Source organism: Malus domestica, chromosome 16 (assembly GCF_042453785.1).
Source record: "Malus domestica chromosome 16, GDT2T_hap1".
Classification (NCBI taxonomy): Eukaryota; Viridiplantae; Streptophyta; class Magnoliopsida; order Rosales; family Rosaceae; genus Malus; species Malus domestica.
Window position 1 is genome coordinate 13,273,665 of NC_091676.1, and position 69,494 is coordinate 13,343,158.

The 69,494-nt window shown below is 38.4% G+C and overlaps 4 protein-coding genes across 4 annotated transcripts; 1 reads left to right on the forward strand and 3 right to left on the reverse strand.

Moving 5' to 3' along the window:
- Positions 1 to 11,856: 11,856 nt before the first annotated feature.
- Positions 11,857 to 13,058, reverse strand: LOC103416786 (protein SRC2-like). Its single transcript, XM_008355009.4, has one exon. The coding sequence runs from the start codon at positions 12,934 to 12,936 to the stop codon at positions 12,031 to 12,033; it is 906 nt and encodes a 301-aa protein (XP_008353231.3). The 5' UTR covers positions 12,937 to 13,058; the 3' UTR covers positions 11,857 to 12,030.
- Positions 13,059 to 43,724: 30,666 nt separating this feature from the next.
- On the forward strand, positions 43,725 to 47,414 carry LOC103403768 (mitochondrial thiamine diphosphate carrier 2). Its single transcript, XM_008342597.4, has 8 exons — positions 43,725 to 43,977; positions 44,158 to 44,322; positions 44,705 to 44,821; positions 44,980 to 45,091; positions 45,714 to 45,841; positions 46,181 to 46,333; positions 46,817 to 46,966; positions 47,150 to 47,414. Exons 2-8 carry the CDS (start codon positions 44,206 to 44,208, stop codon positions 47,366 to 47,368), a joined length of 996 nt encoding a protein of 331 aa, XP_008340819.3. The 5' UTR covers positions 43,725 to 43,977; positions 44,158 to 44,205; the 3' UTR covers positions 47,369 to 47,414.
- Positions 47,415 to 47,707: 293 nt separating this feature from the next.
- Positions 47,708 to 49,041, reverse strand: LOC103403864 (uncharacterized). The gene is made up of 3 exons (XM_029095761.2): positions 48,653 to 49,041; positions 48,401 to 48,540; positions 47,708 to 48,232 (listed from the first exon to the last, which is right to left on the reverse strand). The coding sequence occupies exons 1-3, from the start codon at positions 48,810 to 48,812 to the stop codon at positions 47,945 to 47,947; spliced, it is 588 nt and encodes a 195-aa protein (XP_028951594.2). The 5' UTR covers positions 48,813 to 49,041; the 3' UTR covers positions 47,708 to 47,944.
- An 845-nt stretch (positions 49,042 to 49,886) lies between these two features.
- On the reverse strand, positions 49,887 to 56,062 carry LOC103432004 (uncharacterized). The gene is made up of 4 exons (XM_029096119.2): positions 55,872 to 56,062; positions 55,618 to 55,670; positions 53,564 to 54,343; positions 49,887 to 52,078 (listed from the first exon to the last, which is right to left on the reverse strand). The coding sequence occupies exons 3-4, from the start codon at positions 54,341 to 54,343 to the stop codon at positions 50,321 to 50,323; spliced, it is 2,538 nt and encodes an 845-aa protein (XP_028951952.2). The 5' UTR covers positions 55,618 to 55,670; positions 55,872 to 56,062; the 3' UTR covers positions 49,887 to 50,320.
- Positions 56,063 to 69,494: the final 13,432 nt, after the last annotated feature.

Here is a 69,494-nt window from a genome sequence, read left to right on the forward strand (position 1 = left end):
CTGCAGAATTCAACAAAAGTCAGGATAAAACAACTTCAGAAGGGAAGCAAAATCAAATTGAAAGAGAAGTACCTATCAGAAGTAACCGATTCTTCTCTTGAATCATCTCCTTCCAATTTTCAAGTTCGCCCGAGCCAGGATATGACTTAAGTGAAAGTTGGTTGAAAAGGCGATCGTGAGTTTCTTTCAAATCTCCTCCATACTTCTTGGTCCATTTGTCTTCCCACCAAGAAGAGAAGAGCGAGGTGCACTCAAAATTAAGAATGATGGACTTTCGGGCTGCTTGACTCATTACGTCAAGACTGCGTCGGGCAGCTCGGAATGTCACTTCAGATGGAGTTGGTAACCGGAATGAAGTGCCACAATGGACAGAGTCGAAGAACGGGACAGGAATGGCCTGTCTAAATCCTAACTGCCTGCTGCAGAAGTTATGATGGTACACTTCCAAGCCTCGGTCATATCTATTGCCCCGAACTCCCCAGGCCAGGTCTATCGATTGAATGCAACTAATAAATTTCTCCCTGCAAAAGGGAATAGCATCCTCGCCAAGGGCATCTTGAAAGACTTGGTCAGAAAACCAAGGATATCTTCTTAGGACCGACGCACCCCATTCTAAATCTGACCGAGTCCTGCAAACTCTGAAGAAATAGAAGCAGGCAAAAGTGGAATGATCTATAAGGGCAGCTTCAGCCAGGATTCGAGCAGCGGCCACACCCTTAGGGAACTCCAGATTAGCAGCCCGAAATTCCGGAAAGTACCATTGAAGCCAAGTTTGTATCATCCATATTGGTCCATTCAAATTGGTCTCAAATGGCTCACCTTGAGTCATTTCAAAAAGAAGATGATAAAGATGGGAAAGAAAGAATGGACCTGTAGCTACGTCATCAAAGTTATGGAAAGCTTCTACTAGGGGGATCCATTCAACCCTCACCCCTTTAGATTTGTTGGGGAAGATGTGCTTGTTGAGCCAGTATAAAAGGAAATACATGTGCTCTTGATCTTTATCAACCCGAGGTGAGCCCACCCCAAAATTCTCATTTACGAAGGGGATGAATCCTTTGAAGGAGGTCCCATAACTCTTGAAAGTTGTAGAGTTATAGTTCAAAGAGAGGAAGGCAGCTGAAGAACTTGAGCTTCCAGTGGCAGAGGACTGAACCCAATCTTGAGTAACGTCCACTATCCTGCCCGAGGGCCTTCAACCGAAAACTTGAGCCATGTCAAGAATTGTGGGAGACATGGGGCCCATACGGAAGTCAAAGGTATTTGTGCCCGAATTCCAGAAAATGAGGGCAGAAACAAGCAGTTCGGGCTTGGGAATAATAGTGGTCTTCGAAAGCATGATTAACTCATAAATTCCATTATTCATCCATTTCCTCTTAAAAGTAGGCTCTAAATCATCAATCCATTGAGCCCAGGCAGGGTCATTCATCATAGGAAAGCCCCGACGATATGATGACCATTTGGAAGAAGAGATGCCCGACCTAGCCGAATAGGGATTTGGGGAAAACCAGTTATCTCTAGGCATGTTGCTCTCCACCACTGAAGGGACCCGAGAAATCCAGGCAGGACCCAATGATTGTACCCCATGCACCTCAAAGAAAAGCTCGAAGTGCAGACCTGCCCGAGGTCGATGCAGCCCATTGAGTAGACGACGCAGAGTGGCGATTCCTTCGCCAGATTCGTAATAGGGCTGGGTTTGGCTAGATTCCGCAGTCATTTGAAGGAGTTTGAGAAAGGAATACTAAGGAAGATGACGAGGGCAAAAACTTAGAAAAGGATTTCTTGTTAGGAATACAGGGGATCGAGGAGTTCAACCACAAGGGATTCGTGGGTTTTATAAAGAGCTTTTTCAATCAGTATTGGCGCCTGGAATTCCAGGCTAAATATTGATTGAAGGGGGCACTGTTTGGATTAAAAGTTAACTTTGGGCTCAAGAAAGGAGTTGGCCCAAAAGGAGGCCCGAAAGGGAAGATAGCCGAAGCCCAGTCAAAGCCCAGAAGGCAGGGAATGGCCTTTTCTGACTCGGTGCAGTTCATGAAGACCACTTGCTTACCTACCCAAAGGCCAAGTGGTGTAGACTGCTCAGTTACACAGCCAATAAAGTACTTTATGGTGGCATTACATGTAATATAGCTGATGAGTCATCACCCTCAAACCGCATTCGGGCAAAGCTGCTGCTACCAAAGGCCAAGCCGAGTTGTCTATATAAGAAGAAAGAAAATCCAGGATTAAGGACACTCAATCAAACAAACAAATGCAAACACAAACTCTGCTCAAAGCCAGATTTGCCTTCAAAACAAAGCTGTAATCAGCCTTCATCCCTTTCGGGACAAGCCTTCATCCCTCTCGGGATAACCCTATCTTCAACCTTTTGTAATAACTCTGCTACCTTGTTCAACCTTGTTGTAGTATCGATTCATCTTTTGTAATCTCTTTCTCTCTACCCCTCTAAGCTTTCAAGCCCTTTGACAAAACTACAAAGATAGGAACCTGCAAGACGAGCAACCTTACCCGATAAGGTTTAACCTTGCCCGACCTTCTTTGCTTTGGTTTTGTCTTTTCAATATGTTATATACTTCCAGTTATATGCAAGTTATTTCTAGCAACATGACTATTAAAAGGCTTTCTCAGTACTTGAATCCGATTTGAATATATCGTCAGTGTTCTAACCAGGTCCAAGTCCTAAGCCCTCGGGCATGTAAATCTGATCAGTTAAAAGTCCTTGGTCTCAAGGCATAAAAAAGAACCTTATGTGGACTTAACCCATCCACGACAGTCCTTGATACACGAGAAGTCCGAAGTTACTTGGGGCGAAAGTAATCAACCTACCTTCTAGTTTTCTTTCTATTATATCATGATTATCATAGAACGCTTGAGCATGGAATGGATTCTAATGGAAAGCCTCAAGGCCTACACCTAAGGCCCCACAAAGGCATCTATTTGGATTCATTCCGTTCAGCGATCTAAAGAGTCTAAGTATAAGAATGAACTCTGATGGGAAGCCTCAAGGCCTACACCTAAGGCCCTACAAAGGCACCTATTTGGGTTCATTCTACTTCTTGGATTCGGGTAATCAGAAGTATAATAGTTAGAGAACTCCTATAATCGCGAGAACAAATATGATGTGTTCGAGCCCTGGTTTAGTTATTTATGGGAAGCCTCAAGGCCTACACCTAAGGCCCCACAAAGGCACCTGTTATAACTAACACAGTTTCTTGGATACATACATATATACAACTAAAGCACGACAACCATTTTACATCTGTCATGCTAAAGATGGCAGTGGCACGCCTGAGCACCTAAATGTTAACCTTGATTGTGAGCCTCAAGGCCTACACCTAAGGCCCCACAAAGGCACCTCTCAAAGTTAACGATGTCCTTCTCTTTCAGCCTTGCCTGAAGAGCCTTGCCCGAAGAGTCTTGCCCGACGAGACTTGCCCGACGAGACTTGCCCGACAACGCCCGAAAACGAAGCAGAAGCCCTACAGCAGCCCTCAACCGGCGCCAACCTCCAGGGGAGCTGTGTGCTCGTCGGCCAGGAAACATCCCCGACGGAAATTCCTGCCACGAACAGATAGGAAACACTTATGTCCGCTCAAACAAACTTATTTTTGGTGCACTAACATGTTATATTTTTGGTGCACAAACTTGTTTTTGGTGCCACCTCAAATTTGAACAAATGTCGCTGCTTTAAGTAAACATAACCGCTACAAAAATCTTGTCCACCAAAGGAGAGTGCGACTACAAATATGAAGAGATTAAGAAAAATTGTCGCCGGTGCTGAAGCCAAATACTTGAGTTCATGACATTAGGATTTTTTTTTTTTTAATTTTTCTCTATAACTTTTTAGTTACAGGGCCGGCCCTGATAAACCAAGTAAAAATTGTAAATTCCAATGTTGATTACTTGTTCCTGTTGTAAAAACTTTATGTTAGAATAATATTATTATTGATCCGTCTTTGCAGTCCAAGATATGGAATGACGAAGTCTCATCAATTTAAATAGTTGGTCAATCTCATGCCCATATGGGAGAAATTTTTGGGTGCATCCGGTACACGGCTAACTTGATATGTTTGACCAATAAAATTTGACATGTAGCTTTAAGTTTTGGGTAGTGTTTATCTACATTTATTTTTATTTTTCCCACACTTCTTTTCAGTTCTGATTATCAGATCAAATGATTTAAACTATATCAATGGACAAAAATTAACATAAGAGTGTAAAAAATAAAAAAGAATGTATGAATAGCACTGCATTATGTTTTAAATAGTTGGACAAATACCCAACGTTTTAGCGTTGTTAGGCTTGCATCTCTCATCAACAACTTAACTTTCACTCCGGCAACCTAGCCTGCATAATTGATCTATTCTTCTAAAGTTCTATGATGTCGCTGCCACAAATACTTTAAACTAGGGGTGGGCACAGTTCGGTTCGGTGCGGTTTTGAATGAAACCGCAACCGAAACCGAAACTTTTTGCGGTGCGATTTGATGCGGTTTTGAAGCCAAAACCGAAATGAAATCAAAATGTTTGGTTCGATTCGGTGCAGTTTCAAACGGTTGCGGTTCGATTTTTGTGAAAAAATATATAATTTAAAATTTACACCTATTTACGCATAAGACGGTCTTATTTTCTACACAATACATTAACTAACCAACCCACATGAGCATTCTTTTCTTTACTGCTCTCCCTACTCTCTCATGTACATTTGATCACAGCAAGAAAATGGTATGGGAGAATGGTATATAATCAACTAGCTTAGCCTAGCTAGTTAATTGCACAAATGATAGACTTTATAAGCAGGAAAAAGCACCTCAAATGGGGTGTTGTGGCTTATTATTTGAAAGATTGAAGATGCCAAGCTTGATGAGGGTTATAACTTGAGAAAAATAATCAACAAGTACATATATATAAATGTATCCTCATTAAACGAATCAGCTTTCTAGTTTCTACAGAAAGCTGATGTATTGATATAATTAAGCATTTTGAATGTTAGGGTTTGGGTGTTGCAAAGCTTCTGTGAAGGGGAAGGATATTCAGAGTTTTTGCTGAGACCGAGAGGGATACAAGCAGCGAGCAAGAGCAATGCACTAAGGTCGTCGAATATCAGATGAGTTTTGAGAGATGGAAACCGATGAGGATTGAGGGATAATTTGAAAGTCTATCGAATAGGGGTGGAAATGGATGACATTCTAGTGTGGTTGAGTTCATACTAAATGTATGAACTCTAACAAACAACCAATTAAAACACGACATTTAATTTGAGGTGCGGTTTCGGTTTCGGTGAGGTTTTCAAAAGCCAAAACCGAAACCAAACAATTTTCTACACTGCGGTTCGGTTTCAAAATCGCAACCATTTCAAAACCGCAAAACCAAACCATTCGATGTGGTCCGATTTGGTTTGTATTTCGGTTTAGGTTTTCGGTTTCAAGTGCCCACCCCTACGCTAAAGCTCCATTAACTTTACCAATTACCAATATAATTAAGGAGAAATTAGGTTCTCATCCTTCTTTTTTTCAACTCCATTGATTGAAACCTTATTCATTTTCAAATTTTAATCAATGTCCCTTGGTTTTAATAAACATCATTAATTATTTCAATAATAAAATGTTTTACATATCAAGATAATTAAATTTTATTTTTATCATTTAGTGTTAGAAACATTACATTTGATATATTTATATTGATGGCTAAATTTTGTATCATATATTTTTATTTTTAGTTTGTACCCATTTTGTGACAACCCATCCCTAATTTTACGATTTTATAAATTTTAAAAGAGTGATTTGACGAAAATGCCATAGAGGTGAGATTGTTGACTTTTGTTGACCATCTTTTCGTGACGTGTACGAACTTCTATTTTATCGTATTCTCTAAGGACTCGACGGTATGAACGCGTAGGCACAAACGAAATTGAAATCGGAGCTACGATTAAAATTTTAGTAAACTACAAACTTGAAGGGTGTTTTACTAATTTTACATTTACGGATATTTTATTCCTATTTCATCTTTGTCATGGATTGGGCTATGTGCCATGTGGGGCCCATGTCCTATTCCTCTACCCCTCTTTCATGTCTCCCCATCTCTTGGGACTCTCTCTCATTTGTCAACTATCCCCCATCTCACTCTCCACTCTCTTGTTGCCACATCATCCCTTCCCTCTAATCCCTCAGCTCTATCTTCTCACAACTTCTTTCTTTCTCTTGCCTTTCTCTCTGTACAAAGGTCACAACGCCACCACCTCATCGTACTCCGACGAGATCCTTTGTCACAGAGATACCACCGTCGACAGCCATAACTTGTCTCCCATCTTAAACTCTCTAAGACTTTCTAATCTCAAACTCTCTCTGCACTCCCCATGCACAGTAACACCGAACCACCTAACCTCTCGAACTCCGACGAGTACTCGCCATTCCTTGCAAAGGCGAGCCTCAAAAATCCCCAAAACTTCTTAAATCTCGTTTTGGTGTACAATTAGGAAAATTTGAGGTGTTTTAGCAACGTTTTGATGCAGAGATGGCACGGGGGATTTTTCCTCAGTTTCCTGTGAGATATCCGGCGACTTCGAGCTGTTTTCCGGACAGCTCTGTCCATGGTCGAGGAATCCAATGGTATATTTCGATTCCTTGTTCTCCGAGCTTCAATTTGATATATAGGAAGGCAAGGTTTAGTTAAGTTTTTGGGTTGGTCAGAGTTTCGGCTGTCTTTTTCCAGGTTCCAGCAGTTGCAAAGGCAACTGATCGAATAAGAAGAAGAAGAGGGAAAAAAAGGGCCTTAAGCCCAAAACTCGGCCCATATTCTTTTGGTCCAAACCTTTGGGCCAATGCCCCAGTTGGCCGATTTCCGAAGTTGGGCTTAGAATATTCTAGGAATATTCTTTGGAATTTTCCTTGTGTTGACTTTTCGTAAATTTCTCGGAAACCCTCGTAGGCTAATTTCGACATACTGAGTCTGTTTTTGACATCCATTTAGTGAAATTTTGAAGTTTTAACATAGTTGACCACTGGGGCATCTTAGTTGACTTTTCGTTGACTTTTTAGGAAAATTTACCTAGGACCCTCCTTAGCGTATTTCGACATGTTGATTCCGAATCTGTCGTCCATTTCTCCAAATTAAACGTTTTAATTGAGTTTTACTAATGGATCCCAATATTATGCTTAGGTATGATTACTATCGGAAACTTCGGCTTCTCATGTCCGAATGGTTGCGACCTCGCAAGTAACAATGAGTGGGTATTTTCTTTTATATAGCATATATATATATGTATATAATTGTTAGTATCCATTTATACATTTGATAAAGAGTTTTCTACAATACGCCTAGATTAGCGTGATGCTTATAAGATTTAGCACATTGATAAAAATTATGAAGTTATGACACGTCCTACGGGATGCACAGGTTTGAGTATTATTATTGATGCCATAATTATATTTACGGCTATGAATGATATTATGTTGATTAGAACTATCGAATCACTATGGCATGACTATATTGTGTTATCTGTTCATCATTTGCTACACCAGTGTTAGTACTCGCCCGGGCCAGGGTCAGTCTTTCACGTGTATGTGCACATCGCACCGTACGTTCACTTTGGATCCATTGTAGGTGCCAGTCATGTCCTAGATTGATATAGGCAATTAGGGCTCGTATGTGCTATGCATAACGTCAGTCTTCACGTGATTTTAGTACAAGAGCATATCTTATTGTTACACCCAGTCCTGTTCATGTTAGAATATCTCTGCATGAACTCGTGTGCCAGCATGTGTCGATGAGCACTCATTATAATATGTTTGCTTATGCGAGATTATACGATTACTGACATTATGCACTTAGTTACAAAATATTGTACCGTATTGAATTCTTGAGATTGTGCACACGGTAGGTATTTTCTTACTATACGTAGTATGTATATTTTGGAAACTATACTTGTTTTTAAGGCGAGGGGTTATTATGTTTTCAAAATGGTTTTACAAAGCTTTATTTTCAGGCCCACTCACCCTTGTTTTTCGCCCCTCCAGGGTATTAGTGGCAGAGCTTTCGTATCGATGAGGGTTTCTAGAAAAATTTTGTTGTGGGAATTACACCGACGGTATAATTCTCATCCTACTTTACTGTATTTTACTTATGCTCTAGTTGAATATCAGAGTGCGCAACGAACGAGACTAACAAAATAATAGGAATATTATTAAACTAACTGAGAATGCCGGAACGGCTACAAAACCCTAAAAGACTACACTGTGAATAACTTATTAGAAAATCCAAATACTAAAATAAACATAAATACTAATATTCTCTAACACCCCCCGTCAAACTCATGGTGGTATACGACATGGGTTTGCAAACAAGCAGATGCGAACTGGCTCCGTTAGGTAGACTGGTAGGCATGCAAACTTGACTTGACTTTACTTGACTGGCGAACTTGACTTGACTTGACTTGACTTAACTTGAATATCAGAGTACGCAACAAATGAGACTAACAAAATAATAGGAATATTATTAAACTAACTGATAATGCCGGAACGGCTACAAAATCCGAAGAAACTACATTGTGAATAACTTATTAGAAAACCCAAATACTAAAATAAACATAAATACTAATATTTTCCAACAGCTCTAACATCATGTGTGAAATGAGTTCATTCCCACTCACAAGCGCACTCTTATATTTAGGCAGTTTTAGGTTTAAATTTATTCACATTTTTCACATCACTACACTTTATGGTTTCGTCACCTTCCAGGTGTCAGCCAGCAGAACTCGATTCGGAGTCCAGGTGGACATTCCAGGTCGGGGTGTGTCACATTTTAATTTGCAACCTTTTTTTAAAATTGTGCCAAATCTCTAAGCAATTTTAGTTTGTACCCATATATTGATTTGTTTTTGTGTCCATATTTTTCAAACTTTTATTTGCACTCATATTTTTTTGACATTTTATTTGTACCCATAATTTATTAATAATGTACCCATTTGTCTTTAAAAATGTATCACTTTGTTATATGTAAAATGTACCCATTTTTTTTTTTTGTAAGTACCATCTCTTTTGTGTAAAATGTACCCATTGTTTTTTTATATGAAATGTACCTATTATATAAAACGTATCACCTTTTTTGTACAAAATGTACCCACTTTTTGTATATAAAATGCTTCATGTAAAAATTACCAATTTTTTGTATGTACAACGCCATTAATATAAGTAATGACAAATCATGGGTTTTATTTAAGTATAATTTCTTTTAATATTTTCAATAAATTACGGATTTTATTTAAAATCTCATTAATATAAATAATTACAAATATCAAATTTTAATTTAAAAATTATAATAACCTACATAGAATTTGCATTAATTTCAAGGATTTCAATAAAAAATCGAAAACCAACAAGATTTCAATCAAGAACGTTGATAAATAGGGACTGCATCCAAAGTTACCCTATAATTAATGTGTTTTGCAGATTTGTATATTTGGTAAAGCCTCACACAATCACACCTACAGTTGGAAGATAAAAATATTTCGATGTGTTAAAGCACACTACATGTATTATCAACTCAATATGACCATCATAACGAACAAATAATAACATTGCAAATTAGAGAAACAAGGGCCAAGCACAAGAGAGAATTCATGACGATGATTCTCAAGGTTACTAGATACGTACATGCCATGTATATTATTTAATCTAAAGTCTTCATTAAGATGTCAGTGATTAAGATGAGTTATTTTTTGCCAATTACTGTTCAATCACGTCAATTACTATTCATTTGAGAGAATTAAATGGACTTTGGGTCAGCTCATTTTTTATGGGTGGACTTGCTTTTAAGGGTGAGCCACATACACTTTTTTACTTTCAACACATCATTTGTTAATTTATATTATTTGATTATCTCTAATTCATTCGAGTTGACGATAAAAAATTATTATGGATATGTAAAAGATAAAAAACAATGTATGAATAACACTACTCTTATCCAAATTGAGCATTTTATAATGGGTTTTGGAAATTTGGTCAAGGACAGGTGGTGGCAGTATCTATCACCTGCTTTCATGCCGGAATTCTCTGTGCGTTCTGGATACTTGGACGTATCAGCTCTCCACCAGAAAACCATTATTCTTAATTAATTAAGGGTATGATTTGTACACTTTTAATTTCTCCTTAGGCGATTTCTCATTGTATTTGTTCATTAATAATTACCTTTTAATTTATTTAGAGAAGTGTTATTGGCACTCTAAAAATCACATTCTACACTCCTCACAAGTGTATTTTTCTTTCCAAATATAGAAAGTTTAGAGTGTAGAATGAGATTTTTGGAATGCCAATAAGAATTCCCTTTATTTAAGGGTAAATTACACTTTACCCCCTCAGGTTTGGGGTCGATTTCAATTCCTTACAATAACATTTCACTTTCATACCTCACATATTATTTTATTTCAATATAGTACCTCCGTTACATTTTCATCCATTGATCCGTTAAGAGCTAATGTGGCTGCCACATTTGTACTGACGTGGATGCCAAATTTGTACCACGTGGCAAAAAAAATTATTCATTTAAAATATTATAATAATTTACCTTATTTATTAAAAAGAAAAAAATGCAACCCGGAACCCAACTTCCCCCGACCCACCTCCCTCTCCTCCACCATCTTCACCTCCCTTGCAACCCCTACCCTACCCCCACCTCCCCCGTAACCCCCCACATTCTCCCTCTCCTCCCTCTTCACCTCCCTAACCTTTGTCCCCTCCCTTCACCACCAAAACCTCAACTTCTCCTTCTCCGTCACTTTCCTTGACCGCAAGCCCCTCCTCAAAGTCAAACCAACGACGCACGACAAAGATTGAGAACTCAATTCGAAATCGTGTAAGGCGTGCACATTGATTTGCTGTCGAGTTGTAGGAAGGTGACGGTTGTCGTGGTGGCGGGTAGGTTGGGGAGTGAGATAGAGAAATGGGTTGTGGTGCGGGTTAGGAGGGAGACCAAGGGTTTGGAGGAGCTGGTGGCAGGAGGTGGTAAGGTCACTGGAAAGTGGCGTCTCACATCCAGACGCACTCATGGATCATGGCATCGCAGGGTAGGTAGAGAATGAATCAGGAGGGGGAGATCTTGCAAGAGTTGCAGAGCTTGGAGGAAGGAGAGGGAAGGGATGAAGGTCAGGGAAGATGGGTTGCCAACGAGTTCGCGATGGCGTGGGGGGGTTGCGGGGGCGTCGGCCGTGGAGAGATAAGGGAGGGAGGGTTGTTTAGGGGTTGCGGGGGAGGTGGGGGTGTTAGGGTTGCATGGAAATGGAAGGGTTCGGGAAGAAGATAGGTTTTTTTTTAATAATAAATAGGGTAAATTATTATAATATTTTAAATGAATAAAAAATTGTCACGTGGTACAAATGTGGCAGCCACGTCAGCACAAATGTGGCAATCACGTCAGCTCTTAATGAATCAATTGATGAAAAATGTAACGGAGGTACTATATTGAAATAAAATAATAGATGAGGTATGAAAGTGAAATGTTTTAAAGATGTTGTAAGAAATTGAAATCGACCCCAACCTAAGGAGGTAAAATGTAATTTACCTTTTATTTAATCATGGTTAAAAATTGCAGAAGGAGAAAATAAAAGTGCAAAACTTATTTGCCTTATTATTGGGAAGGAAATTTGGCAATGTGTTTGAAGAATTGTGATCTCGCCGAGGGAAGGCAATTGAGCAGTAGACTCCTTGGCGGCATTGGTTCTTAAAGACGGAGGCTCGTTCGAGTGGGATTATATACGTTAGGCTCGTTAGCTGAGGATATAAACATTTCGATTCGAATTTAATATTATTTATTTTTTTTTGACAAAAACAAAAACAAAAACAAAACAAAACAAAAACAAAACTATAGAAAATCTAATATGTCACTTAATATCTCTTCTTTTATATTTTTACAGAATAATGTTGTAAACACAATAAGTCAAGACCGGACTTTAGCATGATACCATCAAACAAACAAAACAACTCAACAAGAAAACTTAGTACTCTAAACAAAAAGTTAAAAATATACATCCAAAAATCTAACCACCACATCCACCGCCACCGCCGCAGCCACCGCCACCGCAGCCACCACCACCAGATACCATATCTCCAATCAACAAACCACCAAGCATTCCCCCTAACAATCCAGCCCCCAGCCCCATCCCAAACTTGTTCTTCTTCTTTGCTTCCGGTTGGGCTTGCTGCACCGCGGGGTACCCATACCCCGGAGGTGGCGGCCCCGGGTACCCATACCCCGGTGGTGGTGGCGGGTAGCCGTATCCCTGTGGTGGTGGCGGGTAGCCGTATCCTGGTGGCGGTGGCGGGTATCCATATCCAGGCGGCGGCGGTTGGTACTCGTATCCAGATGGCGGAGGCCCAGCAGAGGTGCCAACTGGAGGGGTGTATCCACCGTACCCCACCATCGGCTGGACTGACGGTCCAACCGCCGGATAGGCTGTTACCGGCTCGTTACCCTTCGATGGTGCCGCAGTCGCCGCAGCCTGTGGAGCCGCCACTTTGTCACCAAATTTGTAGGAAAAATTGAGCTCACCTTTAGGCTTCCCAGAGGGCTTTCTGACTTGGTAAGCGACGAACTTCATGGAGGCGGCGTCAGCCTTGACGGAGTCAAAAAGCTCCTTAACGGGGACGACGACCTGGCCGATGTCTTTGTCGCCGAGGCTGCGCTGGCAGACGAGCTTGAAGACGATGAAGAGACGGTTCTGCTGAGTTAGGTACTCGTCGAGAACGAACTTCGTGGGGAAGTTCCAGGTGGGATGGGTCCCGCATCCCCGGACGACTTTGGTCTTGGTTTTCTGCTGCTTGCCGCCAGAGTCGTCGTCGCCTTGGAGGGAGACGACGGCGTATACGTCCATCTTGGACATGAGGTTGACGTCTTTGATGTCTTTGGCTGAGATGAGTTCGAGCTCTAGGGTCCTCTGCTCCATTTTTTAGAGAGAGAGAGAAGAGAGAGAGAGAGAGAGAGTTGGGAAATGGGATTTGAATTGGTGAATGGTGATATTTGGAGGTAGTTGGCTTTAAGGTCAAACCTCATTTGTATAATGGAAGTTGGCCATATGGTTTATTTCTGGGAATGTGATGACTTGTGAAGTTGGCCATATGGTTTATTTCTGGGAATGTGATGACTTGTAATCACTTGCTTAGAATATAGTTCACGCTTTTGAAAATAAGTATTTTTATTGTATAAATATTATAGTTGAAATCGTTTAATTTTTTAAATTTCATTTGAAAATAAATTTTATGTAAAATTATTTGCATAAAAAATGGGTTAGTCATTAAAATGTATTAAATAATTAGAAGGTTCGTCACAAATATATTTTTTAGTACCACATTGTCAATTTGTTTCATACATTTGAATGCATAAACGATCTTCTTTGATTGATTTTTATTTAAGATCATTTTCAAATTAAATGATTTTGATTATAAAATTTATAAAGTAAAAAAGTGTTATTTGCAAGGTATGATACACACACACACTCATTATCACTTCTCGCATTTTGTTTGAAGGCTTAAGTTTTTTTCTCTTTTTTTTTGTTGGTAAAGTAGCGCTTAAGTTAGAGTTTAGTACTAACTTGCAATTCAAGGACAGTGGCTAACGTTTGTCAAATTTAATTAGGGCTTAGCTAAATGGATGTTTTGATATAGGTGTCTTGTTTTTCAATTTGGTTGACTAAATATCTGTTTCTTTTAAGAATTTGAAAAATTACTACAATTTTATTAGAGGTACGTTTGATTACCTATAATATTGGTACATTTTATTTTTTGTTACATTTGGATTTCTAATACATTTTGTTTCTTGGAACATTTAGAATATAAATGTATCAAAAGTCGGTATGTTTATTTTCAAATGTACCATAAGTTTTAAATACATTTTTTTATATAACTATACGTAAAAATTTAACAAACTAATGAATTTTCTTATGAAAATATTAATCTTTTTTTTTAATGAAGGAATAGACTAATTAACAGAAATAAAAAGTTACTCTTTTTTAGCGATATTGAAGAACTAATTAAAATAATATTTTTCATTAAAGCCATGAATTTAAAATTGCTAGATTGTAGGAAATTAGATGTTAGCTAACTTAAGTGGATATATATTAAGAATGAGGATCCTCTTTGCAAGGATCCTGTAAATCCTCAAATCATGTCATCGTACATCGTGTGGTCAATTTTCATCAGATACTGTTTATTTAATTTTAAATAAAAATATTTAAAATGATTTCCAACCGTACGATGTACAATAAACGAACATGATTTGAGGATTCTCAGGATCCTCACAAAGAGGATCCGGTATATTAAATTAGTAGAAAAGTGTTGAGTTAACAATTGATCAAAGCATCTTAATCAAATTTTGTAAAGTACCAAATGTTTAGTTTAAACAAGTTGAAAAAACTGTAAATTAATTTACTCCTTACTCCTTAGTTAAAATAGCTTGCATGTTCCCGTAACATAGGTATATCAGTTCAAGTAGGATTAGAATTATATCCTAAAAGGATATCCAAGAATATACTCAAAAGGGGTATCGTACGTCAGAAATTATTGTAATTTTTTTATTTAAAATTACATATAAATAATATATGACGAAAATTGACCACATTATGTATGATAAACAGACATGATTGAACGATTTACGAAATTCTCACAAAGATGATCTAGAGAGTATATAAATCCTTCACATCTGTTTTTGGCTAATTTTGTTTATTAAATTTGTATGAAGTAGCAATAATATAATTCAAAGTATTAGTATAATGACACGAAGACAATGAGTGATGGTTGTTGAACGTAGTGAACAACCCATCACCTAATAGAAATGTTTTGGTTGACTGGTCTTTGTTTTGACTGAGCATCAGAAAAAGACAAATTAGGCCTTACAAACTGTTCATATTTATCATGTTTAAGTTGTTTTTATGTCCTATTCATCATCTTAACATGTCATGTGATGTCAAATCTATTATCTTAAGAAGTTCTTAATAGGTGATCTGATAACGATCTGATTCATTAATGAATTTTTTCGTTTCATGTTAGGTTAATGAGTTATGCCAAAAATTATCATGTCTAATGTCTAGATCTAACAAATGATATCTTGTCGAGTTTTTAATGGGTGATCCAATAACATCCTAACTTATTAATAGATTAATCCAAAGTTTGTTATTTTCGTATCATTTCATATCAAGTTAACAAATCGTGCAATAATTTGTCACGTCTACAAAAAATGAAGGGAGATTATATTCATACATCCCAAATTACTTCTTCCATAACCTTTTAAATTTTTAATATTTTTCTATCAAGTGTTAATGACGTGTAAAAAATATTAAAAAATTAAAAACGTATTTAAAATGCGTGAATATAATCTCTCAAAATGAAAACTGCAAGTCTTGAAGTCTACAGCAGATGGGGATGAGAAAAAGCACAAGTCGTTGACTAGAAAAAATGAAAAGGAAGCAGCATGTTGCATCCCAAAGTTGAAAACTTGACGCGTCGCTATTAGACTTGGTAATTAGTCGAGAACTCAAGGTCCATCATCCAAAGTTGATTCGTTCTTCCTAGTTGCTTGTAAAACTAACCTTCCAACGTATTAAAGTAAGCCTTTTTTTTTTTCACAAAGGACAAGCAAATTTATTGAATGAGAAAGGCCCAATTCAAGTACAACAGACTGGCCCAATAAAATGAGGATAGCCAAAGCCCATTTAGCAAAAAAGCAGACAAAACAAAAACCCAGAGTCAGAACCAGCAAAGGTCGACAGCTACTGATGCCATCACCTCGCCAACGACCACAAAGAAAATCGCCCAAAGAAAACCAACTTCACATTGAATTCGATGAAGGAATCGCACCACAAAACGACCAACAACAAGGAAAAATCTGCAACCAAAATTCGCCACCAAGACCGCCATACCCGAGATGAGCCAACAGATTTGAACCACCAAAACAAGCCCCTGCAAGTAGAACCAAAACCAAAACCAAAACAAAAGGGAAGAGGATAAGGTTAAGGGGGCATCTAAAACACCCTCGCTTTGGGCAAAACTGCAGCATGCTTGGCCTCAAGTTTCCAGCATGCCGGTTGGGTACAGATACGTGAATTGAGGGTTGAGATATGCGGACCAAACCAGGTGCATCGCTTTTGGCTTTGAACAGAGGTTGTCACGCCCTAATTCCGACATACGTCAAGGATCGACACGTGACAAAAGACTGTAGGGAGATGCCCGGAAATACAAACTAAAATCAACCATCGATTTGGTTTATCAACGTCAAATATAAAATCATATTTTATGAAATCATCATCAAGTCACTGAATATCTCGAAGAAGTCACCCAGACATCCAACGGCTCGTCTAAAACAAGTCATAAAAGCTCACAACCATAAATTCATACAACACAATGAAAAGTAAGGTTGGAGTGACACAATTCGACCAAAGCCTACATCTCTAAAGCTATCTCAATTCGAAGAATCAACAAAGCAATTAATCGAGTTCCAGACCTTTCAACGGAACCATAATACTAAACGGGATTCTGGACCACTCAACGAAATCCAACCAAGATACGATTCTGGACCACTCAACCGAATCGCGGAGTAGAAGGGATTCCAGACCTCTCAACGGAATCCGAGTGGATACGATTCCAGAACTCTCAACGGAATCGCAGAGTACAATGCATATTGAACCACTTAACGAAATCCAAACTGGATACGATTCTAGACCACTCAACAGAATTGCGGATCACGAGGAATTCCGAACCACTCAACGAAATCCAGATGAAGCAGGGAACTGGACTACTCAACGGAACCCCAGTGAAAACCCAGTTTCGGATCACTCAACGGAACTGAGCGGCATAATGTACAACAGCTCAAATAAACGAGACAAGGCACAAGTTACTAAATTTACAAAAGCTCGACAAAGTGAAACAAGGCACAAATACTAAATTAGAACGAATCAACGAAGCGGGAAATGGAACAATATCGAACAACAAATTCCCATCACAATGGATTAACGGTCCACTACTAACCCTCACATTTCCTCACAACATGCCAATCATACAAATCAAACCATATTTCAAATATACACGTCAAATCTCATTTCATAAACATAAATCGATGGCTAAGTATTAAAAATAACAATTCAATAGAAAATATATTTATAAAACCAAGTCATATCCACACAGGACACGAAAACAGGGTAATCACCAATATCACATATATTAAAGTCAATCACCTGGAGTCCGCACTAACGCACCCTAGCACAATAATTGAGATGTCACCCACTATCGTCCACCTAAAACAAAGTACAAGTCCACATTTAGATTTCCTTCGATAATTCACATACTCAAAAACTCCCATATGTCTCCCACAACAACATTTAATGAGAATCAAACCGTCGTTCAAAGGTAGGGTCCATGATTCTACGTCACTTGCTCCGTAAGATCCAACCACTAGATTTTCAATTCGTAAGTTCCTAAGGTTCTTAAATATTACGTACTATAATGTAACAAAGTTTGGTAACGATCCAATGGTCGGATCGTTGATTGCTATAATGTTCAAGCAGAGGACCTTAAAGGGAAATTTCGCCGGATTCTGCAGATTTTGCAGATTTTCTGGGCAATCTTTAGAACTCCATATCTCACTCGTTTCTCAACCAACTTCGACCCATAATATACCAAAACGAAGCTAGAGAAGTGTAGAACAAGATTATACCTGCTTGAAGTCCAAATGGTGACCGGAGGTAGCCGGAAAATGGCCTGAAAGATGGCTGTCCGCGGGAAAAACTGGTAACTCGCCGAAATTTCTGGGTACACTTTAAACGTCCATAACTTTGTCAATACTCAACGAAATCGAGTCATGCAAAAACTAAAATCATAGCTTGGAATGAGAAGAACAGATTGGTAACTTTCCTGATGGATAAATCACAGTGGTTTGGCCAGAAAATGGTCTGGAACGTCACGGGTTCGACGGAAACTGGGGCAAACTTTAAATCGTTATAACTTTCTCATTTTTCAACCAAATCACACAATTCAAACATGAAACTTCATCTACACAACATGAGGAGTCAATTTATACATATTTTGAGCTCAAAAGATGGCTGAAAATTGTCTTAATCATGCCTAGAAGTCTCGGCCCAAAACCTTGTTCTTCGAACTCGAGGTTAGGATTCATTTTCAATGAAACAAAACTCAAAACTGGGTTTATGGTGGTGAAGACATGCAGATAATGGTGGTTTTGGTGTTCAACAAGCCAATTTTTTTTTGTGATGATGGTGGTTTGTTTCACAGGGAGAAAGGTAGAGCCAAGAGAGAGTGAGAGAACTCTAGAGAGAGAGAGAAAGGGAGAGAAAAGGGAGAAGATAGAGAGTTCCATAATTTTTGGGTGCCCACGTGGCACTCACCCAATGGTTAGACAAAATATCACATGTCGAATTAATTATCAATTTACCAAAATATCCTCAACGTTCAAAACCTCATAAAATCTTCGTTATAATTTCGAATCACATTCTGTTTGTGCCCACGCGTTCATCTTGACGAGTACTATCCAAATATATATAAAAATAAGTGGAACAATTTGTAGAGGTCAAATACGCCGTAAATATAAAAGCGTTGAAACTAAGAATACAAAATACGAAATACGTAATTTTAAACAGTGAAATCTTAGAACGGGATTTCACATGGAAGATGATGAATGTTAGGGATTGTGGGGAGGGGGTTGAAGGATGGGGATTGGGTTTGTCAAGACAAAGAAGATGGTAATAAACACTGAAATACGGTAAAGAATGCTGAAAAATGGCGAAGGACGCCAGGAAAACTTCGAAGTACACAAGCATAAATAAAGAAATGGAAAAGAGAAGAGGGGAAAGGGGTTGCCAGCCGACCCTAACCCAAGGCAGAAGTCGGTGGCACTGAGGAAGTTTGTGATTTACTCTGTGCAAACGAGAAAAATGAGAGAATTAAAGTAAGCCTTTGAGATCTAAATGCTAGGAAAGAAAGACAAATTGCAACCCCCGCCTAGACACAGACTTTGTGTCTTGTTTATTTAATAGGTAAATTATCATTGTTGATGCACAAAATCAATGAGGACTTTGGAACAACGTAAACTGTCAATTTTGTGACATTCGCTCGATTGCTCCAATCACCTAGTGAGGATAAGTATGTAAAGAGATAGAGAAAGGGAAGCAAACACAAGATGTACGTGGTTCACCCAGTTTGGCTATGTCCACGGAGTAGATGAGTTCTCATTAATAGTGAAAGGTTTACACAAATACATAGGTTCAAGCTCCTCATAATTGAGTTCTAATGAGTAGTTTTGTACAAATGATATTACATTGTAGGAGAATGACCTCCTTTTATAGTTGAGATGAGTCTTTAGCTTTATTCTGACATTGACACATGTCACGTTGTGATTGGCCTCTGACGTGGACATGTGTCGCGCTATGATTAGCCTCTGATGTTAACATGTGTCGCGTTGTGATTGGCCTCCCGGTTAGAAGGAAATTCTTATGGGTCCTTAACGGTATGACGTTGATCGGTGCTCATTAGTTTCGAGATTGGTCACGTATGGTACAAACAATGCTCCCCTAAGTTCCCAAGTGAGGGAAACATCTCGGTTGGGGACTTGCAAAATCCAAGCCACTGAGTAATCACGAAACTTCTAAGTACCAAAGTGTGGCATCATTTTCACTTGCCTTATTTGTCCTCTAGGTAGAAGTGGTATGCTATCTAGTTTTCCCCCAGGCAGGTGTGAGGATGGTCCCAAAGATGTTGAGGATGGTGGTGAAAATGATCTTGTGGCATCTTCTCTGAAGTATTTGTCCCTCATCCAAGAGTGGTATCTTCCGCTACCTTATTTATCCCCCAAGTAAATGTAGTGGTTTCGAGATTAGTCAAGTACAATACAAACCATATAGTATGAATCACCCAAGTCTCCAAGTGAGGAGAGTTGCCGAAAGAGGTGCCAAGCAAGGTAAACAATCAGGGAAAGGGATTCCAAGCAATCAGTTCCAGATCAGAAGTTTGATTTCAAGTTCTGATTGATTGCACTTTTCTCTTCCTCTTGCAGGTAATAACAAGGACAAAGAAAATGACAGGGAAAAAGCATGATATGAGATACTTTTGCTTTTAAAGAAGTAACAGATGAATTGGCACATGTTTTGTCACACTTGTTGACTTTTCATTGGCTTGATCTTGAACTGGGCTGGAAGGTTTCTTGAAAGGGTTGTCGATGCTTGGTCTTGAATTAAACGAACCACGAGTGGTTTCACGTGGTGGATGATCTTCCAAAACATCATTTCTCAGCGACTCATTCATGCTTGGCTACTTCAGTGTAAAGAGCCACCATCATATCAATTGTTTTGAGGTATTTGTTAAGGAAATTCGAGACCTGACAACAGTTGAATATGAGAACTCGAGAGAAATGCAAAGTAAGCAATCAGGCAAAGCTTCTAGGCAATCAGTACCATATCGAAAGTTTGATTTCAGGTTCCGACTAATAGCTTTCTTTCACCTTGTCTTGCAGGTAAGAGCAAGGGCAAAGGAAAAGACAGAGAAAAAACATGATATGAGATACTCTTGCTTTCGACCCTGATGATATGAGATACTTTTGTTGTTGAAAAACTGTTTTCATACTGGGGAAATGATTTGAGCATTTTGGGTAACTTGGTTGAGGAGGTATTCTCAGGAATGAAGAAAATAGAGTATTTCGAGATGCTTTGTTGAAGATTTATTCTCGGAGAGGATTAGGAGTTAGGCATTCTCGAAAGTTTGCCTGGCCATAGAGGATAGAGGTCGACATATATAGGGATTTCCCAATAGCAAGTAGTGGTGTTGTTCTTTTACTCTTCTCGGTAATAGCGATGTAGTGGAAGCTGTAAAATTCACGCGTTTTAACTTTGTCAGATATCTTTGACAAAGTTGCCCATGGTATTTGAAAAGCTGATGTTGCATATGAAAAGTGCCAACTAACTTTATTCAGGAAAATCTGGCTTTCAAAATTCGAAGAACGGTGCCTTTTCGATTTTTGAACAAGCGGCCCTGTAGAATATGCATTCTCGGAGAGGAGGAAAAATTAGGCATTCTCGCAATTCTGCTTTGTCATGGAGGACGGAGGTCAACACATATAGGGATCTCTCAATAGCAAGTAGTGGTATTATTCCTTTACCCTTGTGGGTAATAGTAAAGTAGTTGGGACTGCAAAATTCACGCCTCTTAACTTTGTCAGAGATCTTTGACAAAGTTGCCCGTGGTATCTAAAAAGTTGATGTTGTGTATGAAAATTGCCAACAAACTTTAATCAGGAAAATCTGGCTCTCGAAATTTGAAGAGCGTTGCCTCTTCGATTTTTGAACAAGCGGCCATGTTTTTCTTTCTTTTAGAGGAGCACCAATTGTGTTCAAGAAGCACGTTCAGAAAGTTAATGCTGTAGAAATTTCCCCCCATTTTTTCCTTCATCATTTTTGAAAATGGTTTGCCCATCTAACCATCGTTTTGACTTGAATGTTATAGAAGAGGCAGACATGTCTCCTCAAGACAACATATAGCACTCATCCTTCTTATCCCTTAGTGGTCCTTTTACCGTTAGAGACTTTATGATGAAGAATGACATAGCTGCTACAGTGGTGGTCATGAATCTTCTCACTCCCAAAGATAATAGGATACTTTCCAAACGGTCTGATGAGTTGGTTGTTCAAGACTCTCTAGCTTTCAGTGCTTAGTGTATGGGCTCTGTATCCAATATGGGCCAACGCTTACTTGCTCGAACCCGTCAAGTTGAATCATTGACGATTGAGGTGGCAAGTCTCAGACAAAAAATCAAATGGCTCAAACATGAAAAAAGAAAGTTGCACATGCTTGGAAATAATTACTCCACGAGCATGAAAAGAAAGTTTGACCGACTGCAGGAATCCGAAAGTCGAATTCTAAGTGATCATCAGATGTCTGTGGCTTTATTCCAAGGGCACCTATTGCCTTCGCCATCTGGAGCTTTACCAAGTATTGAAGCTCTAAATAATCAACCTCTGGTGCCTCTTCTTTTTGGGGTTCTACCAAGTACTGAGGCTTCTCATGAGCAACCTTTATGAAAGCTCCCTCCTGTTTGTTTGTTTTGATTCATGTGTATGCACATATCTGTAATTTCTCAGAAAAATCAATAAATAAGTTTTATTTCATTCAATGTATTGTGTTAAATACACTAAGGCATACTTCACTAAGCTTTTGAAGTTTTTTTTTTTTTTTTTGAAGCTTGTATGTTGAAACTTTGCGGGTGAAGCCTTTAGGTTGAAATAGTGCTCCTATAATTTCCCGAGTGAGGAAAGCTTCTCGGTTGGAGACTTGAAAAATCCAAGTCACTGAGTATCATGAAATTTCCGAGTACCGAGGTGTAGTAGCATATAGTAGGAGTCCCTTAAGTCTCCAGTTGAGGAAAGTTGCCTAATGAGATGTCTTTCTAGTAGCTGAGTTGTCAAAATAACAAAGTTTCACCTTTTTCTTATTTAAGTGGTAGCCCAAAACTCAATTCTCATGTGTCTTTTTTTTTCTTTTTTTTACGAAGGTTGTTAGGTCCAAAGAAGAGGAGACCCATGCCCTCTTTTTTTTTTTTTTTTTTGTCTTTGTTTAGTTGCCAAGTCCAAGGAGGAAAAAGAAAGCCCAACCTTTGTCTGAAATCAGCCCGAGGCCCAGCCCTTGTTTGAAACTAGCCCGAGGCCCAACTTAAGACCAGCCAAGCCCAGCCCTTGTTTGAAACTGGCCCAAGGCCAAGGTTAAGACCGCCCAAGACTATGTTTTGCAGTGCCCTAACTGCACAGCAGCTCATCCCGTGCTTCTTCCTCAGCTTGTCCAACCATTTTGCGCACTATTCTCCTCCCCAGCGTTCCTTCACCCTTCCTTCATATATATATATATATATATATATATATATTTTTTTTTTTTTTTTTAAATTCCCAAAGTCCTAGCTTCCCCGTGCCCCCATCTTTCTCTCTCCACATTTTCAGAAAACAAACTCAGGTCGAGGCTGGTGCTGCGACCTTGCTGCCAAGTTTTGAGAAGTGTTGCGGATATGGCTGTAGCGGTGAGTGAAGCCCGGCACTCTGTGGCTGCTGAAAATTGCAGCTTTCATGGGTTGGAGTTTGTTGTAAAATTGTATGTGGAGGAGTATCTTTGATTGCCCTCAACCTCGTAGCATAATATTCAATGCTTCCTAACTGTGTTTGTTGTAAATTTGTATGTGGAGGAGTACATCTTTGATTGCCCTCAACCCCATAGCATAATACTCAATGCTTCCTAACTGTGTTTGTGGAGGAGTACATCTATGTTTAAAGTTTTTTGTTTGTATGATTGTGGTTGGACAGATTGCTAAAATGTTGGGTTTTGGTGATTATTTTTTTATTTTTTTATTTTTTTTATTTTTTTTGTTTTTGGATATTTGTAGCAAAGGTTTGTGTTTGGAAAATAGTTTAATAGCTAAAAGTTGTGGTTGTGGCTTGATTGGTGTAGGTTTATTGATTGTAGGTTTTTGGTTGTAGGTTTTTGTTTGGACACATACCTTGGATAGGTAAAGGTATTACTAGGACATCATAAATTGATTTTGCTTCACGTTATCTTGATCAAGAGTGTGTGAAGCTTTTTACATGTTTTAGTATTGAAGCTTTTTTAGCTAAAGCTTTATAGATGAAGCTTTATAGTTGAAGCTTTTATGTTGAAGTTTTGTAGATTAAGCTTTTATGTTGAAGTTGGACACCATAAATTGATTTTGTTTCACATTATCTTAATTAAAAGTGTGTGAAGCTTTTAACATTTGTAGTTGTCTTCTATTTGTTGAAGCTTTTGTTGGGCATCATGAATTGATTTTGCTTCACATTATCTTGATCACGAGTGTGTAAGCTTTTGACATTTGTAGTTGCCTTCTATTTGTTAAAGCTTTTGTTGGGCACCATGAATTGATTTTGCTTCACATTATCTTGATCAATAGTGTGTAAGCTTTTGACATTTGTAGTTGCCTTTTATTTGTTGAAGTTTTTGTTGGGCACCATGAATTGATTTTGCTTCACACTATCTTGATCAAGAGTGTGTGAAGCTTTTGATATTTGTAGTTGCCTTCTATTTGTTGAAGCCTTTTCTTTTCGGATTTTTTTTTTTTTTTTTTTTTGGAAATTGGAATTTTGAATTTTGAATGTTCCTAGCTTACGTGGAAGTCTCAAGGCTTTACAAATGGGGCTTTCTCATGGGTTGAGTTTGAATTTCTTTGGCCATGTTTAACTATATAATAAGGATAAGTTTCCACTCTTTACATTGCTTTCACTTGCTCCTTTTGTAGTGAGTAGAATATCAGAGTGTGTAACGAACAAAACTAACAAACATAATAAGAATATTATTAAACAAACTGAGAATGCCGGAACGGCTACAAAACCCTAAGAGACTACATTGTGAATAACTTATTCTCTAATGAATAACAAAGCACTCTATTTATAATAAACTAACCATAATCTCTAACAAAACCTAATTCTAACGGGCTGAGCCCAAATCCTAAATCCATTATTTTCCAACACCCTCGGTCAAACTCATAGCGGTAAACAACATGAGTTTGCCAACAAGTAGATGTGGGTTTCGTTAGTCGAACAAACAAGCATGCTCCGCAACGAGGACAGACAGACAGGCAGGCTCCGCAACGTGGATAGACAGACAAGCAGGCTCCATAACTCGGACAGGCTCTGTTAGGCGGACTGGTAGACATGCAAACTTGACTTGACTGGCAAATTGATTCTTGCTGGCAAGCTAATATGGCTGGCAAACCAATTCTGATTCAGACTACCTGGTGTTGAGAGTAGGGAAAGAACCTGTCAAGTGGGTACAATGGTGCAAAGGATATGGTACAGCTTGATAGAGACAGGTTCGATGCAGAGGTCAGATTGCAGATCGGGTTCTAGTTCAAGGCGAGCATGGTCGTCATAGCGGCAGATGTGCAACAGCAGGTCAAGGAACAAAGCATCTGGAGTCAGGGATGCCAGTAGGTATAGCAGCGGTGCGAGACAGATGTGTTGCAGCAGGTCAATGAACAAAGCATCTGGAGTCAGGGATGGCAGCAGGTATAGCAGCGGTGCGAGACAAATGTGTAGCAGTGGTGTGATGGATAGGTCAGATCGGCGGGTCGGGTTGGGATTACAGGCAGTAGTCTTGTACGGGTCGAAGACAGTGCGTATGTTGTGGTCTGGTACATCAACAGGCGAATTTTGGTAACAGGACATGATGGATCAGACAACAGTTACACGGGCTGAGATCTGGGTTGTAGGTTCCTTCAATGCTGGGGTTTCAGGTATGCGGGATAGATGCAAGCGGTTTGACAATGGCATTTTCAGATGATGGTGCCAGACGGGACGAAACTGGGTTCGTCAGGACGTTCAAGACAAGCGTGAGATGGTGGTGGATTTGTCATTGCGGAGGGAACAAAAAAAAAGTAACGGTGGACGACAGCAGGGGCATCGGCTGATGGCTTGGCGTGACTCCGGCTTCAGACTTTACAGATTATTTTCTTTTCTTTTTTGTAATGACAACAAAAGGGTAATTCAAACCAGAAAACGAAACTGGACAAAAACATAGGCAAACTGATACAAACAAACAGAATCAGATTAAATCCGAAATAATCAAACCTGCTATGATACCAAGTTGAATATCAGATTGTGCAACAAACAAGACTAACAAAAATAATAAGAATATTATTAAACTAACGAGAATGCCAGAATGGCTACAAAACCCTAAGAGACTACATTGTTAATAACTTATTCTCTAATGGATAACAAAACACTGTATTTATAATAAACTAACCTTAATCTCTAACAAACCCTAATTCTAACGAGTTGAGCCCAAATCCTAAATATATTATTTTCCAACAATTTTTTTTAAGGCAGAGTGCTCTCTAGTTGAGAGGGATTCCGGCAGTGTTTTGCACCTTCTTTAGGTTGGTAGTCTTCTTCACTAGATCAAATGCTCTCATTCTTGTTGAATTGTTTGAGTATTCATGCATTTGGCTAAGAACATGATGAACTAGTTGAGCTTTTCCTCATACCCTAGGAACTTCTTGGGTTTTGATCCTTCATATAGTGATAGAGTTTGTTTATGTTTGTTATAGATGTCAGAGCCTGAAGGTCCTAATAATGAGGGCTCCCCTAGCTGTAGCTCTAAGTTTGAGCCTGCAATGTCAGAGTCTTCAGGGCCTTTGTTAGAGTCTTGTGCAAAAGAAACATTGGATGATCTTCACAATCGTCAAACATGCATTACAAGTTTTTCTCCCAAGGCTTCTGATGAAAGGATAAGTGAGGAGTGTAGGTCTAGGGATGTAACCGTAGCCAATGTTAGTGGGTGAGAGGGTTGCTCTTGACGCCATACCCATTTTTCGCTCTGAGTTCACAGCAGACCATTTAGATAAAAACTTGTTAGATAACGAAGAGCAGCTTGAGGCCCTAAGGCAGTCATGTAGCATACCCAGTAATGTAGGAATGCGCTTAGTACGTTATGAAGAATTGCTCACTGAGCAGCCCAAGGGTCACGTCATGTTCTACACCCAATACTAGTGACTTTATGGGTGAAGCTACCTTTGCACCCATGGTTGCAACAAATGTTATCTCTCATTGGATATGCGCCTAGACAACTCAACCCTGGTTTCTGGGATACCTTGATCGAGTTTTATATTATTTAGATGGAGTGTGGATTAAGTGAGCCTTCTTTCCATCAGTGGCACTACTACTATAAGATGTGTTCGGTGAAGTCTTGCGCTGGCTATGCTGAGTGTGCGTGTCGAAGCGAGAGAAAGCGTATTGTCTTTGGTAAGAAAAGACATATTGCACTTGGAAAAAACGTTGGTGCTTTCTTTATAGAGGTTGGGAGCATGTTAGGGGTGTCACACCTGAGCGACGTGTTCCTACTCACTTCCAGATCATAGGTTTTAATGTATCCATTATTCGCATGGTTTGTTATTTGTTGTGATTTCTAATTGCTTCTAACGTTTTGCTTCATACAATGACACGAGGCACCATCAAACTGTTTGGACAAAAGCTGGCCAATGTAGAGAAGGTGTTAAGGGTGCCAAAAGAGAATAGACATTTGGGCAAGCTACGACTTTTGTTTCGAAAGTACGGTTTCCAACCCCTAGTGTCCGAGTGCCAAAGATGAGCGAGTAAGTCGTATCCTACGTTTGGCCCCTTATTTTTTTATAAAGTTGTATTTCTTCAAACAAAGTTTTATTCCTTACTTTGATTTTCCTTGTTCAGTGGAGAATGTGAGCAAGAAAGGGGAGACTAGCACCAAGAAAGGGAAATCACTTATGTTAGTTCCTGTAAACGACATTCTGTTTCACAAGGGAGCTCACAAGCACAGGGTGAAACCAGTCCTTAGACCTAAGTATCAAGAAGAGGTCATCAGGATTGTTGCCTCGATAAAGGTTGAAGTTGAGGCCATCGAATGTGCTGCTACCATAGTTGCAGGGGATGAGAGGCAGTTGTTGCCTTCTCTTTCCTCTAGTCATGGAATACACTGGCCAGGAAGGTGACCCTAACTCCAGCCACAAGAGGAAGTATAAGGAAGAGGTTGGCATAATCCCTTGGAATGACTTGAAAGTTGCCATGCAGCCAAATAACTTTAAGTATGTTAACAATTGCCTGGTAGGGCGTCAATCCACTATTGACGAGATCGGCGAACCACTAGCTAAGAACGAATCGGATCGTGACCGAATGATGATGATATCTGCTTATGTAAGTGTTACTTTGTCATTTCCTTACTTTCTCCTTTCTTTATTTTTTTTTTTTGGTAATGACGATCATTTTGTCATGTAGGTTATGACTGACTACGACGACAGACTAAGAGAGGTCGAGCAATAGAATGCGAAGTTTAAAGAGAATAAGCAGCTTATGGATGACACCAAGAAGAAAAGCAAACTTTAACTGAGGCCATCCAACTCAAAGACCAAACTTTGGAGAGGTTAAAGAGGCGGAATGGTGAGAACTTACTGCTCAAAAAATAGTTGGAGACGACTATCCTCGAGGCTTCCAATGTCAAATGGGAGTTTTCTGAGCTGAAGAAGAGCATCCCAATTGAGTGGAAAGCTATCGTGCAGGAGTTCTTAGGTTCTGAGGCCTTCTGCAAGGTCATGAGGCCCCACTGCACCCTGGAGATCAACTTGAGAAAAGAAAATGGATGGCCATCTTTAAGCGCTACAACGATTGAGGCATTATCGATAAGTATTGTAAGAAGATAGAGGAGTATCGACTAAAGGGTGAAACCTTCGTCCTCAAACTCGATCCTAGTAGTGATAAGGAGTCTGAGGATGAGGCCAGTGTTGACAAACAGACTTAGCAGGGTAAGGATGGTCTTGGAGATGCCGAGAATGGTGGTGATGGCGATGGAGGTGAGATGCAACATGATATTGTCAAGGGTTGGACTTCATATGAAGATGATTCGTAGTGCCTTCATTTCCTGCATGCATTAGTTTGTTGTTTGTATGGCATGCATTAAGTTAGGAGCCTGAGGGTTTTTTATTTATGGATTTTTACAACATTGCACCGTTTATTTTGATGTTAATTGCCAAATATTTGCACTATCATTTATGAATGTTTGGCTATGTGTGAATAGATCCCTTATTTGGATATAACCCATGACTTGGGTGTAATTGAATGAATACACTTTGAAGCTGTTTATTTATTTGCATAGTCTTGTTGATATTAGATTTTATTTCATGTTGGAAGTATTCATGTTGAAGCTTCGAACCCGATGCAGTGTCATTTAAGTTGAGGTTTTAAGTTAGGATTTTCTTAGGTCAGAGTGAGACCAAGTGTTTCATTGCTAGGAATGTAAAAGAGTTAGGACCAAGTTGTCTGAATCACCTCTTTATTGAGTTCATGCCAAATAGCCTTCATTACATAGGATGCCAAACGACTATAGCTCAACACTTGTACAATGTGAGTCTACTTGTAATAGTACTTCAAGTGATCAGCGTTCCATAGATGGCTAAGGGTTTTTCCATCGGAGCTTCTGAGTTTGTAGGAGCCAAGGCGACTGATGCTAACAACTTCAAATGGTCCATCCCAGTCTGGATTGAGTGTGCCTTTGCTCGGGACTCTATTGCAGAGTAGTATTTTCTTCAATACCCAATCCCCCACTTTGAAATAGCGAGGTTTGACCTTAAAGTCGTTGTAGTTGGAGATGCACTACTTGTAAGCGATGTTCCTTAAGTGAGCCTGGTTCCTGTGTTCTTATACTAGATCCAAGTTGAGGGTGAGTTGTTTGTCATTTTCACTTTGCATGTAGTTTTTTACTCAGTATGTTACTTGTTCATGCTCAACTAGGACAACTGCCTTTGTACCAAAGGCAAGTAAGAATGGAGTTTTTCATGTTAAAGTCCGATATGAAGTTCGGTATGACCAAAGAACCTGGGGTACAAGTTGTGGCCAACAGCCTTTAGCCTTGTCCAAGCTAGTATTCAAGGTGCGCTTGATTATCTTATTGTTGGCCTCAACTTGTCCATTAGCCTGAGGATGAGCTGAGGAGGCGAAACATAAGTTGATCTTGAACTTAGAGCAGAAAATCTTGAACTTCTTGTTGTCAAACTGTCGCCCATTGTCAGTGACTATTGCATTGGGAATGTCGAATCTACAAAGGATGTTCTTCCATACGAAGTCTTCCATCTTTGCCTTAGTAATGGTTGCTAAGGGTTCTACTTCGGCCCACTTTGTGAAGTAGTCAACTGCAATGATTGCATAACGAACCTTGCCCTTCCCCGTAGGCATTGGGCCAATCAAATCAAGTCCCCACTAGGCCAAGGGCCAAGGGTTGATCATAGGAGTGAGAGGCTCAGGAGGGGAGTGAGGAATAGTTGCATAGCGTTGACACTTGTCACATGAGTGGGATATTTTGATGGTATCTTAGTGGAGTGGTGGCTAGTAATATCCCTGGCGAAAAGCCTTATGTGCTAGGGACAGAGATCCAGCATGATCTTCCCAGACTCCCTTATGCATCTCTCGAATGGCAATTTCCACCTCAGCAAGCGTAAGACACCTTAAGTATAGCAGGGTAAAACCTCACTTGAAGAGTTGGTCATTAATGATCAGGTAGCGGGTAAACTTGTATCGAATTTTCTTAGCTTAGACTTTATCATTTGGGAGGGTGCCATGAGCAAAGAATTTATAAATCGGGGTGATCCAACTATCCCCATGTTATAAGTTGCATACTTTCATGGCCATGGTGCTTAGTGCCGCCAACAACTCGACAAGAATGTTTCTTCCAATCTTGTCTTCCACTGCTGAGGCGAGGCGAGCCAAGGCATCTGCATGACTATTTGCCGCTTGAGGAACTTGGGTGATCTAGTAATGGAAATACATGAGCAAAAGTTGTGTTTACGCAAGATATGCTGCCATGGAGCTATCATTAGCATCAAAGTTATTCGTTACTTGGTTAACCACCAACTAAGAGTTGTTTAAGATATCAATTTGTTTAACTCCAAGGTGTTTGGCCAACTTAAACTTGCCAGAAAGGCTTCATACTCGGCCTCATAGTATGACACCTTGAATTTGAAACGAAGAGCATACTTCATTGCCACTTTGTCGAGCGTAGTAATGACTAGTCCTGCTCCACAGCGTTGTTAGTTGGATGAACCATCAACATACAGAGTCCATACTAGGAATGTTGCTTTTACTTTCTAAGCTTCTGAGGGTAACGAAGCTGATGTCTTAGGTGTAGAAGCAATATCAATAGGATAAATCTGCAACTGCTTGGCCCTTCTCAGTTGGCTTTGGTTAGTAAGAGATGTCAAACTCACCCAATGCTATCACCCACTTGATCATTCGTATCGAAGTGTCAAGACTCTAGAGTATCTGTCGAATGGGGTGATTGGTAAGCACGATGATAGAGTGTGTTTGGAAGTAAAGGCGAAGTTTTTTAGCAGACATGACCAATGCTAGAGCTAATTTCTTAATGTTAAAGTATTGTGTCTCTGCATTTTGTAAGACCTTGTTAACGTAGTAGACCACACGTTCGACACTACCATTCCTCCGAAAGAGAACAGAACTGACTGCTGAAGCTGAAACAGATAAATAGATAATGAGAATGTCGCCAACTTCAGGTTTAGAGAGTATGGGGCTTTACTCATGTACTCCTTGAGGTTCTTGACTGCCTCGGTACATTCATCAGTCCATGTAATACACTTCTTACTTCCCTTAAGTGCTTTGAAGAAAGGAGTACGTCTGTTTGTGGCCTTAGAAATGAACCCGGTTAAGGCTGCCACCTTGCCAGTAAGGCTTTGGATGTCTTTTGAAGTTTCTGGTTCTTTCTTGTCAAGGATTGCTTTGATCTTCTTGGGGTTAGCTTCAATGCCTCGTTGGCTAATCATGAAGCCCAATAATTTGTCGATGGCAAAAGTTTGACATAGGGTGGTGATGTGTTGGTCAGCATGTTTTCTTTTGACAAGCATACCATCAACGTATACTTACATGCTCTTGCCAATCTGTTCGGCGAACATTGAATTGACTAATCTCTGATAAGTTGCCCTTGCATTCTTTAGGCCGAAGGGTATGACTTTATAGTAATATAGTCCCATGTCAGTAGTGAAGGTTGTGTGTACTTAGTTCGGAGGGTTCATAAGGATTTGGTTGTACCCTGAGTAAGCATCCATAAAGATCAAGAGTTCACACCCTGTCGTTGAGTTGATTAGTCTATCAATGAGAAGAAAAGGAAAGTTATCCTTCGGGCATCATTTGTTTAGGTCAGTGTAGTCGACACACATTCTCCATAAGATATTTTAAAGCAGGAAACTTTCCTTGGTCGGATTTTTCTTGACAAGGACAACATTTGCTACTCACATTGGATAATTGACTTCACAGACGAAGCCTATGCCTTTGAGTTTTTCAACTTCTGCCTTCACTACCTCGTATCGTTCAACGTCATAAGATCTTCTCTTCTGTCTCACTGGCTTGGTCTTGGGATCAATACTCAAGCGATGACAGATGATATCGAGAAAGATGTCTGGCATGTCTTCATATAACCAAGCAAATACCTCGGTGTTCTCTTGTAAAAAGGAGATCAATGCCAACCGAAAGGGTGGTGACAAAGTGGTGCCAATCTTCACCATGAGATCCGAATAGTCTTTTGGGATAGAGACCTTCTCTAATTCTTCAGAAGGTTGTGTTTGCTGGGTGAAAGAGTCATCTTGTGGATCGTTTGGTTGACCGTTGCCATCACGAAGAACCAAGTTGGGTTCATTGGGGCTGGTCTTTATGACTTGGCCATGTATAGAGAATGTTTCCTTGAGCACAGGCAAATATTATTACTTGATGGAAGTGTTGTAACATGATCGTGCACTAAGTTGATCTCCTCTTATGTAACCATTGCCAGAGGGTGTTGGAAATTTCATTAACAACATATGTGTTGATACCAAGGCCTTAAGATCATTGATGCATGTGTGCCTAAAGATGACATTGTACGTTGTCGGGTAGTTAACCACAAGGAAATTAGTGGTAATGGTAGCTGTGTAAGGGTATGTACCAATGGTGAGTGGTAAGTGTATGCTTCCCAAAGGTTACACGATATTACCAGAAAAGCTTATCATGGGAGTAACTGAGGGATCAAGCAAGTGTTCAGCTACATTTAGTGCCCTCAAAGCTTTAGCGAACATGATATTGATCAAAGCACATGTGTCTACAAGGATCCGTCGCACATCAAAACTAGTTATGTGAGCCTCCACAATCACTAGGTCGTTGTGAAGGTAGATGATAATTCTTTCCTCCTCAAGGTAGAAACATATTGGATCCCAGTTAGGCTTTTGATACTTGCCTCCCCTAATGTCTTCCATGTGAAACACTTGGTGGATAGGCCTCAAAATTCACTCATTGTTTTTTCATGGCCTTGTTGGAAGATTCAGATAGGGGTGTGCACCGCTTATAGAATATATCACGTTCACTTGACGTTGGTTACGGTATCCCTTGGAAAGTGAAGAAGGAATTAATCAATTTTTCCTTCCCACGCCAAAGCTTCAATATGGTCATGGAGGGTGATACACTTCTCGTTGTCATGGTCGTTATACTTGTGGTAGCAACAAAACATGCACGTGTTCTTCGTGGTCTTAGGGGTGGTTTGGGAGTGAGGTGCTTAAAAAAAACACCCATGAAAAAAAGCTGTGAAGGTTTTAGGTGTTTGGTAAACTGAAAAAAAAAAGGCTTATTTTGGAAGCTGCTGTGAGAATAAGCTGAAATCAAAGGAAAAAGCTGAAGCTGCTATTTGCAGCTTTGGAAAACTGGATTTTTTTCAAAGCACACGGAGATACAGTGCTCTTTTAATAAAAAGACCCACTATCAGGCTGTTTTTCTTTTCCAAAAGCACTTTTACAAAAAAGTTTACCAAACACTCTACTGATTTATTTCACAGCTGCTTATTCTCACAGCAGCTTTTTTCCAAAGCACAGCAATACCAAACCAGCCCTTATAATATGGCTACCTCGGCTTTGGCTTTGGTATCAAGTGAGTTATACTGGGGTAAATGGTTACGCATGTGGCATTCAAAGGTGTATATGTCTCATACCTTGGGGTAGAGCCTGTTTTGACCTTCTTTTGGCCTACTATATTGACTGCTTGAGGGCAGGCATTATCGTAGCAATACTCATGGTTATCGCTATAGTGTCGCTTACTCTTCTTACTAAAATAAGACTGTTGAGGATGGAAATCCTTCTTCTTGCCCTGAGATTGATATGTATGTTATCCTGGCGAAACGTTAGGTAAGGCAGAGGAAGATGCAACAGCCGTCTGGAAGGTTGAGGTATTCTCACTTAGTTAGGTCTGGCTCTCACTTCCCACTTGTTGATAATGAATAACTATATGAGGTTTCCCTTGATATGTCATTGCTTTAGCGGATGCATGGTTGTAAGCATATGTCATCACTTCAGAGTAAGTCTTCCAAGTGTTGGCATTGATCATGTACTTAAAGAAACAGTCACTTAGGCTCACCATGAAGGCCTTGAGGGCAGTCTTATCATTTGCCTCAGCGCAGTGAGAATACTCATGGTTGAAGCGGCCAGCATACTTACGTAGTGACTCGTCTGGCTTCTGACGAATAGTGTACAGGTCATCTGCAGAGTGCAAGCGATCAGTCTGGAAAATGTGTTGAGAGACAAAAAGTTTCCTTAACTCCTCAAATGAATCTACCGTCTCAGGTGGAAGGGGCCAATATTAGTTTAAAGCTCCACCAAAGAGGGTGGAGGGGAAAATAAGACATTGTTCTTCATCAATATGCATATGGTATGCCATAGTGGACTCAAAGAGGTTAAGGTGTTCAATCGAATCCTCCCTTTCAATATATAATTGTAAGCCGAGCTTCTGCTTTGTCTTTGCTTGGAAGGGTATGTCAATGATCCTCCTCGTAAGAGGGCCGGGCCTGGGTTGATTCCAGTAAGGTATCTCGGCTTGACGTTCGGCCTTTCACTTGTTTACTTCCTCAACGAACTGTAAGACAATGGGGTCTTGAGTGGAGTCATGTACTACTAGAACATTTTTCCGTAAGTTTCCATCACCTCTTGGAAGTAGGGAAGTATGATCAAAGGTATGTGATTTTTCCTTGGACTCACCGTACTGGCTTCTAGGGTGTGTCTGCTGTGCATTGATATGTTTTATTGGTAAGATGTTAAATAACCATCATACTCTCATCCCTCTCATGTTGCGTCTACTTGTTCCAAGCCATCCATTAATCTCTTAACTCCCTCCCACCATTTAATTGATTAGAAAAAACATCCCTATAGCTGTAAATCTTGTAGAAAAGTACTTTAAAAACTCTTCATCTATTCACTTGTCAATCTTTCATTGATTTTCAATTGTGAAATATTTTGCACATTGTTAAGTCATTTGGATTTCTTATTTTTCTAAAGGGCATATTTTTGCACAAGTACCACCTGAACCTGTAAGCATGTGTGTTAAGAGCAAGTCCAGCGGGGGTGATGGCCCAATGGACTGGGGACCATTTAATTGCAATTGCCTCCCTCCCTTACTCCAGCCTATACGGGCGATTGGGCTTGGGGGAGGCCCAAGTGAGAGGGAGGTGGGAATGCACAGCCTAAGAGCCTGAGACGAGTTGATGCAAGGCTAACGTCATGGTGACGTTGGTCACGTTATAAAATTAATAAAAAAATAAAAAATGTAAAAAATTAATAAAAAAAATCCGAACAAAATTAAAAAAAATTTAAAAAAATTGATTTAATTTTTCTATAAATATGTTATCACTATCTTCCAACTTACACCACAATTTTATATTTTCTCAAATACTTTGGGTTGTAATTTCTTATTTAATGTCACGTGGTACAACGAGACAGATTAAAAATCCTATCCGAAATTACAAATAAAATTATTTTTATTATTTTTAAAAATAAAAAATACTAATATTTTATTGCCTATTGCCATGGCTATTCAGTTAAGGGAAATTATTGTTCATTAAAGGCAATTATTGTTCACTGGAGGCTATTCAATAGGAAGTCGCCCTAGGAGGTCTTGATACACTGGACTTGCTCTAATATCAACTGAATTTTCAATTTTTAACTTTTACCATTGGACTCTCTTAATTGTTGGAATTTACGACCTAAGTTATTTTATTTTTCTGTTAAAACATGTCATGTGCCTCTCACGTTGAGAGATATTTTTGTCAATTCACTCCCTAGGGCTCGTTGGAATCAATTTGTACAAAGCCAAAAGGTTTTTTTTTTTTTTTGTAGCGGCATTGGAGTCAAGTCATGAAGAGGAATGGAGAAGTTGATTTTGGAAAGGGTTGTTGAAGAATTGAAGTGAAAATTATGCAAAAATATAGTCTTGTTGTAAATAGTGCGTGGATGGTCCACATGAATAGTTTGTTACTATTTATGCACAGTATTTTCACTATTCATTTGTGGAAAATTTGTAAAGTGAATAGTGCTTTCTTTTGTTTATATAAAGGAAGAAGATGAATGAAGTGAGGGGAGTTCACGAGAAAGAAAGAGAGGAAGGAAGGAAGAGGAAGAGAAAGAAGGAAGAGGAAGAGAGAGAATAGAGGAAGATGAGAGGAGATAATAGAGAGAGTTATCTTTGTACTCCTATTATTTCAAATTATAATGAAAGCACCACTGCTGCCCCGATGACGTACTCCAGTCACACTGACTGTAGAGGAACCTCGTAAATTTTGTGTCTTGTTTCATTTATTCCACTGCACCCACAGTCGATTTTACAACACGTTATCAGCACGAGAAGCTCTCATGTCAGTGGAAAGCACAATATCATAAATCTGGTGAAGCATTATCTACCTCTCACCTCGGTCAGCTAAAATCTCACAGAGTAGAGACGGCAAGCCAGACATGTCAAACAGGAAAGATCATCTTGTCACAAAAATCCATCAACCTTTCTTTTATCACTTTTTCTTTTATCACTCTAACTATTGATGTGCTAATCCTTATCCCTGCTAGACCTGCAATCTATTTTTCTCTCGTGGACAAGAAAGATGGAGAGATCTTACAGACAAACAAAGGTGCAGCAAAACAAGCAAAGGTATGTCCATTTTTCGTTTCTCCCACCGCGCCAGAAGCGCCCCACCGAATTCCGGTGCGAATTGAAATTTCCAACGACCTGAAGTCGTCACGAGATAAGAAAACTCGTACCTGACAACTGGTTTCCAGAGATCCAGAAGAATCTCATTAGATTTGGAAACCCAGATCGTGTCAATGGATCTCGAGGACCTCCATGAATCCTCAGTTGTCTGAGATGGTGATGGCATGACTGACCCCACACAGGCCTCCCTCTCTTGTGCCTTCGTCAACCTCACTGTCATCTATGTCTCTATGGAGAGGTTCTTGCTTTGCGATGCCATGTTCTTTGGGCCATGCAAGAACAACGCCAGTCTCTGGTAGCCTTTTTGGATTGAATTGGTTTTGTGTAACTCCCACAACAACCCAGCTGGTACTGGGTTTCGAGACTGGTAGAGATAGACAAAGAAAAGGGGAAATAGGGCCAATGATTTAGAAAGGTGCGTTGCACCATGTAAAATAGAAGAAATAAAAACAAAAGTTGTTGGAATGTTGTAGCATGTGATTGAATAAGAAAATAATAAAATAAAATAAAGGTAAAGGTTTTTGGATGGTGTTACACCATATGAAAAGAAAGAAGAAAATATGTATATATTTATTTATGTGAATGGTGTTGGCTTAAAACACTTTCACAAGTTCTATTTATTTAAAGCAATTTATTTACAGTGGGTAGAATTATTACCCTTTGCTTTAAAGCTTTGATATTTATGTGCATTGTGTTGGTTTAAAGCCCATGTCACAAGTTCTATTTACTTTAAAACAATTTATTTATCATGGACGGTTTTACCGCCTACTGCTTTAAGTTTTGATTTATGTGAATGGTGCTGAATTAAAGCCCTTGTCACAAGCTTTAATTTATTTATTGTTCAATTTATTTACTATGGCTGGAATTACCGCCTATTGCTTTAATTTATTTATTGTACTTATCTTTTGTTACAATGAGTATTTATAAGACCCAAAGTTCCTTGATCAGATCAGAACCTGCAGTTTCTTGATCCTCATCATATAAAATGATTGGACCCGAAGTTCCATCATACAAAAAGATCAGGCATGAAGTCCTTTGATCCTGAAGATCAGGACATGAAATTCCTTGATGAGTACCTTAAGTTTGAAGTGCCACAGTGCCTCAACTTAATTATAATAAAGGTCATAAAAGTCTCAGTCCATAGACTATTTAATAAGGACCAGAAGTTCCTTATGTCCATACTTAAAATGGTTTAGCAGAAGCATTAATTAAGCGGATGAAATTGATTACCCGCGCTCTGCTCATGAAAACGAAATTACCAGTTTTCTAAATGGGGACATGTCATTTTACATGACGCATTATTAAGTTCGGATGAGACCAGTTTCCAACCATCAATATTGCTCAGTACAACTCGTGTTTGGGAACTAGCCAAACATTATATATTTACGAGTTTTTGGTTATGTTATCTATGTGCCTGTAAGACTGCCACAACGTACTGAAATGAGGCATCATCGTAGATTAGGCATTGATGTTGAACACCATCTATCATTCAATATTTGGAACCCTTGACTGGGGATATGTCTACCGCATGATTTGCGGACTATGATTTTGATAAGACAGTTTTCCTGCCATTAGGAGGAGAAAATAACATCGTTCCAGAAGAACGATGAGAAAATATCATTCCAGAAGAATGATGAGAAAAGACCGTTCCAGAAAAACGAAGATAATTTGTCTTATTTTGATTCACGAAACAAACAATGAGAAAATGAAATTGGAATAATTGAATGATGCAACGAAAGTGATGAAATCACATATACTTACTGCAAATGTGCCTACAAGAATTGATGTCCTCATTGGACAATATAATGAGGCAGTAAATGATTTATCTGTTGCACGTCTGAAGCGTGGCAGACCTTTAGACTCAAAAGGTTCAGTCATTCGAAAAAAAAAAAAAGGAATATGGCACTACTGAACTATTGCATTCCTGAAGCATAATTGTTGCATGCCAGAAGCATGACAGTCGCTGCATGGATAATACGTTCTAGAAAGGACAATCCGCAGACATGGGAATATTGATGTCTCTTGCATGTAGCATGATAGACGTATAGGTTCCAATTACTCAACTCCTAGAAGTGGAGATTAAAATCCAAGCTCTATAACGCTCAAAATGAGGTTATGATCCGAATTCTCTAAATTACAACTATCCTGGAAGAGATAGTATAATGCCCTTGAAGAGGCAATGGATATCCAAAAGAAATAAAAAAAAAGCTTTTATGCATGCGCATGCATATGAGAATATGGGATCACGGATTGATGATAACCAATGATAATTTTGGTTTTTACAAGTAGCTACTAAATTCATCAATGAGCTGTGTTAATATTGAGTCACGTTCTTTTGTTTGTCGACAAAAGGAAAATTATTGGCCAAAAATGGAGAAAGGCAATTCCATTACAATGTTGTAAGAACGTGGAAAAATGTACCTATATATTTGAATAAAATACAAATAGCCAAAAGATGTTGAACCAAGGAGGTTACATATGGGCATTTGTAATACAGTGAAATACACTCACATGATATGACACAAGATTACTAATTGAACTCTTGTAAACGAGTTCATATAAATGGAGAATTATATACGAAGGGTTGTGAGTCGCTCACATCATATCTCCATAAGTAAATCCCTCAAGTATACATGGGAGCAAATTGCTCTGTATAAATTCCAAAGGAAAATGTGTCATGAAGTGTAGAAAATCCCTAAAGGATTCAAACTGCTTGAAGTAAGCCCCTGAAGGGTAAAACATAAAATATGTACTCAATACCAATGAATGATATAAATTGCCTTAGTGAGTACTATCATTATAATATTGTTGCAACATACTAAAATCTCTTGCAAGAGTCAATGACATTAAATTAGAACTCTTGAAGAGTTGATGATATTAAATTGGGACTCCTGAAGAGTCTAGAAAAAATTATGAAGTGTTGAAGGAATTATTGTCTCGAGCTGCAGATCGAACAATCTACCAACACGAATCTTATCCATGATATTTATGATATTAAAATAACCATATGGATTGAAGATTATGAGTTGAATACTCATATGATGAAGACACTAAGAATAATCATTTATCTTCATGAGGGTAAAGATAAATTAATATTTGGTCCAGAAGTACCATATCTTAGTGAAGTATATGCTTTATTGTATTTGGCACAATACATTGAATGAAATAAAGCTTATTTATTAATATCTCCAAGAAATTACAGATATATACATACACATGAGTTAAAACAAACAAACAGGATGGAGCCTTCACAAAGGTTGCTCATGTGAAGCCTCAGTACTCGGAAGTACCCCAGAAGGGGGAGGCACTGGAGATTGATCATGTGGCACCCCAGTACTTAGCAAAACACCAGAAGGGGAAGGCATCAGTTGCTTTCGGAATCTAGCAACGAACCTCTGGTGATCACTTTGAATCCGACTTTCGGATTCCTGCAGTTGGACGAGCTTTCTTTTCATGCTCGTAGAGTAACTATTTGCAAGCACGTGTAACACCCTATTCTCGTGTTTGAGCCCTCTGATCTCTTGTTTAAGACTTGCCACCTCCGCCATCAATTATTCAACTTGGCGAGTTTGAGCAAGTAGGCGTTGGCCCATATTGGACATAGAGCTAGCACACTGAACACTGAGAGCTAAGGAGTCTTGAACGGCCGACTCTTCAGACCGTTCTGAAAGGATCTTGTTATCCCTTGGAGTGAGAAGATTCCTAGCTACCACAGTAGCGGTTATGTTATTCTTCATCACAGAGTCCCCAACCGTAAGAGGACCATTAGAAGATAAGAAGGACGGGCGCCATATATTATCATGACGCTGCTCGTCTGTATCACTCCTAAGACTCAAATCTAAGCAAATGTTAGATGGGCAAATCATTTTTCAGAAATGATGAAGGAAAAACAGAGGACAAATAAAATTTCAGAAGTGCAAGATAGAGGAAATTTCTACAGGCAGCAACTTTCTGAGCATACTCTTGAACACAATTGATGTCTCTATAAAAGAAGAGGCAGCAGAGCCACTCGTTCAAAGATCGAAGAGGCACCGCTCTCCGAATTTCAAAAGCCAGATTTTCCTGAATAAAGTTCGTTGGCATTTTTCAGACGTAATCCCAGCTTTTTCAGATGTCGCGTGCAATTTTGTCAAAGATCTCTGACAAAGTTGAAAACGCGTAAATCTTACTGTTCTATTTACACCACAGTTGCTGACAAGAGTAAAAGCACAGCACCACTACTTGCTATTGAGAAATCTCTATATATGTCGACCTCTGTTCTCCATAACAAGGCAGACCTGCAACACTGCAAGAATACATAACTCTTCCTCATCTTCGAGAATGCATCTTCAACATAGCATCTCGAAATACTCAGTTTTCTTCCTCTCCGAGAATACCTCTTCAAACATGTCACACCAGAGCAAGATTATCACATATCTTCAGGGACCAGAGCAAGATTATCTCATATCATGCAATCTCCTTGTCCTTTCCTTTGTCCTTGTTCTTACCTGCAAAGACAAGGATAAAGAAAGCAGTATGTCGGAACCTCCACTCAAACTCCAGGTAAGGAACAAACTGCTTGGAACCTTTCCCGATTGCTTACCTAGCTCTCGAGTAGTCATCTCCAACTGTTGTTGGAACTGGGTCTCCGGTCACCAAGAAGTGATAAACCATCCAAATGCAAGGGTTGCATTCCACTCCTGCATCAGAAGGCAAATACTGCAGGAGAATATGCCACACATGCATGGGGGAAAACCAAGGAAAATACTACTTAAGCAAGGGGAGCAAGTAAGGAAAGTGAAAATGATACATTGGAGCATGTGGAGACAAGCGCAACAAACACGTGCTGACTCATCCCCGACAAAGTCGAAGAACACTTGCCACGTGAAGCTCTTCACGGTACAACTTTATTCAAGATCAAGCCTCTAAGGTCCTTGAAGAAATCACAAGTCTGATTCAAGATCAAGTGTCCACCACTTTTGAATCAAATCTGCTCCAGATCAAATGAGTAAATTCAGACCTTTGGATGCAAGTCTAGCAGAAAGTCCTCTAGCCCAGTTCAAGAACAAGCCTGTGGAAAGTTAACAACAAGTAAAACACCTCTTTCAGCAACTCTTCTTACTAAGAGACTAAAGCAGAACGATCAACGATCAACCTAAATGATTTGAAATCAGGGGGAGATACTCATCAAGGGGAGCATCCAAGACAGATCAAGATTTTAACGAGTCAATCGAAGACTTGTGGCCATCCAAGGGGGAGTGTTGTAAATAGTGCGTGGATGGTCCACATGAATAGTTTGTTACTATTTATGCACAGTATTTTCACTATTCATTTGTGGAAAATTTGTAAAGTGAATAGTGCTTTCTTTTGTTTATATAAAGGAAGAAGATGAATGAAGTGAGGGGAGTTCACGGGAAAGAAAGAGAGGAAGGAAGGAAGAGGAAGAGAAAGAAGGAAGAGGAAAAGAGAGAATAGAGAAAGATGAGAGGAGATAATAGAGAGAGTTATCTTTGTACTCCTATTATTTCAAATTATAATGAAAGCACCACTGCTGCCCCGAGGACGTACTCCAGTCACACTGACTATAGAGGAACCTCGTAAATTTTGTGTCTTGTTTCATTTATTCCACTGCACCCACAGTCGATTTTACAACAAGTCTTTCATTTATATTGAGTTTTCAATTTTTTTTTTGTAGGTCAGCAAGTGGGTGTGTGGTTCATCTTAATTTATTTAGATATTAATTTTTCAAACTCTTTAGGAGGGAATTTCTGAATTGGGGCTATATAGCCCCCAATTTTAGAGCCCTACAAAGACATGTTTTAATAGCAAAATATATGGAAAGTAATCTAGGTGGTAGATTCCAACAATTAAGAAAATTCATGTGGTAAAATATAAAAACTCAAAGTTCAAGTGATATTTATTGCACATGCTGACAAGTTCATATGGTACTTGCACAAAAAAAAACCATTTTTTTAAATTATTGGATTTACAATATTTGTCTATAAAGTGACGTTATTAAAAATAAAGCAACACATGAAAATCCCTCCCATTGACCCTTTGAACTCGTGATTTTTATTAGACTAATAAAACTAAAGTCATAAGATATCTATTTCCAAAGATATCTATACTAATGAATAAAACACACATTGTCAACTAAAAACTTATGAAATTACTAGTTTAATCCTCTAATTAAAACAGAACATGAATAAGAAATATGGGACATAAATGTAATTTCACAAAACCAAATTTTGTTGTTTTTTTTTTTCAAAGTCTCATCTACATGTAATCCTAACATATCTCTAATTAAAAAAACAAAAAACCAAAAAATGCTTCCCACTCCCACATTTTTTATCACTCTCTTCCTCTCTCCTTCTATTTCAAAAACAAAAGTAAAAAAATTTCTCACACACTTTGTGTGTGCCCATATGCTAGTACTATATAAATAGAAGACATGAGTGTTTTGAAATGCACCAACGACCGACCGAGTTAGCAAGAATTGAACCTAAATTGATGCCAATTTTAACACCTAGAACCTTAAAAGGAATTATGTAAGCAAGCAACAATGAGAGACTAAAAAGTAGGGAGACAAGTATTGTATCAAATTCACCTAAATGACTCTATCTCTAACATCTTATAGCATACTTATTGTAAGATTTTTTCTTTTCTTTATAAAAAAAGAGAAATATTTAGTGGCTTTGTCACAGCAATCACTCTTTCAAATATCAGGAAAACTCACAGAGTCTTTTTAACTACTTCTAACTATCATCGTGTAATTCATCAACATCATTATATTAACTAAAACAAATTAATATTAACAAAACGTGGAACACATTCATGTCTTGGGCTATAGTGTCATGGCATGAGATTTGGGAAAAGGATCCTCACCGGATTCTTTTCCTAGAGATCCTAGGGATCTCGTGATTTCACTCGTTCATCGTATATCGTAGGATCAGTTTTCGTCAAGTACTATTTATATTTAATTTTAAATTTTAAAATAATTTCTGATCACACAATATACGATAAACGGATGAGATTATAGAATCCCTAATAACCCTAAAAAAATGATCCGACGAGGATGCTTTTCCATGAGCTTTGGGTGAGGATGTGACCTCATTCTACCTTGCAGGACACAAAAGAAAAAGGAAAAAATTTAAAAAAAAAATTATCTTCTATTCACAAAAAGGACCATTCCCACTATTGACGTACGGGAACATTTCCGTGAATTAAACAGCAGCGCTCCATTAACCCCGATTATCTAGGCTGCCCCACAATTAACGCCCCTTAAACGTTATTAAACGCCCCCCACCTCCTTCTTCTTCTTCTTCTTACAAGTCGCCGAAGCGGTCTTACTCAATCCAATAAGGCGGCAAAACCCCCCAATTCAATGGCGGCGCTTTCTCTCTCCTCCATTGTCCCACCTGCCCTCTCCAGGTCGGTTCCTCTCCCTCTCATTGCACTTACCTTTCTGCTTTCTGCAAGTCGAATTTCCAGTATTTCACCGTTGGAGGAACCCTAATCGTCTGAACCCTTATCGGATTTTGCTAATCCGTTAATGTGATCGTCAATTTTTTATCTTTTGTTCTGAATTGAATTGAACGGCATCGTTTTCAGGTGATATATCTGCTTCAGCTTTGTTCGCGAGGGGGATTTCTTTTGGCAATGGAAGAGAAGGGGCAGCTCAAGCGAACCGTCATTGATACAACGGCGGGTTTAATCGCCGGCGGAATATCGCGAACGGTTACTTCGCCGCTAGATGTTATTAAAATTAGATTCCAGGTTCGTGAAAGTTTTGAAATTTTTGCCTTTATCTTTATCTGTAATGGGGTTAGACTGCGAAATTTTATTGACATCGTGGTGAAGTTTGTAAGTTTTTGCAATTTCTGAGCTTTGCATTTTTTTCCAATGTAGAAAATTCATAACATTCTTACAGTACAGTACAAGTAATGATATGAATTGTTATTGTTTTCAAGTTTAATGGATTCCTACATGTATTGACTTGGTGTGAAATCGTGTTTGTTTTTGTTGTTGCGTAAATTTCGTGGGTTTTGAGAATGTTTATCGATTCGGTGTTTGGGTTTTATGCATGATGCTTATCTGCATATGCATCTTAAAGGCTGGTGGTGGAATGAAAAATCTTTGTATTTGTTTTGGTTGATAGGTTCAACTCGAGCCCACGACGTCATGGGCTTTGGTTCGAAGAAATTTGTCTGAACCATCAAAATATACTGGGATGTTTCAAGCAACAAGGGATATCTTCAGAGAGGAAGGCTTACGGGTACAGTGACACAATTTATGTTCACGGAGAATGTAAATTACTATTTAGTTTTTCTTGTGGCATTCTGTAGAAGCCATTTCTGGTGGTCTTTTATGGTTCAGTTTTGCAAGAACATTAAAATTTTCCCGAGATCTTATTATGAGAATTTCTTATGGCAGGGTTTTTGGCGTGGAAATGTCCCAGCTTTACTTATGGTTATGCCATATACTGCGATACAATTTACGGTGTTACACAAGTTGAAAACATTTGCTGCTGGTTCTTCCAAAACAGGTACTTTGAGAATAGTCCTTATGTGCACTCTTTATTTCACTTACGCGCTCATTTCAATAGGACTTGATACATTTAAGGGTATGACAACTCGGACCCTATATTTGTTTAAAACCCTTGGAAAATAGGCAAACACAGTTGGACACCTGCCTGCATCTGAAATCCATGTTTGTGTCCATGAAACATAGGTCTGAACTCTGAATTAAAAGTTTATGTGGCTTCTTTTAAGTAAAGGTATAAATTGAATATGGTTTGATCTTCTGATTCTTCTTTCATTATTTGTAGCTCCAGTAGCTTCGGCGTAGGACATTTGACTTTGACATCTTTATTTCTCTAAAATTCTCTTTCAAATTGGTTATCAAGACCTGAATTTGTGCTAAAGGAACTTGGGTTGTAAGCTGGATGTCAGATTGTAATGTCCATCTCTAATAAAAGTCTAGGTTTATTGCTCTGTTGTTTATTTGAATTTTGCAATGAGGATTTTGCTGATAGAGGTACCATGTTCAGTTTAAGTACTCTATATGTAATGTTTACGACTTTAGAGCTATGACCACTTTGGATGTGTTTTTTTTTTCTAATACCTCAAATTTCTTGTATGTCCTGATCATTGTTTGCTCTGATGCAGAGGATCACATTCATTTGAGCCCCTATTTGTCTTACGTCAGCGGAGCATTAGCTGGTTGTGCAGCTACTGTCGGCTCATATCCATTTGATCTTCTAAGAACCTTATTAGCTTCACAGGGCGAACCTAAGGTATAGGTACATGGGTTGACTTTTTGGTGTGGTGCGTGCGTGTGATTGTAAATTAACTTTCAAACTGTTCTGCGCCATGTATAGCTATACTAGTCTGAGGAGTAGGAATCAATGTTAGATCCATGTTATTCTTCATAAAATTCTTTAAAGTTACAAAAGTTATGCATCTGACAGCATAAGCTATCCTTTATGTAATCGGTAGCTTTGAAATGCTTAATATACTAATAAATTAATGTTGAATTTTATCAGGCCACCTTTAGAATTAGTTTCTGCATAAACACCAATTTGTGAAGAGTTCTTTGGCATAATAGAGCCTAACTCACATTGTTCTTCATTTAGGTGTATCCAAATATGAGGTCTGCGTTGGTTGAAATAGTTAAAAATCGTGGCTTTCGAGGGTTGTATGCTGGACTGTCGCCAACACTTGTTGAGATTATACCCTATGCAGGCTTGCAATTTGGTACCTATGACACGTTTAAGCGCTGGACCATGGTAAGCTTCTGGTTCTGCTCTATCATTTACTTTTTTTGTGTTTTTACCTAAATATTTGTATTTCTCTGTCTCATGATGGGATGATTTCCGCAGTTTTGGAAATCAATATATAGTTGTTTTGGTTGAAAATATCTGTCATGTGGTCTCACAGGGAATTGAACCACATTGGCTAGTTTTGCAGGGGGCTTGTAGTTCAAGTAGTTTAGACCATTCACCCCTGCACTTGAGGTCCTAGGTTCAGTTTTCCCCTCCCCCACTTGCTTGTGTAAAAATAACCTGACATGTTTAGATATGTGAATTGAAATAATCAAAGAAAAGGGCCCACACCCAGCAAAGAGCAAGATCTTTTGTTGGAAGTGAATTGGATACAATTGTCCTTCCAATATATGTTTGTGTGTTGTGAGAAGGTTTTCTTGGATTGAGAAATGCAATTCATATCTGAAAAAAAGTACGTGATCTCACATTTTATTGTGTCCATTTTAGGCGTGGAACCGGTACAGATCCTTTAATATAAACCCGCACGGTAGAGAAGATGGTCTCTCGAGCTTTCAGCTTTTCCTCTGTGGTATAGCAGCCGGGACATGTGCCAAACTTGTCTGTCATCCACTTGATGTGGTCAAGAAAAGATTCCAGGTAGATATTTAAACGTCCCGAGCTCCACTAGCATTACTGGAACTTTCAACTCATCTGGACTCTAGTGTGTTATTTAACCATCTTTCCGCATGAATACAAGGGAAGAAAAATGTGCAAGAAAATGCTTCCATGTCAATGCAATGATGGTTGGTCATATGAATCCTGTTTTCCCGCCCCTTGCAGGTTGAAGGACTACAGAGGCACCCAAGATATGGGAAACCAGTAGAGCACCGTGCTTATAGCAACATGTATGACGCCTTGCGAAGAATATTGCAGATGGAGGGCTGGGCTGGTCTCTATAAGGGAATAGTCCCATCAACCGTCAAAGCTGCACCTGCCGGTGCAGTGACATTTGTGGCATATGAATATACATCAGATTGGTTAGAGTCCAGATTGACTTGAATCTAACTGTTCCCTAATAGTTTCAAATATTATTTTTGCATGATGAGATTCTTTTGTCCTTGGAAACCTTAGAAAACCCTCGTCGAAGGAACCGATAGGAGGGACCCTATTTTAGCCGCCCTTACAGGCCATAAGATTGTAACTAGACAGCAAAATGTTTGTAGAAGTTGAGATTTAGAGCACCATAAATTTTTGTATCAGCATGTTTCAAATGAGATTATCGTCTCCTCTCTTGGAAAAAATCTGGTTACCGTATTTACGTCCTCTACATGTTTTTGTGGTCGAAGTACCGTTACGTTCGCACTCATATCTCGAAACAGAATGAACTTACAAATCCCATAACCACAACTAAACATGAATTTCTCCGACATGTTACAGATTCTCAGTTGTGTTGCAATCAAAATGCCTCAAACACTCGGTACAAAATTTCCGACATGTTACAGATTTCGGAAGTGTATAAAATCTCCAAATCACAGGACTCACATTCAAACTTGTAAGCGAGCCAACGTTATTCAACGAAAAATCCAATTAGTAGTGAAGGGGAGTATCGATAGAAGCTATCTATTTGTGCCTTCTTCAGCGATTGTTGTTCTGTTTGCCACTGCCATCCTCCGGAGGCAGTGCTACAAACTGCAAGATCCTCCGAACCTCAGCAACATCAACCCGGAACTTCTCAGCAATTTGGTCCGGCTCCATGCGGCCATTGTGATCCTCGGCCTTGCCCTGATGCAGCAGAATAATGTGGCGCAGCTGTGCCACATTCAGAGTTCCCGGCGGAGCAGGCCTCTCCTCATAACTCCCGGAATCTGGCTTCGTATCCCTCAGTTTAGGTAGAGGCCTCTTATACTTGTCCACCACATTTGCCTGTACAATGATCCCAAAATACACATTTACAACAGCACAATACAATGTCTTAAATTCAAACCGTGGCTAGCTAGTTTATTTGCTAAAAGTGCTTATGAGCGGAAGTGCTTTCTACGTTATTCCCAAACGGCGAAACAAAATGAAAAAACCAAACTTCGAAAAACTGACCTCGCCCATCTCAAATTTGCCTCCGGGCTTTGCTTTGATTCTACCCACCATTTGAGTGAGCATGGCGTCGTAATTTGGATCTCGTTCTTCGAGCATATTTTCGACTGCTTCCGCGGCTCCTCCTGTTCCTGCGCTGCCATCTGAAACCAACAAACCACATTCGAAACGACGCCGTAAATTAACTGAACTGAGCTGAGGAAAAAAGTGCGAGAAAAGGCAATAGACAAAAGAAAGGCGGCAACTATTATGTACCAGAATCAATAGCGCCGCCGGCCTTGGAGATCTCCGCCCGTTCGGGGGGAACCAGAGGAGGCCGCTTATCGACGACGACGGTCTTCGGTTTGGACGACGCCGTTTCGACGGTCGAAGAGGGTCGCGTTCTTCCAGCAGCTCGGCGCAGCGCCTGACCCATTGTGCCAGTCGTGCTTTCTATATTCTAATTTTCCCCAAATCAACCAACAAATAAACTCCGTTAAATATGCAGATAGATTAAAATACAAAAAACCCTTTTCAATTTTTAGGGTTTGGTGGGAATATTGGAAGAGGAGGTGGGAGAGGAGGAACAACAAGACGATGGGAGCACTACACAGTGGAGAGTGGCGCGTGTTGCTCTCGTGTCCTGTTGTCCTACACGAGATAGCAAATACCGATGGGGCCCATTTCCTTTACTTTTATTAATTTTAATTTATGAGAGTTTTTTTTTTTTTTTTTTGTCAATTATGAGAGTTTTGTTTTATAAACACAAAGTGTGAGAGGAAATTTTTTATTTTTGTTTTTAAAATAGAAAGATAAAGAAAGAGAGAGAGAAAGTGGGAGTAGGAAGTTTTTTTTTTTTTTAAACATGTAGGTGAGGTTTTGAAAAAAAAAATTTTGATTGTGTGAAATTATATTTCTACCCCATATTTTTTATTTATGTTCTGTTTTAATTAGAGGGTTAAACTGGTAATTTCATAAGATTTGGTTGACAATGAATGTTTTATTAATTAGTAGAGATTATCTGCTATGATAAGCATTAATTATAAGTTATAACTCTAAATTTTTTTTCGGAAAAATGATACAATACATAAAGTGTCATAATATAAGTGATTAATGACTTGTGTAGTTTAGGACGAGTACGTACATATACATAAATTCTTTCAGAAAACTTTAAATACTTAGTGGACGCTCTTTCTCTAAACTTTCAAATCATTAACATCGACCAAGATTGGATTGGATTGAATCGATCGTTTGGGCGGATTGGATTGAATCTTGAAGACCCGTAGCTTTGATATCTAAATAGCAAGCCAAGCAATCAAACTGTTCTAAGGAAACTTAAAGCTTAACTTACCTTTTGCTTTCGGCAGGCAACAAACAATAAAGGTCGTACCCAGTGCACAAGGCTCCCGCTTTACGCAGGGTCTGGGAGAGGTGAATGTCGGCTAGCCTTACCCCAATTTATGGAGAGGCTGCAACAAACAATAAACCGATGAGAAACTGTCGACGCGAGTCTAAGAAATCGAACTACATTTGATCAGAACGCAACAACGGTCACCCTATAAGTTGGTCTTGCAACTCATAATTAAGGAAAGAAAAAAAAAACGACCACTTTTAAAGTAAATTGTACATACAAAAGAAAGTAAATGGTTTTATCAAATGCTGTTGAACTAAGACTGAAGGGGAGGAGGGTAACTTTTATCTCTCATCTTTGGTTTTCCGGGTATTTGCGCTGCTTTTGCTGATGTAATGGCCACAGGAAAGGACGCTGCTACTCCGAATTTCCAATGAAATTTGTATGTAACACCATGTACAATGCAGAAGAATGAAGAGACTTGCTGCCTTTGCTGTTTATCATGGGTTGGTTATAACCGCACGAGCCGGTCTCTGTTATATGCAGAAGCTCTTTGTTCAAGTTGTTTGTTAGATTTTCAGCACCTAACCGACTTACGAGACCATATCAAGTTCACTGTACCCGTCAGCGTTGTTATTGGGGATAGCACTCCTGGTTTCCTGCATACTGAAATCCGGGAGACTAGTATCAAAAGTGTTGAGATCGCTCACCTTAGTACGAGCACGCCTGGATGGCCTTAATTTGGAGGTGTCTTGGGGAAATTCGTCCCTACTCTTCCGCTTCTGTTTTGTGTCTAAAAATCCATAAGCTAAAGATTCCAGTACCTTAGTGCTCAGTGGTCGGTTTCTTGTGCTCTGTCTCCGAGAGTTCATTGCAGGCTGCTGTTCAGAAGTTGCCCCACTTTCAGAGGGATTCACTGAATGGGAAGCAGCATCTGGTTCCTGGTGTGTTTGATCATCTTGTCTTTCTATCATTGTGAAAGGTTCATCAGTTTCAGCATCTAGAGGCGGGGGCATGTTCAAGTCAATCAACATAGGGCGCTGAGGATTCTCTTGGAATATTTCCACAGGCAAACTGTTGCCACAACGATTGCCTTCACCACTATCAACTGGGCTGGCTCCTCTAGGCGAAGTACTGGCGGATGATAACTTCTCTCCAGATGGTTCCACGTGAGAAGGAGTTTTCTCACCAAGTTCCGCATGGTCTCCAGACACATCTTGTTGTAACATGGGACCTTGCAAGAACTGGCTCCTGCTGGGGGTGATCTCTGTGCGACTACAAGCAGCTAACCGTCGACGTCTTTTTGAAACAGGGGCAAGATGATTTTCACTTTCAGAAACCATTTTCCGGCTTTTTTGGCACTTCATAGCTTTCCGGCGCTGCATGTCGTTGCATGTACCAATGTTCTCATTCTTGGGGAGATCTGCAGTCACAGTAGTCGAACCTTGACCAAAAGCTTGATGTTCCACCTCTGAAGTACCATATTTAAAATATTTGTCACCATTTCTACCCAAACGGATGGACTTCAAAACGTGGATCTCATCCCTCTGTGAACACAAGGAATTAGCAGAATTATATTTATCTGCTGAATCCTCAGAAGCATCCTCATCGTCATCTTCAGAATCACTTCTGGAGGCGGAGACATCCAATTCAAGCGGTAAGCTTCTCAGTTCCCTCACCTTTAATATTTTCCCATTAGACAGACTAGTATCCACAACCGTAAACTTCATGACATTTGTACTACTACGATTTGGAGTACGAGGCTGCAGATAACAGTGACGTTGCTGATTTGGGAAGTCTTGTTCATCCAGCTTTGTTTCATCTGTCCACCCATTTTCTTTATTTGCTCCCATTTCAAGCTCAAGAAGCTCAGGGTCTGAAGCAACTTTATTCAGGACGTCACTTACCGAATCAAAGTAGTGGGATCCCTTCACCAGTTTCCTTCTTGAGAATTTCTTAATACCAGGGATAAGAAAGACCAATGAATTCCTGGAACCAGTGGAGAAACCCGGATAAGGCTGCTCAGAGTGCCACCCTCTTTCAAGCAAACGAGGCCAGACAGCTTCCCAAAAGAGATCGCTCGAGCGGGCTTTGCTTAGCCGGAAGCCCCCTGTTAGAAAGTTGACTATTTCTAGTGGCGTAAGGGTGGAGCATGCTTTGCCAGTTGGTATTTCTGGGCGAACGGGAGCAACCTGATTGGACTTTAAAGTCTCTGTGGCAATGCCTGTGAGATCTTTCTTTCCTGTACCAATTCCCACTGCCTTTACCAGTGCATTCAATCCAACTCTAGCCTTTAAAATGAATACATATTCTTCTAGTAAAATTTTTCCTTCCCCAAATGTCTTCGAGACCTGGAATTGGTCAAACAAATTAAAACATACCATATCCTGATACGAACAAATAAAGGGACAAACAATCATAGTAAAATCCAAGGTGTATCCCTTCTGTAAAACAACTGTTTATCTGCATTAACGGATTTCATTTTGAGTAGTCAACGTTATATGTTTCTGTTGTATAAAATCAGAAGGAAACAAGTGGCAGATAAAATGATGGATCCACATGCATTACATATTTGCACTTACTTGTCTATCTTCATCAGAAAATAAACATTTGTCAGTATTTTCATATATAATTCGTCCATACAGTATCTGCATAAATCCATAATTTAAGCTAAAATACTACTAAATTTAATGAGTAGGAGGCGGTAATCTTTAGACATGGAACTAATTGCTAAAGTAATAAACACACAAATTCGATTTTACAAATCACTTCCACATGATTCAACTCTGCCAAAAAAAATAAACGGGTACACAAAAGGAAAGCAAAGTTACAGAAGGCATATAGGGACTTTGTGAGAACTATGTACAAAGAGTTAAACAATTAAAGGGATACTAATCTGTCTAAATTTTAGCAATCAAATAATAACTTGAAAAATGTTGGCAGAGAATCTACACAGAACCTGAATTAGAGTATTCAGGAAAGCAAATAACTAATTTAGCATACTTTTGTTTGTTTGTTTGCATATTGATGTGTGTACAGACAGGCTGATAGGAAAGCAAACACCAGATGTACGTGGTTCACCCAGTTTAGCCAATATGGGTGAACCACGTACCTCTGGTGTTTGCTTTCCTATCTCTATCCATTTATATACTTATCCACACTAATGACCGGAGCAATCTAGCGAAGATCACAAAAAGTGACCGTTTTCGCTACCTAGGATCTATCTTGCAAGAGAACGGAGAATTAGATGGAGATCTCAACCATAGAATACAAGCTGGATGGATGAAGTGTAAGAGTGCATCCGGCGTGTTGTGTGACCGTCGTAGGTCACTGAAGCTCAAGGGAAAATTTTATAGGACGGCAATAAGGCCAGCGATGTTGTATGGCACAGAATGTTGGGCGGTGAAGCATCAACACGTACACAAAATGGGTGTAGCGGAGATAAGGATGCTTCGTGGGATGTGTGGGCACACGAGAAAGGATAAGATTGTGAATGAGGATATCCGAGGTAAAGTAGGAGTAGCCGAAGTTGAAGGAAAGATGAGAGAAAATCGGTTACGGTGGTTTGGACATGTGCAAAGAAGGCCTACTGACGCTCCGGTTCGAAGATGTGACTACGGAACAGAGGTTCGGGGCCGAAGGGGTAGAGGAAGACCTAGGAAAACTTTGGAAGAGACCCTAAGAAAAGACTTAGAGTACTTGGATCTAACGGAGGACATGACACAAAACCGAGCGCAATGGCGTTCTAGGATTCATATAGCCGACCCCACTTAGTGGGAAAAGGCTTTGTTGTTGTTGTTGTTGTTATTATTGAAGTTTCGTAGAGATGTAATTACCTCAAGCAAAGAAGTTTGGCATTCTTCTGACACGTTAGGAAACAAACGAGAAAACAACTCATGTTGCCTTGGCCCGGTAAAAATTCTTTGCCCAAATATACATTTTCTGCTTCTCATTTTTTTGCATTCTTTCCATCTCTTGTATCTGTCAGACTTGTAAAATTTCCCATAGTAGAATGACAAAATATCACCCATTTGTTTGCTTCCGACAAACTTCTTCACCAGAACGAGGTTCCTCTCAAAGATATATAAACCAAGAAGAAAACTGGCTTCTTCCATGTCAATCCAATTGTCTCCTGCAGAACCAGGAACCGGACAGTACACTCCTCCAGGCTTTTGATGCATTTCAGCCTTCCTTTCTTGTTTCAATACTAGATTTTCTGACTCGCCAGATGTTTTCACATTATCGGACTTAGCATCCGTTGGATCAGCTTTGCACTTTACGTTGTCACTTTCTGAATCAATCAAGGTCTCTCCGACATGTTCATATTTTTTGGTGTCCAATTCCTCGCTGATCCACATTACTGGTATAGGCAAACCCATTACTAAACCACAGGGACTACCGCCAGAAATTTCTGCATCAGTTGGGTTCTTTAAAAGCCGTATATAGTCAGAAACAGCTAGTAGACAGGGAATTTCAGCCTGGTACTCATCTCCAACTCTAGGACCTAGCTCAGGGTCACCAGAGACACCACATATATCAGAAGCTTCTGGAGAAAATGAATGCTCAGCTTCATCGTCATTGATATCCCCATGGCTATTTCCTTCAACTGAATCCATCTGTCATACAAGAAGGAGGGGGAGGGGGAACTGGTATTGTTAAATAGCCTTTCTGAGACAACAAAAGGATCAAGGTTCTTCCTTCTGTCCAACAGACAATTTTAAAAGACATATACTTCATAAAAAAATTCGAAAATTATGAATGCTATAAATGCTATATGCCAATTTGAAATCGTACATTGCTCCCCCGATCATATTTTTGATACCATTATAAGAACATGATAGCCAACTGAGAAAGATAGAAAATGAGGAATAGAACTGCATGCTAAAAAAATGCTTCTACTCTAACAAAATCCAGTCCAATTTTACATTTTCAAATACCCTTTCAAAATTTCAGACTAAATTTCTCATTTTGTTGAATCTGTTCAATGTTTCCAATCTAAAAGTTCATATTTACGGGATCGAAAGGAGCAACCAAGACACGACCGTTCGGTTATGAAGAAGTCCAAAACCAATTGAGCTGCTACTAATGCAGCAGGTTGGTCATAAACATGCCAAAGATAAAACATTTATTTTTATCCTAGCAGCAATACAGATTGAAGAACTCATGCAACTAGCAGCAATAAATCCTAGTTAATCATTAATTACAGAGAGAAAGAGAGAAGGAATTTCCTCAGAACAAATTGATAAATACCAATTTCAAAATTTGAAGCAAACAAAAGATTTTTTTTTTCTTGCATTTATTATATTAAAAAGTTTACTCATAAACCACAAATAATCATAAATAATTTTTTTTTTTTTTGGTACCAATAATTTATTTTTTTAATAAAAAGGTACCAAAAATTTCCAAAAAAAAATAATAACCCAGCAATAATTTTTTTAAGCATAAACCAGAAGAAAGACAAGCAAACAGAGCGTTAAGTAGCAAGCCCACAACAAAATAACCAATCCAGATCCCTTTTCGAACACAGACTAAAATCGACGAAACTACAAAAAGGTATAAACTTTAAGATAATTATCTGAAAACCCATTAAGCACATTCATATCAAAACAACAAACAATCACGACCAAAACAAAAAAACACCAAAAAGTACTAAACTTTAATAAAAATAAATAATTACCCAACATAGAAAAAAACGACAGAAAGAACAGGAAAGCATTCCGGCAGGCAAAAACCACAGTCCCAGTGAAAATTCCAATACGATCCCATGAAATTCCACTTATTTACCAAACAATGACCCTCCAAAAACACAGAGAGAACTGCATTGAATCGTAAAACAAATAAAAACAGCAACCCAGAAAACGAAAGAATTGGTTTTTTAATATTTCCATACCTCCACGGAGAAGGAAACGATATTTGAAGCCGAACCCACGTGACAGAGCAAGCCTGAGAAAAATGGGACTTGGAGTTTTAGCACCAATTTGCAAGCTTTGGATTAAAAATATATAAATAAAACAAAGCGTGAAGCGCACACACACTCTCTCACACAGAGAGCCTGTGCCTCTGAGTCTCTCTATTTTTAGAGAGAGAAAACTCACGCACGCTGTTGGACATGAAAACTAGAGAGAGAGAGAGAGAGGGTTGTACCTGGGTTTTATGGAAGCTAAGCTTTCATGACCACGAAGGCTGATTTCGAAGGAGGCCAAAACCAAAGAGAAAAATATTTGAGAAAGCAAAAGTCGTTGTGTACTTAGAGAGAGAAAATATTACGATTTTATAGAGAGAGATGGAGAGGTGAGAGAGAGAGGACCCGAGTGTTTTCTTTTGGTGTGTGAGAGAGAGAGAAGGGGGGGGGGCTCTGGACCATATAAAGACGTACGAAAGCGATATCTCCACGCGCCACCATAGCGCGTGAGATACTAAATCCTGTAACATTTGACACGTGGCCCTTAAAGATTCCTGCTACAATAGACCGGACGAGATTTGTACACTATGGCCTGCGTAGGTGCAGAGAGATTTTTTAGTGTGTTTGGAGTACGAGGTCTCAACACGAAATTGAAATATCATGTCATTATACTACTTAGAGAAACTTAAAATAAAAAAAAATTATTTAATTGTATGATGCAATGTGACGTTTTGTTTCGTGTTTCAGGTACATTGAAAATTTTCTAGTAGTTAAGAGCCGGGCCAATGGTGTGCTGCCACCTATGTGGAAGTTACGGAGGTTTATTACTAGTGGCTTGAACGACAAGTCGTAGTGATGTTATTACGAGCTAGATTGGCAAGCCATAGGTATCGTTGTATGGTGCGGTCCTACGCGCTCAGAGGCGCGTGTTAGTAAGTGAGGGTTGTTTTTGGGTGCATATATTTATAAAAGTTCTTTTATTTTCTGAAATAATCATTTGAAGGGATTTTCTTAAATATTTTTTGGGGTATTTCTCGATGAGGAAAGGCTAGACTTTCAGTTATCGTGGGGTTCGGTCGTCAACTGAGTCAAGCTATTGTGGCTATCTCGGACATAAGCTCTTAAACACACTCAGTTCATAAATCCTAGCAAAAATGCTACACAATGTTGTCAATTAACAAAGGATAAGAGGTGATTAGCGGCTTAATAATATAAAGCATAACAAATCACTAACCGACAATGTAAATGGCTAGTTAGTGGCCTAATAATATAACACATAACGCATCATTAATCGACAACGTAAACGGCAAAAACAGACTGTGTGAATGCAGTAACTGACTATTTGGGCAAAGAACGTTATGTATGCGTCCAATTCTAGTCTCTTTTAACTTTTTTCTTTTTGTTTTTTATCTATTCACTTAAAATATGGAGGTTTTGTCGCGTATCATTTATGAAATTTGAATATGTAATCTGGTTTCTGGATTCGGTTTTATGACACTAAATAGTGCACTTCACGCGTTTACCGCCAAGATAAAATAAAAATGTTATATATGAGGTAATGTTTTCTTACTGGATAAGTGTTCTCTTTTGTGTTAGGTACATTCATCGCATTTCTAACAAACAATATCTCATATAATTTATGTTAAAATCTCACATCGGTAGCCAAATCATTTTCCATTTATGAAATTGAAGTTGTTCGGTGCAGAATGACAGTTGCCATTCAGTCAAATTAACAGTTAAGATAGATTTTACTCACTTTTAACTGCGGAAAAAAAATGAAGGAAAATATATTCATGCTAACAGAAGTGATTTCTTTGTAAAGTTTTTACTTACCAAAATAATGATTTGGAGCTCTGTCTTAAATATTTTTTTTTTTGAGGATTTTTTTCTCGTGAATACGGAAGGGCTCAACTTTCAATTGACGTGATGTTCGGTTTAGGGATAGGCAAATACCCATCGGTTATGAGTAACCGTGGTTATCTGCCCATTTAAATTTCACAGTTACTGTTATGGGTAACCGTTTAAATAAATAAACGGTTATGGGTATAACCGTTTACCCATTTATTTTATATATGTAAAATTAACACAAACCATGTTCCCTATCGAACAAAACTTAGATCAATGTTATTGACTATAGTGCATGATTTATATAGCTAATATAATATAACTTTCCTTAACCATAAATTTCATGGTCCATTATATATATTATGTTAATATTTTACATTTCAAGTTAAATAACCCAAGAATACTGTCTATTAACAATTTTTGTAACCCAAGAATACTTAGCAAATTTTATATTACCTTCATTGCTAACAATTAAAAATATTGTCTGTAAAATATTATTTCAATTATTAGAATGGTATAAGGACTTAAAAAATTAAAATGCGGAAATGTATGATGAATGTACCTATAACGGTGTTTAATTGTTATAAAAAGAAAATTATGACAAATTTTTCTTTTTTAATTTTCAAGTTGTTAAAAAACACGTAGACGGGTGAAAAATGAGTAAATGGTAAAAAAGAAAGGATAAACGGGTTTAAAAATGATAAATGGGTAAACGGCTACTAAACGGTTACGGTTAAATGGGTACACGGTTATGGGTATGTTAATTGTTTATAAACGGTTATGGGTATGGGTATAACCGTTTAGACAATTACTTAACGGGTAAACGGTTATGCGGGTATGAGAATAAACGGTTATAACTAAATAACCGTAGTTACCCACCCGCCATAACCGTTGCCCATCCCTAGTTCGGTTATAAACTGAGAGACAAGCTATAAGTTTTTAAACATGGAGTTAGGTAAAGGGTTTTAATTTCAGCTTAGTTCATGAATCATACCACAAAATATTACACAGAGTTGTCAATTAACAAGGGAAATATTAGAGATGATTAGTGGACAAAGAATATAACACATAACGTACCACTAATCAACAACGTGAACGTAATAAATAGACTGTGCGAGCGTAATAACTGACTATCTGAGCAAGCAACGTTATGCAAACGTCTAATTTTGCTCTATTTTAACTTTTTGTTTTTGTAAGATCCCACATCGCCCAGGAGAGTGATCCTTATATGTATATTCTCATTCCTACCTAGCAAGTGGCCTTTTGGGAGCTCACTGGTTTCGGGTTCCGTAGGAACTCCGAAGTTAAGCGAGTTTGCGCGAGAGTAATCTCAGGATGGGTGACCTACTGGGAAGTTCTCATCTGAGTTCTCAAAAACAAAACCGTGAGGGCGTGGTCGGGGCCCAAAGAGGACAATATCGTGCTACGGTGGAGTCGAGCCAAGGATGTGATGGGGGCCGGGGCAGGGATGTGACAGTTTTTGTTTTCTTATATGTTCACTTAAAATATAAAGGTTTTGTTGCGTATCATTTATGAAATTTGAATATGTAATCTGGTTTCTGGATTCGATTTTATGACACTGGATAGTGCAATTTATCGCTCATACAAGAAGTATAGATATATATATATATATATATATATATTTTTTTTTTTTTTTTTAATGTATGAGGCATTGTTTTCTTACTAGATAGTTTGACATATTAGTTAGATTAATTCCGACTTCCACATTATGCATGGGGTTTTTTTTTTTTAATCACAAATGGTTTCTAATGTACTGTGAAGTCATCAATTTGGTTTTTTAATCTTTCAAACTCATCAATTTCGTCCCACCCTTTATTAACTTTTTAATATTGTCATTGTCATCTAATTCCTTTAAGAATTCCTTTACACTATGGTTGGAAGGAAATAAACATAGAATTTTGACAAAAGTCAATTTTATAAATTGACATGCATTAATTCCTTAGTTTGGATTCATAAAAATAGAAATTTAAAATTTTTAAGTAAAAGTTTAAAAATAAGTGTCATTTCTAAATTTATATAAGTGAAAGTTTAAAAATAACAAATTTCGTATTCAAATTCCATTGTTTTTAGATTAGTCAAACAAGATTATTGACAAATTCTAAAAAATAAAATTCCATCATTTTAATTTTCATCATTTTAAAACTTTTTAGTATTTTTAAGTTTTTTTGGAATATTAATGTGCTGACATGTCATGTATTTGGGTCCTAGGCAACGGTATTTTGCCATGTGGGTTGAGTTAAAAATTGTATATAAAATTGTTGGTTAAAAAGTAAATTAAAAAATCACCTGTCGTCTTCAGACTTCAGCAAACCCATTGTCGTCTCATCCACTCCGCCCACCATGGCCGTCGACCTCAAATCCCCACCAGTCCAGCACCCCCCACCACGGCACAATTCAACTCATCTCTCTCTTCTTTTTTTGTCAACAACTCATCTCTCTCTCAATGAGTTAATCAAAAGCTCTGAAATTTTTAGTCGGGGTATGGGTACTGGCACTGGGTAGGGCGATGTCGCCGATGAGAATTTGATCGGGAAAGACTCACTGCTCCATGACGACGACATTTTCAAGGTTAGCGCCGGAAGGGGGTGGTACTTGGGTGAATTATGTGAATTACTCGGGAGAGAAAGGGTGCAACGGTATGGAACGTGGTGGGTGGTAGTGGTGGGACTAGAGGTCGACGTCGACGGTGGGTGGAGTGGAGGGCTGCTGAAGTTTGAAGACGACAATTGAATTTTTTTATTTACTAAATCTTGGTTTTTTTCCTTTTATTTTAAGGAAAATTAACCAAAAAGGCTTAAAAACATTAAGTTTTAACCAAAAATCATGTTACAAGTTTATTTAATGGTTAGTACAAAGTTTAATTTTAAATCAGCCCAATAACAATGGCCCAAGCAATAACATTCCGCTTTTGCCCCTGACGGCAAGCTTTATCTCTCCCTCCCTATTTCGATCTCTCCGTCTAATATCTGCAAGCTCGATTTCGTCTTCAAGGTCCTGCCATGGCGTCTTCTGAACCTCTTCGATGCTCAGCTTCTACAAGCCTAGCCTCGACATACTCTCTTCCAGGAACTCTCTCCGGCATCTTCTGTACACGTGCGAGCACTCATTTCCGAACCCCGCCGCCACCATCCGCTTAGCAATCTCATGGAGGTTGTTGATGGTTCCAGAAGGAAGCGCATCGATCACGATGTCGTAGTCGTCGATCGGCTGAGCAGTAGGGATTTGGTGTTCCTCACCGTCCCCGATTACCTCATCCTCCTCTTCTTCTTCATCATCTCCCGAGTCAAACGACAACACGCCATTCTACTTGCCACGAAACACGCGATTGAGTTTTCGTGACTCGCCGCCGCGTTCGACCAAGGATCTGAACTCGTCCTCGAGCCGGAACATGGTCTGCCGCATAAGATAAAAGTTGTTTTCTAGGAATGATGACTTATGGTTTTTAGTTTGGTATTAGCATTTGTTGTTTGGACACAGGTACTGTTTGTGTGTGTTAGGTAGTGTATAATAACTTGAAGAAGGATAAAAATGGCTACTGGAAGTGGTTCGCTGGGAACTTGGCATCAGGCGGTGCTGCTAGTGCTTCATCTCTTCTTTTTGTACATTCTCGGGACTATGCAAGAACACGTTTGGCAAGTGATGCCAAGGCTGCCAAGAAGGGTGGTTGAAAGGCAGTTTAATGGTTTAGTTGTGTTGGAATTTTCGTGTATCGTGGGCTTTACTTTGGAATGTACGATTCTCTAAAACCTGTGGTTTTAACTGGTGGCCTGCATGATAGCTTCTTTGCTAGCTTCTTGTTTTCTTGTTGGGATGGGGAGTTACGATTGGTGCTAGATTAGCTTCTTACCCCATTGACACAGTGCGCCACGGATGATGATGACCTAAGGAGCAACAGTTAAATATAGTAGCTCTTTGGATGCATTTAAGCAAATTATAAAAAATGAGGGTGCTTAAGTCGCTGTTTAAACGGAACACTAGTACTATCACTGTTTTGTAAACTAAACATTGACTATTTATCAAACGAACACAAGTAATATCACTGTTTCGTAAATTAAACACTGACTATTTCTGAAACGAAACACTAGTACTATCACTGTTTCGTAAACTAAACACTAACTATTTATCAAATGAACACTAGTACTATCACTGTTTCGTAAACTAAACACTGACTATTTATCAAACGAACACAAGTACTATTGCTGTTTCGTAAACTAAACACTGACTATTTCTGAAACGGAACACTAGTACTATCATTGTTTCGTAAACTAAACACTGATTATTTATCAAATGAACACTAGTACTATCACTGTTTCGTAAACTAAGCACTGACTATTTCTTAAACGGAACACTAGTACTATCACTGTTTCGTACACTAAACACTGACTATTTATCAAACGAACACAAGTACTATTACTGTTTCGTAAACTAAACACTGACTATTTCTGAAACGGAACACTAGTACTATCACTGTTTCGTAAACTAAACACTGACTATTTCTTAAACGAAACACTAGTACTATCATTGTTTCGTAAACTAAACACTGACTATTTCTTAAACGGAACACTAGTACTATCACTGTTTCGTAAACTAAACGCTGACTATTTATCAAACGAACATAAGTACTATCACTGTTTCGTAAACTAAACACTGACTATTTCTGAAACGGAACACTAGTACTATCACTGTTTCGTAAACTAAACACTGACTATTTATCAAACGAACACTAGTACTATCACTGTTTCGTAAACTAAACACTGACTATTTCTTAAATGGAACATTGACTATTGATGATGAATGGCTAAGATCAAGCTTTTGACAGGCGATTTTCATCGAAACTGATCGTCATTGTTCATCGATCCATTGGAGTTTCAACTTGAAATATTCAAACAGTTTGATTCTTTCGTTTGGCTTAGAGTTCATCTGTATTATATTCCAAATTTGCATGCGATTCAATTTTTCAATTGTTCCTTTGGGTGGATCGAAGGGAAAAGGAAGAATCCAATTCCAAGAAAGAAGAGGCAAATTTAATTGCATGACTAAAATCATATTTAGCTTGCTGTTTTCCGTATGTAATAAATAAAGCAAATGGAGCATTGAATGGAAACAAAAAAAGTGCATAAGTTAAACTATAGTATCTACCCAACTTAATAGTAATGTAGTGTTGCATACTATCTCCTCTATTATTTTTAGAAAATAAAAGTCAGAAGATTTGAACACATTTTATGAATTAACAATTGCACTATGAGCAGATGGAACAAAACTGAAATCCCAGTAAATAAAATGCTGGTATTGATTATTTGATTACACTAAACCAACATTCAAATTGCAAATAAAACTATACATTTCATTGCATATGTGTTGTTCTAAATACTATTCATAAAACGTTTTTTCGAACAAAACACTCATAAATTGTTATACTGCAACATAACATCTCAAACGTTTGTACATAAATAATACCTAATCATTTAGCTGAGGGTGCATTATGAGTGACAAATATGTTAATTCCCGAAGCATCTTCCATGCTCTTTATACGTGTAAGCAAAAATTGCTCCTTTGATTGAAGTGGCAAACTACATTGCTTACAGGCAAACTAAAGACACCTTTTCGTTGTACTTTAGAATTTATTGTTTGTATCACGAACCTAAATCGTTATAGAAATAGTATGTGTTCAGTTTATGAAATAGTGGTAGTATCATTGTTTAGTTTAAGAAATAGTCAATATTCAGTTTAATAAATAGTTAGTGTTCAATTTAAGAAATAGTGGTAGTACCGATGTTCAGTTCAAAAAATAGTCAGTGTTCAGTTTAAGAAATAGTTAGTGTTCCGTTTAAGAAATAGTGGCAGTACCATGTTCAGTTTAAGAAATAGTCGGTGTTCAGTTTAAGAAATAATGATAGTACCATCTTCAGTTTAAGAAATAATTGGTGTTTAGTTTAAGAAATAGTTAATATTTCATTTAAGAAATAGTGATAGTACTGGTGTTCATTTAAGAAATAGTCAGTGTTCTGTTTAAGAAATAGTATGTGTTTATTTAAGAAATAGTCAGTGTTTAATTTAAGAAATAGTTAATATTTCGTTTAAGAAATAGTGATAGTACCAGTGTTCATTTAAGAAATAGTTTGTGTTTATTTAAGAAATAGTCAGTGTTCAATTTATGAAATAGTCAGCGTTCAGTTTAATAAATAGTCAGCTTTCAGTTTAAGAAAGAATGATAGTACTCATATTCAATTCGAGAAATAGGTAGTGTTTAGTTTAATACATAATGCTATTACCAATGTTCATTTGAATACATATTCAGTATTCAATTGTATAAATAATTCACATTTGTAAGTTTACAACTCCTCCCTTTAAAAACCTGCCAACTTTCTCTGCATGCCCAATCTCTCTCCCGCTCAACCCTAAAGAAACCCAAAAGTTGGATTTTTATACTCTCTACATGTTTGCTTAAAGAGAAGCTGAAGGGAGACAAAAAAAAAACAGCAATTTTGGATCTACAAAAGCCATGTTCATCAAGTCATTGGCCTTCTTTTGATCTTCTTGTGCATCTCTGACTTACGTGACAATGTCCATCTGCATATCCTCCAAGTTCCTGCTTGGTCAATGATCCATTGGAATCTTTACAAAGAGCAATGAACATGTCTACACAAAGCACGGGGTTGCAATCAGCAATAGAATTACAGTAGTCTTAAAGTTTTCAATTATAATCACCACATTTATTTTGAGATAGAGAGTACAGATTACATACTGAGCCTAGGACTTTAACAATGGCAAATTCTTGTATTGGGAATATATATCTAGAATACAATAATGAATCATAAACTCAAGAATGTGAAGCGAAATCAAGATAAGGTAATGGCAATCAAGCCAAAGCCAAGACCAGATAATCATCTCACTCTAGAATGGAATCCTCATACTACACTTTAACTGCAGCATAAATAAGCCACATGTAGAAGAAAATCCATTTAAACAACAGAAAAAGAGGAATGGCAATGGAATGAAAGTTTAGATCTGAAAAGTACCCACCACATATGCGCTGGGTGGATGTCAAAAGAGAACCAGTTTTCAACTTGCTCATTGTCAGTGACTTCTTCCTCACTTTTCCTAATATCGAATAAAGTTCAGGACATATAGTCAGCAGAAGATCAGAGTTCACTGGGTGTTTCAATTGCTTTGCAGAAAATATACCTAATGAAGATGATGCAATTAAACACAAAAAAAAAAAATACAAAAAATCAATCACCCCTCTCCTCTCACTGAAAATCTGGTCGTCTCCTCCGCGAACCCCAATTCCACCACATCCACTGCACATTGGCATCTGAAAGAGACACACTCACCAAAAGGGGCCTGCCTTTCTTTCAAGTGGAAGCGGGAAACGTCGATGAGAACGGAGTGAATAAATAGCTTGACTGCGAGAGATCCACAACATATTGCAAATTCGAATCCTTCTCTCCTACCATCGATCCTCCAGAGGGTCCTAATTTCTTCTTCCGCTGCTTTCCTGAGGGAGAAGTGAGCAAGAAGCGGAAGGCCTCGTCTTCCTCCACGGCTTCTGCCGCCGTTGCTTCTCCGGCGGTGAACATTAATGGCGTTGGAGGGATGATGAATTTTAGTAACTGCAACTTTGGCTAACGGGCCTGGGTTAGGCTCCGTTAGGGGCAATTTTGGAATAGTAATTGTTATGCGGTTTGGGCTTTTTGTTGAGCCCGTGTGTTTTAGTTTTTGTAGGGCCTGAGATAAAAGTTTTGTGTCCTTATGATTAAAATTTAAGCCCTTTTTATTAAATAATAGTTTAGGGTGGTTTTTCATTAAAAAAAAGTTAGCCCAAGCCCTTTTCATTAAAGCTCCATTTATTTTAATGCATTTATCAACTCAATCCACATGGCTAAATATCATTGGCGGTAAGACAATGAATAAGTAAAGGTAATGCTAATGAGATTAAATTTTAGATAAAGTTTTGAAAACTAAAGATCATGGAAGTTGATGATTGGTTTATTAGGGTTTAGTTTGCAAATTACTTAAATGATAATAAACGTGCTTATTTCTATTAATGACACGTTATTTAGTATGCAAATTTAATTTTTCTAGTATTACCCATAAGTAAATAGACGGAGGACGAAATTGGTGAATTAAAAATATGAAAGACCCGACTAATGACTTTACAATATGGTAGTTGGGACTTGGGGGTGGGGAATTCAAACTTAGTATAGAAATTTTGGGTTTGGTTTTTATAAACGGAATTGTTATTGGCACTCTAAATTTTTTATTTTGCGCTTCCCGTCGATGATAAGCTCGCGACCCCCCCCCCCGGGCGACGGTTGCAGGTATTTGGGTTGTGGTTTTGCAGGTAGTGGGTTGCGGGTTGTGGTTTTGCAGGTAGTGGGTTGCAGGTATTTGGGTTGCAGGGGTTTCTAAGAAAACTAGTGAAAAAAAAACAGATAAGTGATTAAAGGTGGGGGCTTTGAGGTGGGAGAGGTGGAGGGGGATATGGGTTTTGGGAGAAGGAGACGCGTGGAGGCAAAGGGTGGCGGGGGAAGAGGCGGGAGATGGGTGGAATTCGAAGTTCAAACCCTAGAGAAGGAGAGGGAATGAAGGAATTGAAAAAAGGGTGTCAGGAAGTGTGTTGGGGTTGGTGTGGAGGAAGAAGAAGAGTGGGAGAGATGGGTAAGGGGGTGGGGGTGAGATGTGGGGTTGTGGGGAAGGGGATCTGGGTTCGGGTTTTCTGGTTTTTTATTTTATTTTTATTTTATTTTTATTTTTTTAAGGGTTAATATTATAATATTGTTAATGTATATAAAAAAAAAAATTGCCATGTGGCAGCCACATCAGCACAAATGTGGCAGCCACGTCAGCATTTAACAGACCATTAGATGGAAAATCTAACGGATGTGTTGTTTTGAAATGAAATAGTACGTGAGGTATGAAAGTGAAATGTTTTAAAGATGTTGTATGAGGTTGTAATAGACCTCAAACCTGAGGGGTTTCTATGTAATTTACTCTAAATTTTTTATAATCAGAAAGAAAAATATGCATGAGAGCATTGAGATGTGCAAAATAAAAATTTTAGAATGCAAATAATAGTTTTCTTTATAAATTAGAATTAAACTTATATAGTAAGATGAAAATTAATCCAATAAGAATTCAATTGTTGAGTCTTGAGGGTGATATGTAAGTCTCATGAGTTTGATTCCTATAAAATGGCAAGCTTTTTTCTATTAAACTCACACTACAATAACAACAACATTTTAGATTTCAAACTTAGTTTGGGAGTGAGGTGCTTAAAAAAAAAACACCTATGAAAAAAAGCTGTTAGGGTTTTAGGTGTTTGGTAAACTGAAAAAAAAAGGCTTATTTTGGAAGCTGCTGTGAGAATAAGCTGAAATCAAAGGAAAAAGCTGAAGCTGCTATTTGCAGCTTTGGAAAACTGGCTTTTTTTCAAAGCACACGGGGCTACAGTGCTCATTTAATGAAAAGACCCACTATCAAACTGCTTTTTTTTCCAAAAGCACTTTTACAAAAAAGTTTACCAAACGCTCTGCTGATTTATTTCACAGCCGCTTATTCTCACAGCACAACCGCTTATTCTCACAGCAGCTTTTTTTCAAAGCACAGCAATACCAAACCATGTTCCAGTGCTTCTAATACATGAGAACCAATTTACATAAACCACTATTATGGGTTATAATTTGTCATTCTTTATGTTCTATACATTCAAATTTCTTTTATAACAGACAATATCGTACATAATTTATGACAAAATCTGACATCAACAGCTGAATCACTTTCTCACCTATGAAGTTGAAGTCGTTTGGTTGCAAAACATTGTCGCCATGTCAAATTATAGTTGAGATAAGATTTTACCCGTTTTTAATTGCGGAACAAATAGGGAAAACAATATCTTCATGCTCTCAAAGTCCAATTTAGAGGGGTTTTTTTTTTTGTCAAACGATAGATTTGTTCGAGTCGACAGGGTTTGAAATCACGCCTTACTGTAAGAACAACACTCCTTTTTATCGCTGTGGTAGAGAGCCACTTAGCTTTGAGAGAGTTTTTTGAGTTGGCCATTTTATAATTTTGTTGGCCTATCTTATTTGGGAGGAAATGACAAATATTACCAGAGCCTGGTTTTGTCAGCCAACTCAACTCAATCTAAGTCAAGGCACTGAAACAACGCTCTTCTTCTATATGAGCTTGCTCCTCCTGACCACTTTAAGTAACCGTCTCTGAAATCTTCCTATGCACAATTATTTTTTTATTTTTTTTAAAGAGAGATATTTTATTCAGTGAATAAAAAGGCATACTATTATATTTATATTATGAAAAACTCGGTCCCAAATGAGATATTAAAAATATTATAATAAAGTATTATTAAATGTAAAATAATGAATAAACTTCAAGTACTCGTTTGAGCTTATCGAGAACTGTAAAATTACATAGATCAATAAAATCATTAACCCTTGTTTAAAATAGAACAAAAATATCAAATCATATATTGAGACATGAAGTTCGATGTCCATAGGTCTAATTGCATCATCTAATCACTGCCCCCAATCCTATAATACCAATTGAAGTAGATTCAGCAAATCAAACAGCTCCACACTTCACATATAGATTCAAAAGAGATGTAGCATACCAAAACGAAAATTAAAATCAAGCAACTCTCCTATAGAGAGAAATCAAACTAGCAAACTCTCTTAAATAGAGAAATCAAAACCAAACTCCAAGACAATTCTTATAAATTATTAAACAGAAACCGCTCCATATCCTCTGGACATTCGAGAGCCATATTTGGCTAAACCCATAGTATCGTACTAGCTAAACCCGATATTGACACTCTGTGACATCTTATATTGAACGTGATAATTGGATCTGAAACTTTGTTTTACTATGTGCATAAGTCAAAGGACGACGACTATCACATCGACAATTCTACACTAAACAAAGTAAACAAAAAAAAGTAGAGAGGGAAGAGACTAGAAATGATTGTTAAGATGATTGTCGCCGACTCCATAACCAAATGTAAGGGCCATCGGCAAAGAGTTTTTCTTTGATTTTTGCTCTAGACGGCTATTGTGTACACAATTATTTAAAAACACAAGAAATTATGTAGTAACTTATTTATCAAAAATCAACTTAATTACAAACTAATGAACAATTTAACTTGACAGATAGAATGACATGTCATGCTAATTACGATACTAATATCCATGTATTTGTTTGATAACGTTCTGCACTATTGTCGGTGAAATATTTGATCAATTGCTATTTAATGACTTGCAGCTGTACATCAATTACTGTAAGACCGATTTATAAAATAAAATTCTACGTAGTTTCTTTAATAAACGATACTATCTACATTAAAGAGATGAAAGAATAAACTAAGTTTCACAATTGACTAGTAATAATGTAGTTCATATTCGCTTTTGATATTCGAACGTAAAACCTCTCACTTACAAATAAAAGTAAATATTACTAAATCGTAGTACTAAATAACTATCTTTGCATACGTGTTAGCATCACGGTTTTTCCAAAGGGTCAGTTTTTGAGGTTGGAGGAATCTGACCCACCGCCTCAGCCACAACCATCAAACTGGACATGGCCAGAAAGCCACCACGCCCTCCTCCCCGTTGCCACCAACCACCCACCCCACACCACCCAAGGACGTGCTCGACCACCATTTTTAGGCCTGCCAAAAGGAAAAGCCCATGTCAACCTCAAAACTGGAAGCCCATATGAAAAGCCCATAAATGCAATAAAATATAAAAAGAGAGGTAAAAACCCAAGAAATACACATCTTTTAAGCAGTTGCACGAATTTAGCGTGCCAATAACAGATAATGTGAACAAAATAAATTATTTAAAAACAAATAACACTACAAACGCGTCTAATTCTTTTCTTATTTTAAAATTTTAAAATAATAATTTAATCTAGAATTTTCACCTTTTAATTTTCATTTTATTTAAAAACTGAAAGTAATTAAAAAAAATAGATTTAAATAGAAT

Bases quoted from the DNA above. Each gene is read 5' to 3' on its own strand.
- LOC103416786 (XM_008355009.4), bottom strand. From the start codon at position 12,936: ATGGAGCAGAGGACCCTAGAGCTCGAACTCATCTCAGCCAAAGACATC.
- LOC103403768 (XM_008342597.4), top strand. From the start codon at position 44,206: ATGGAAGAGAAGGGGCAGCTCAAGCGAACCGTCATTGATACAACGGCG. The intron at 44,822-44,979 runs GTACAGTGACAC...TTCTTATGGCAG, and splicing joins TCAGAGAGGAAGGCTTACGG to GGTTTTTGGCGTGGAAATGT. The intron at 46,334-46,816 runs GTAAGCTTCTGG...TGTCCATTTTAG, and splicing joins CGTTTAAGCGCTGGACCATG to GCGTGGAACCGGTACAGATC.
- LOC103403864 (XM_029095761.2), bottom strand. From the start codon at position 48,812: ATGGGTCAGGCGCTGCGCCGAGCTGCTGGAAGAACGCGACCCTCTTCG. The intron at 48,541-48,652 runs GTACATAATAGT...TGTTGGTTTCAG, and splicing joins CGGCGGCGCTATTGATTCTG to ATGGCAGCGCAGGAACAGGA. The intron at 48,233-48,400 runs GTCAGTTTTTCG...ATCATTGTACAG, and splicing joins GCAAATTTGAGATGGGCGAG to GCAAATGTGGTGGACAAGTA.
- LOC103432004 (XM_029096119.2), bottom strand. From the start codon at position 54,343: ATGGATTCAGTTGAAGGAAATAGCCATGGGGATATCAATGACGATGAA. The intron at 52,079-53,563 runs GTAATTACATCT...GACCAATTCCAG, and splicing joins GCCAAACTTCTTTGCTTGAG to GTCTCGAAGACATTTGGGGA.